The sequence below is a fragment of the Gymnogyps californianus genome, chromosome 2 (genome assembly GCF_018139145.2).
Source record: "Gymnogyps californianus isolate 813 chromosome 2, ASM1813914v2, whole genome shotgun sequence".
NCBI lineage: Eukaryota > Metazoa > Chordata > Aves > Accipitriformes > Cathartidae > Gymnogyps > Gymnogyps californianus.
Genome location: NC_059472.1, coordinates 163,710,493 through 163,782,581, shown reverse-complemented (window position 1 = coordinate 163,782,581; position 72,089 = coordinate 163,710,493). Strand labels below are relative to the sequence as shown.

At 40.2% G+C, this 72,089-nt stretch overlaps 1 protein-coding gene across 1 annotated transcript; it reads right to left on the bottom strand.

The window, feature by feature from the left end:
• Nucleotides 1-24,237: 24,237 nt before the first annotated feature.
• GHRHR (growth hormone releasing hormone receptor) lies at nt 24,238-48,062 on the bottom strand. The gene is made up of 13 exons (XM_050892640.1): nt 48,006-48,062; nt 41,091-41,196; nt 40,363-40,470; nt 39,038-39,138; nt 35,839-35,936; nt 33,959-34,091; nt 32,901-33,054; nt 31,015-31,075; nt 30,840-30,909; nt 29,155-29,246; nt 28,288-28,417; nt 26,707-26,748; nt 24,238-24,360 (listed from the first exon to the last, which is right to left on the bottom strand). Exons 1-13 carry the CDS (start codon nt 48,060-48,062, stop codon nt 24,238-24,240), a joined length of 1,275 nt encoding a protein of 424 aa, XP_050748597.1.
• Between the last annotated feature and the right edge of the window lie 24,027 nt (nt 48,063-72,089).

The following is a 72,089-nucleotide window of genomic DNA, read 5'->3' as shown; positions in this document are numbered from 1 at the left end:
GTTACCTGAGCTCCAGAAAGAAATAGGATTTGTGGTTAGCTGATGCACCCAGGAGACAGGGAACTGCATTTACCCCATGCTCTGATGAATGCGTACATTACTTATATTAATTGGAAGTGGGACTGAAGTCTAGCTCCCTTTCCTCCAGTAAGTGACTAGCCTCTGGGGTTCAAAATTATATTTACTAATCTCTCTCTCTCTCAGTGGTCCAATTCATACTGAATTATTTCATGCAAAGTGGAGCAGCTTAAGGAGAGTGTGAAAACATCTGCTTCCGCTATCCTAGACAAGTCCACAGCAGCTGATAGCCTTTTGGCTGGAGTACCCTGTGCATACATGTAGGTTTAATCTCTGGCAGTACACGAAGGTTTCTCACTGTCGAGGGGGAGGTTCTGCTGAGCATCCTCCCAGGTAAAGGGTGGCAGCACTTCCTCCATGGAAGAAAAGGAAGAAAAGTTTCTTCTGTATTTTGGGGTTTTTTTGTTTGGTTGCTTTTTTTAATGTAAACAAGAGACTAAGTTATTTAATTCCAGGAGTGTGCATAAAGCTGTGAATTCCCTATGAAGAAAAGGCAGCTCCCTGCAGTTCAGAATAAAATACTGAGATCTTCCAGAGTTGCAGAATTCAAGACACAACCCCCTCTTTCGCATTACTTATTGCCCAGCCTGCACAGTTTCCTATAGACAGAACTGGCTGTTTCAGCTCTCCTCTTTCTGCAACTCCAGCTTGGATGCCTTTGAATTCTGCTCAGCAGCTTGGCACCTGAAGGCACCGTAACAAGTAGCACTGTGACACATTATCCACCTTCACAGGTCTGACCCAAAGTGATTTATTAAGTCTCACACCAGAAGTGTGCAGCGGATGGCAGGGTTGAACTCGTCTCCTGAATCTTAATGTAATATCTTATCTACTGGATTATCCTTTCTCTGAAGGTTTAACTTCTGAAAATCTTGACAACTAGATGCTCTTCAGTTACATTTTAATGTCTCAGGATTTGGTCACACATATATTGCCCAGGTCAAATTCTGATTTATGGGATTAAAGACAATTATTTTTTGTTTTATGCTTCATGGGCAGGCATTTTGTAATGTGAAATGTAACTTAACTGTCCTGTTTGATGTACTGATGGTTTCTTTCCTATTTTGACTTGAAAATATTATTTTCCTAAAACATTTTTCATATGCAATAAAATGGAATTATTTCTTTCCTTTTTTTCCCCTTCTTTTTCTTGTTTTTTAAACATAACATGGAAGGGAAGTGCCATTCTCGTTACTGAGGCTTGAAAGAGAAGAGCAGTACCTCCCACAAGGCTCGAGAGAAAGTAAATTTGAATAGCAGTAGTGCTTACTGTCCCTCAATGGAAATAAAGGTAGCTGAGCAGGACTATTTGGAATGCCTAAAAAAATAGTTTATTTACATTTTATATTTTATTATACGTGGGAGAGTTTAGTCCTCAAAACTCAGGGACACTCTACACTTAACAAAGTAGTATGATTATCATTATAAGTCTGAACAAACCAACTAGCCCTGCATGGATCTAGTCAAACTAACTGAATTACACAGCTTGTAATCTTAAGGCACCAAAACCCTAAATCAGAGGCAGTAGAAAGGGAGATACAGTTCTAAGGTACATAGTCTGTTGTATTTCTGCTAAGCAGCGAAGATGATCGAGAGGCAGATGATGGCAATCGGTAGCTACTGAGACAGTTTACAAAGAGGAATGGCTAGCTGCGGTGGGTTAGCAGGCAGCCCTACCTACAGGGTCAGATGCAGCTCAATAAGGTCCTGCTCATCTGCAGACCAGTAAGAGACCTCTGGAATTTGGCACAACAACCTGCAAAAGGTGTTATGAAGGTGGTGGAGGTTAATCAGTTCCTCTTCTAGTCGCCTCATCAGAAAATTAAAGAGAGTTTTAAATTATTGCCGCTGTATTCTGGGAAAGGGGTAGTTCCTTCCTGTACGCTCTTTTTTCTCCCTTCTCCTTCTTTTGTCCCATCTCCCTCAAAGAAGTGTTGTTTTGTCAAGACAGTTGATTCATAATTTGGGAGTGGAGCTCTTCAAGTACTCAGGGAGTTGGATTTAGCTTCCAGATTTCTGGGCAGGGGCTCAAGCTGGTATTTACAGAAAGGCCCTGGAAAATGAACTCAGTCATGCTGCTGCCAATGAAAAACGAAGGACTTACAGAAGGAGAGTCTGTTTACACCTAAATCCAAAAATATGATTTACAAAGGCTTAAGGATAGGAAAGATCTTAAGTTGGTCTCATTTGTCCACTTCCACTTAGCCCCATAATCTAATTCAATCACTTTTCCAAGGAGCCGAAGAGCACTTTGTGTCTTGGAATGGCCTCTGCTTTGAAGAGTCTCTTTTCAAAATCTGGAGAAACCACTGTCGTGTTCAGAGGGAAGCTGGGGTGAGGGAAGAGAATAGTTAACTCACAGATTATTTGCCCTCATTATTAAAACTTAACTTTATGTGAATTTACCTTCATCTTCCTACTGTTGGCCAACACTAGGCTTTCCTGCACTAATACCTCTTTAGGACCACACATCGTCACTTTCATAAATGCTAATAGGTGCAATTTCCATCTCAACGAATCTAAACACCAATGCAAACCTGACTCAACAGAAATATCTGCAAAAAGTATAAACATTTATTTTAGAATAAAAACCAGCCCCAGGATAAATTTGAAGGAGTTGTTTAATTGAGCTGCCCTCTCTTCCTTACTTGATATGCAAAAAGCAGCAGTTGAATTCGTAATGTGCCCTAATTCTTCAGAAAATGAAATCAGTCTTTGCCATTCTCAGAGCAAGCTAAATCCTTCCTTTGTCTCCATTATTTCCCCTATATCTATCAGATCTTCAGCAGATGTTTATGCCATTCTCTGTGTAAGCTGGGATCTTGCTCTCTTATGTACTGCTCAAGAACTGCCAACATGAAGAGAATATTGCAGCCCTGTAGCTACTGCACAAACAAAAGGGATGCCAATGACAGTGATTCGGTATCTATTTTAAGAAGAACAGCAGGCAGGATCTCAGTTTCCTTTATGCAATCGTCACACTAATAATAATTATAGTCTTTACCTGTAGAAAGGTAGAAAGAAATTTGCCAATGTAAATATTAAAAAAAAAAAAAGAAAAAAAGAAGAGTCAACTTTTTAGGGTCTGATAAGGCAGAAATACATGTTGCTGTGATGCCATTGAGTACACTGACCTATCCCAAAGAGCCATCCCACATATGAGAGTTCCCTGCTCCCCTCACTCCTCCAGGACTGCGGTATGGTCATGACAGTCACAAATCTGAAACTCTTGCTCAGGTTCTAGTTTTATGCATGTGGACACCATTCATCAACTTATATATTAAACAATACGAGTGATATCATCACCGAAACATCTTAAGTAACTTCCTGATCATATTTCCCTGAATTTGGTGTGTATGCAGAAATTTAAAAATGTTATTTTAAATTAGAGTGAGCCTTGACTAATTTAAAGTAAAAGCTGCCTGTGATGGAAGTCTAAGTTACTTATAGTTACAAATATTTATCTTAAGAACTCCAGCTCTCAAAGAATCATTAACTAGTGGGAGGAAACTTGCCAGAATTCTCTCTATCCACAGGATTAAATCCCCAAATAATTTCAAGAATACCCCTGTTCTTTTACAGATTAAAATATTAGATCTTGTCATGCTCACTTAGAAACAGACAAAAAGCAGATGGATCCATTGCCAGAAGAAGCAGAAAAGACATTTTAAGAAGTAAAATTTATGTGTGCCTTTCCTTATATCCCTTTTTCTACCAAAGTGAGGAACTGTTGGTGGAAAATCAGTGTGGATTATCTCAGCAACCTCTTAGATATTTGATCAACTGCTTCACAGAGGAGTGATCTAAGTCTGGGTGGCAGTTAAACAATCTGGTCAGTGATTGACTGCAATCCAGCTGCCAAGAGATTATGTGAATGCTATTCTCAGTGAGCTGTGTTTTAAAAAACTTTTCTTGGGCAAGTAGAGATCTGTCTCTTTCTTTCAAGCAATTGGGAACATTCTTGTTACAAACATATATGTTCATTCATCCTCTGTGTGCTAGACATCCTGGGCATTTTCTGTATATTTACGAGTCGAGTTCTTCCTCCTTAGAGATGGACCTCATTTTGTAGATTAAACCACATCAATTTAATTGTCTAAATATAGATATCTACATGTGTGCAAAGTATCTAAGTGTTCATTATGGTCAATGAAGGTCTGATCAATACTGTGGAGCCTAAAGAGCTGTTCCAGTCACCAGATGGAGGATGGTACATTAGGAAGTACTTTCTAGCACCTACAACAGCAGGTTGGTTTTGGTTTTCTGTTGGTCTCTTGGGCCTATCAGTGAGTCACGGCATGGATGACTCAGACATCCACGGGCATCTCCAGTATCACTTGACACCTATGTTATCACAACTGAATCAAGCTCTCCACTGCCAGTAATGGGGGCCTGGACATGGCGTACACATGTAGACAAGATGCTGTTTATATAGAGAGAGTCAAGAAATACAGCCTGTCTGCTTTCAGCTGGGAAAATATTTGCAGACCATTAACCTCTTTTGAGTTGAAATGAACAATTTCCTTCTCCAACAGAACACAAAGAAAAGGTCACTCTCATTTTGAGATAATGGCTGCTGTTATCTACAAGAGGGATAGGATGTGAGCATTGAAGGTCTTGCTTTGTGTATTCCAGACCATAAGTTTCAGATGGTACATTATTCTGAGAATCTATTACAGTGAGGGCTACAGGATTTCTCTTCTCTAATGAGTAGTGAAGGAAGGCAGGCAATATAATGAAAAAATATTTGAGACAAATAAGATGCTTAGAGAACATTTGTCCTACTCTCCCAGCCACTTTCTGTTTTTCACTTTCTGGTTTTGGTGGTTTTCTTTTTGGCAACTGCTCCTGAAATCTTATACTTAGCACTAGCATCTAATTCTCATCTCACTTCATCCTGCCTCACTTTTTTACTCTGGAGAAACAACTAATCATACCGCCATGGATTTACAATTCATTATGTCTCTGTATTACAAGAGGATGACTCTCTGGAGAACTGGGTTTGATTCTCGCCTCTGACATTGAACTGTGGCATGGTTTTGGGTAAATCCCCTTTTGATTCCATCTTGGTTGGTTGAAAAGTCTCATTAAATTTAATTTACTTTGTGTCCATATTTCTCTTTCTACTCTTAGGTGAGATTTATTTATGCAAGGTAGACAGGTTACCTGTCAAAGCCTGAACTAGTCATCCTTATATTCACTGGAGAGAAATAAAAACTGCAATAGGATGATTTGTTCAAATCTAAGATAAAATTAGCTCCTTACGTGCCTATTTCTCTGCAGTGACTATAAAAAATGGGAGACTAGCATAAACTGAGAGATGTAACTTTTAAATATTTATAATTAAGTGAGGTGAATTGCATGTTTTATAAGTAGGACCTCAGGCAAAAATACTTTAAGTACTTTGTTTATTTAAGTGGCCTGAATGGAGAGCTCTCATGATAAAATTAATTGTGATCAATTAACATATTGACCTAAATCATTCTGTAAATCTTGAGGAAGCATAATAAATTGTGGTTTGTATTTAGCAGCAAAACTGGGAAGAGACAGAAAAAAATACAAATGTAAAACTCTTGGGTTTTATCAACTTTATTTTCCATCATTTATGCAGTCAATTAAAAAAGAACAGCATAACACAGAAGTATTTTTATTTGGCTTTTTGTGTGTGTGTGTGTCTCAGCTGTGTTTCTCTCTCTGGCATTTGGTGGTTTAATCTGTAGGATTTTCCAAATCTTTCTATTACATTCTGAGTAGGAAGCCTGTATAAAACCAAAGAAAGAATACTTACTCTCTTGCAATTACAATCCCCACATAACAGTCTTTTAAAGATATAAAATGTGTCTGTCACAAGGAAATTGGTACATTCATGTTTGTGTCTACTGTGGCTAAAACAAACAAACAGAAGACTTAAATTTCAGCAAGAAGTGTTTCAGGTAATTATAAAGGCATTAGTTATAAAGCATTCTAGCAAGAAGTATCTCCAGACAGATTGCAATATTCTCATTTCTGGATTTCATTAGGAGCAGGCTGTATAAATGTCTGAAATAATTCTTTAGTTAAGCAGGGCCTCCCTTGGAGAAAGAATATAGGCTAGGCAACCACTTGAGGCCTTTCCAGATGTATTTTCAATGATCTTTTGGGTTTGTGCTTAGCTGCAATGAAAAACTAGAGAGCATGTCTATCAGGACATGGATTTCATTGAGAGAAAATTGAAGAAAATCAGGACACAGGCTGCACAGAGAGCTTCAAAACAGAGCCAGCTGAATTACTTGTTATTGATACATGACTCAAAATGTACAATAATAATTTTGGAGGATCATTACAGCTTGAAATTTCATGTTTATATGAGCTACCAAACTCATGTTATTATTCCTCCATTAGTCTCTTCAGTTACTTAACAGCACAGAACAAATAAATTGGCTCTTTTTAGACTACTTGGAACATGCTTGACAGAGAAATGCTTGGTTTGCAGGAGCAGTACGTGCTATAGATAAACATGCATGTAAATGGCTCCTTTCCTCTCATGACTTAATAGCACAGGGAAAAGCTTTGCTGGCATTCCAGAATGTGAAAAATCATTGAGTTTTTGTCTCTGCTCTTTGGCCACCCGTACACTGAGGACTGTCTTATTCCACAAAAGGCGTTCTTGAAGACAATAGGTCTAACAGGAGTGGTAGAAGAAAGGTGGTAGAAAGGGTCCCTTCTGAGAAGAACTCCATCCACTTGATTAATGGGTAGAGAGATGATTTATGCAATATCTTAACAGAAACAGCTGTTGCCAATCATATTTATTAGTGACTGCATCTGTAATTAAGTCCTGATCACAATGAAAAATAAAGTGCTTATCTTTAATATGTAAAATCTTCTGGAGATGGAAAGAGAGAGAGCACCTCTCCTATGCTGGGTTTCTGTTGTGCTTCTTTGATTCAGCTGTCCCTGATTCAGCTCATCTGAATGCCAAAATTGCTTTCCTTTTCATCCAACTTTCACTCTACAGAGAGGAAATAATACTGGGCTGACCCATCAGGGAAAGGAAACTGCTGATGCTCAACTGGTTTGAACAGTTCTGCATTGCTACCAGCTGAGAATGTGTCTTACAAAGTAGTGACTCTTAGGTGATAGGTAGATAGATATTGCTATCTAGAAGATATGAATAGGTAGAAAAATAGACAGACAGGCAGGCAGATGAATAGATCTGCTGCTCCTTGATTGTTTCAGATGCCAAGATTGCAAGTCTAACAGATTGACTGATTGATTATCTTCCTCCTAGATACTTAACGGTTATAATAATAGCTGGGGTCAATCTGCCAGCTGTTGCTCATGAAAAGTAATTAATCTGATTCATATCCTTACCCAGGGGAAAATAAATTATGTATATATCTTCCTTTAGTTGTCCTTTGCAGGCAGAATTTCCCAGCTTCTAAAGCACTGTCAATCTAGATACAAAATAAGGGTTTCTTTATTAAGAGAAATGGAAATTTAAGGTCTGTGAAAGCTCAGAAGCAAAGTGTCAATCATCAGCTGAAGGTGAAAGCAATTCATAAACTTGAAGTCGTCTCTTCATCTCTGTATTCATACTTTCTGGTACCTAGAAGGAATCAGATTCTTTGTGTGTGCCACTCTCATGCACTACAAACTGCACATGTGGTTGAACAATAATTTTTGGAAGAAACACCTTCTTGTTTTGGGCAGACAGATGAAGCTGGGTTCATCTTATCTAAAAACAAAGTGCCTTTTGCCCTGAAGTGGTCAGGCAGCTGGACCAGATGATCATTGTAGGTCCCTTCCAATGGAAAATATTCTATTCTATTCTATTCTATTTTTCAAGCTAAATTTGTAGGCAGTCAATGCAGACACACAGACACTTCCAAATGTCAATTCAATCTCCCTTAAGGTGTGACTAAGAGAGGTTCGAGGAATTAGAGGTGGGAAATTCTGGATTTCATTTCATTGGATTTCATTTCATTGGATTTAATTTTATTGACTATAGAGATGGTCTACACAACCAGCTTAGATTTGATTTCTAACTTCTGAGTAGCTAATAGAAGGTAAAAGAGCTTCACCTGCTTACTTGTTTTGTTTGGACTAATTTATTTTCATCACTCACTAGGTCTTCTTTTATCTCTATGAAGGCTTCCTGCATATATTCCTCCTGCTCCTGTTTCCCACAGCCTCCCCTGAGGCAATGTCTAGAAGTTACAATGCAATCTAAATTGAGGATTTTAAGCTTGCCCACAGCAATTAGCTATGTAGGTTTAATTGCCGTGTAATCAGATTTATGCATCAAAATCTGTTACACACCTTTGAAAAATCTCTCCCTCCACCTATGCAGTAATATACACGAAGACTGTCTTCTGCTTTCAGGCCTTCTATCATCTAAGAGGACTAAACGGTACACTGATGCTCTATGGGGCCATGAATTTTGATTAATTCTTCTGCAATTTGCATACCTAATTAAACAACTTGCCTTCATTGTCTGAGCACTGCCATCTGTGTTTGGGATTATATTCAGTTCCCTTTACAAAGCTGCATTTTCTTTGCATAAATTCTAAAAGAAATATTTCATAAAAGAAGATACTGCTTCTTCAACTTCTGCTGTTCTCATTCTTTCAGTCTTTTTTTTTTCCTGAGACTCTGAAATGCTTGAAGTCTTCATGCTTTCATTTCCGTTCTCTTGAGAAGACACTACAGTGAGAGACTAGAATGAAGTCTTGCCTGTGGCTTCTAACCTCCAGACAGGCACTAAAAATAAAATAATAATTTTTTTCTCAACTGCGACACCAAAAACATGTTGCCACGGTAGCAACAATGTCACTGGATAAATGCTATGATCAGTCTTCACAGATCCCATTCAGCTTGGTTGGGAGAGTCTTCCTTTATCATATAGCATGGCTGGAGGTTAAAAACCTCTACTTTGTCATACAGCAAGGGTCAGCAGTCCCAGTCAGTAATCTCAGTCTCTCTTAGGGTACTGTTTTCAAAAACAACCAGGACACCAAGTAAAACCTAACACCTAAATTAATGAATAATAATGATAATTATACCTAAGCTTCAAGCTGAAGTCAGTATGATGCACAGAATAAGTTATATCACACAATCCGGGAGCTCGATAAACTTGTGCATTGGTCCTTCATCTTCCATCAAATTCTTACCCCACTAGGCCTCTAGCAGATAGTTCAGAAGGACATAGGTCTCCTGTAGGACCTCAATCAGATCTGCCACCTTGAGTAATCCAAGGCGTCTCAAACAACAGAGGAGTCCTGTGGATGGACAACTGGATCAAGTCCTTGATATTAATATTCCCACTTTTAGTGGTGGGATTCGGCTTTAAATACAGGCACTTAAACATAAGTGTCTATGGTATACGTTAGTTGTAATGCTTGAGTCAGCTGCCTGTACAAGTGAAGAATTTTTTAGATCTGTTTTAAGATGTCACTTTTCTGACCTGGATCCCATCTGTCAGTCCCATAAAACTGTCCTGGAAACCCTAAAGTAACTCATATGATGAACATCTTATATAATGTTCATCGTAATAGATGACTGTGGGTAACTGAATAATGTCTTAAGACACTACCTAATTAGCTCCCCCTATGAGATATACCTCCACTTGGCCTTCTTGTCAGAGGGCCATAGGTTTCATGCAGCTCCTACATTATATTTGTCAGCATCATGTGGGTGTATAAAGTATTCCAGGACATCTCAAACAGCAGTAGGCGTTTGTGAACAATTGAATCTAGCTGTTTTTTACAAGGTTAGGTTTAGCTGATACCAGTCCCATCTCTCGATAATATCTAACACGTACACTCTTTTGTGAAGCTAGATTGTGTTGGGTTTGTGTAGCAGGGCGGGGGGGGCCTACAGGGGTGGCTCCTGTGAGAAGCTGCTAGAAGCTTCCCCGGCTCCAAGTCGGACCCGTCTCTGGCCAAGACCAAGCCCATCAGCGATGGTGGTAGCACCTCTGTGATAGCATGTTTAAGAAGCGGAAAAAGAGCCCAGGGGGAGAGAGTAAGATGGAGGAGGAGGAGGAGGAAGAAGAAGAGCTACAGTAAAACAAAAGGAGGAGAGGAAGAAGAAGATGGGAGAAGAGGGACTCCATTGAGGAGAGGAGTGGGATGTGAGAGAAACAGCCATGCAGACACCGAGGTCAGTGAGCAAGGAGAGGGAGGAGGTGTGCCGGAGCAGAGGTTCCCCTGCAGCCCGTGGTGAGAGGGCAGGCTGTCCCCCTGCAGCCCATGGAGGTTAACGGCAGAGCAGAGATTCCCCTGCAGCCCGTGAAGGACCCCACGCCGGAGCAGGTGGCTGGGCCCGGAGAAGGCCATGACTCTGTGGGAGAGCCCACGCTGGAGCAGTTTGCGGAGGACTGCAGTGCGTGGAAAGGACTTGAGTGGGCGAAACGCATGGAGGGCTGACTCCTCCATGGTAGGGACCCCACGCTGGAGCAGGGGAAGAGTGTGAGGAGCCCTCCCCCTGAGGAGGAAGGAGCGGCAGAGACAATGTGGGATGAACTGACCCCAACCCCCATTCCCGCCCCCCTGTGCTGCTGAGGGGGAGGAGGTAGAGGAATCGGGAGCAAAGCTGAGCCCGGGAAGAAGGGAGGGGCAGGGGGAAGGTATGTGATTAAGATACGGTTCTATTTCTCATCATCCTACTCAGATTTAGTTGTTATCAAATTAAATTGGTTTATTTTTCCCCAAAATCGAGTCTGTTTTGCCTGGGACCATAAGTGGTGAGTGATCCCTCCCTCTCCTTGTCTCAACCCACGAGCTTTTCTGCTGTATTTTCTCCTCCCCACCCTGCCAGCGGGGAAGAGTGAGCGAGCGGCTGCGTGGTGCTTTGTTGCTGGCTGGGCTTAAACCACAACATAGATGTAAGTCCTCGTAACAACATATTATTATTAATTAATTTCTAAGAAAAATTCTCTATAGCTCTAGAATGCAGGACAGAATTTGTCTCCTTTAACATAATATTGAAAGGCTGCTGTCTCAGTCTGACATATGTGTCCTCTTGGCTGCCTTCATGGATTTAGAGAGAGAGGCATCACCAGAGGACAATTTATTTCATTTCAGGATACTGTGCCTAAGGTCACGAGTACTGCGCTCTGAAAGATGCCTACTTCTCTCCATCACATATTGAGGGAGCCTTGTTTGATTAGTGGAGATTTAGAACTCTGGTGTTAAGCTAAGTAAGTCCTACCCAAAGTATTTGAATTGCATATGGAAATTACTTGACTATGGGTCAATACAGTTAGTACTTGAAGTGTATAAGAAAACTAGTATGAAAAAAGCTTGCCCTAAAGCAAGTTCAGTGTAGGGCATAACAGAAACCATAGAGCTGCAAATCTGACACTTTTTCATGTCTTATTTTGAAACTGAACTCCTGAAGAAACAATAAAGCAGATGATAAGGGTTTGTTTGTTTGATTGTTTGTTTGTTTTTTATGTAAAACTTCATTTCATGAACACTGACCAGGCAGAGTTGTATAGAAAAGCAGATAGGAAAAATTAGTTCTAAAGACCATATTGCAGATCTATTTGATACTTTTAGTTTGTTCTCTGGAAAAAATCAGAACATGCAGCAGCAGGGTTCTCCTCTTCAAAGCCCTAACATCTGAGAAGTGAGAGGAATAAATTAAACATTTTACCTGTTGAAAGTGTCCAGGGGTGTCTCCTGAGTCTCCTGCAGAGGACTTCGAAGTAAGCAGCATAGCAAACAAGAAGGCAGTTGAACAGGTTTTGACACTTTTCAGCAAGTTCACTTTGTTTCACCTGCTACAGAGCAATTGCCCTGACTTTCTGTCTAATGTGTAGGATCCGTCCCTTCTGGTTTTCTTTTGTGGGCACCTCCACTTACCATCTTTTTTCACCTTCTGTATCTGCAATGTCTCACAGAGCACCTCTGCTCATCATTCTGTTCCTCCTTCAACTTTCCTTCTCGCTCTCGGTATCCTACATGCCTTGTTTCTTTAGAAAGCAATGTGATACTGAAAAAGATTCAGCCCACGTTCAGCTGAAATTCAGTTAAAAAGAAGCATGCTTACAAGTACATGCAGTAGAGAAAGAATTCAACTATGATTCTTGAATTGGGGTTCATATGCTGTAATTTAGACACTTAAAGTTAGATAGCTAAAAATTAAACTTCTAAATTAGACATAGAACCCTTTTACAGCCACTGGTGAGTGATATCATGTCTGCAGTGCGGTTCATATCACTGTCTTACATGTTTTGCTTAGGAAAAAATAACCACCCCCCGGAGGTGCCTGTATAGCCTGTTGGCTGCATAGGAAGTCTGTGACATACACCTTGGTTTGGATCAGATGAAACTCAACCATATGGAACAGTATTTCTGATCCAAAATATATTTTTTTTAACAATTATTATTAAAGGTTATCAAAGTTTAGCTATTTTAGTTTAGTTTTGCCAAGATATTGACAAGAGATTCAAAAAAGGGAATTCATGAGTCAGGAGGCCTTAGATGATAACTTTTAAACTTTATGCCCCTACAAAAGGAAGAATAGCATGTATTTTTCAGCTATTATTTTTCAGCCTTATCAGGCTGACTTTTATCAGGAAGAGGTCAAGTTGCATTCTGCTTCTCAGGCTTGATCTCATTTATATTTCATACATCGGCTCAAAGCTCAAACCTGAACCCTAGAGCTTAATTCGTGTGATTTCAGATGCACCTGTACTGAAAATGTGAAGGCAGTTTTCCTCAGACTGGGATTTTTTCCTAGAGGTTTTGCTGACTTATATCTCAGACAGAATTTGACTCGATATAAGCACCCCTTGCAGCAGGGAGCTCCTCGCCAGCACTAACCATCTCCCTTAGGCTGAGTCTAGCCTGTGTGCCTCCCCTGCCAAAATCCCTCTTGCTCCACTGCTGCAGCAGCCCGATACCTGCTCTCCGGCTGAGCATTTACAGCAAAGCAGTTCGTGACTACTCACCGTGTTTGGTTATTTGGGCAGCCCTATTGCACACACCCCTAGCAATAGGCTCTCACATTTTGTTTTTGCCCGGCACGTGTCAATTCCTGCAACTCCTTCCCTTAACAGGGTAAACACAGACCAGCCACAAAGGCCATGTACTCTCCTGCTGCCTTTTCCTCTGCACATGTTTACCCAATGTGAAATCAGCTACTTGTTGTTTGTCCAATTTTGCTGCTAGAAGCCTTGTTGTTTCTCATCAAAAAAGCTTTTCAGCACTCCAAATCTCAAAAGCCTGTTAGAGGGGACATGTTTTTTATGAGAATCTTTTATCAGACTATATTCCAATGTTGCCTGTATCCCCTCTTGCTGATGCCACACACTGGCACAGACTCTGGTTACAATCTCTTTATTGAGATATTTCCAGTGGTTATACTTCCTGGAGCTATTTTATAAATGCTCAGGTAAACAGACATGCAGGGGACCAGTCATTTGGAAGAGGTAGAGCTGTATGAATATACAGGAAAAAAAACATCTCTATACAGGGAAAAATAGCATAGATACTGAACAAGGCAATTCTGGAAAAAGTGTGTGTGTGTGTGTCTGTGTCTGTGTGTTTGTGTGTCTCTGTGTGTGTGTGTGTCTGTGTGTGTTCTGGAATATTTTTACATACTGAAAAAAAAAAAAGCCCCATTTTTTCCCTTGAGGAAAAGGAAATTAACATTTCTCCAAAAGTCTTCTCCCTGAAATTACACTGTAGATCAATGTTTTCAAATAGTTTTGATAATTTAACAATAGCCTGTCTTTGTGAATTGTCATTGTGTCATAAGCAACAGTAATATTAAGAAAATGCCTATTCCAATAGCTCATAGGAGCCCTAAGGAAAATGCAAAAGTAAAACATTCAAAATTATTTCATGGAATTGAACTAAATTGTATTGAAATGGTCAGGTCTGATATTTGGGTCTGCCTTTTACTTTTTCAGATAGATCAAACATTTCAGCGTGAACTTGATAATCCTTCTTCAGAATCAATAATCTATGCAAAACAACTTGTTTTCATTGAGGAAGGATTTTTGACACACATACTGGCCTCCGAAAACCAACCAAGAAATCATTAAAAGAATGTTCCAGCCAGCTGTAATGGAAACACTCTTCATTGTTCTTTCTGCAATTTTAATATTTCATTGCTCAGATATGTGGCTATAACGAAAGACAAGTGGAGTACTAACAGAAATATAGTACATGACCAAATGTTTAGCAGTCACCTGTGAAGCGAAAGAGCAGAAAAATTAGAGGAATTTAGCTTCCTTTTGTCTCAGCGTGTCATTATATAACTCACCAAATGTTCCTCTCCATCACATATCAGAATTTGACGTAGCAATGTTCTGGCAGTTTTCTTGCTAAGTACAGAGGTAACCACTTCCTGCTAAAAATTGTTTTCAAATAGCTGATAAATGCAAGTGCCAAAAGGAAAAAGGAAAAAAAAAAAAATAAAGAGAGAGAGAAACAAAAAGAACCCAACATTTTAAATGTGAGCTGTGAATTAATCAAATTAAATTATATTCTCCACTGTGTCTCTGGGAGGAAAGAAAATTACTGGTGTTCCAATAGTTGCTACTTCATTGAAAGCCACTCTATTTTTTTCCCAAAGCTTTTAAAGCAGAGACGGACTGAGATTAAAATCCAACCAGTAGTTAAAAGCTACTTTCCTTTTGTTACTGAGCTTCTGAAAGGGCACTCAGCAAAACAGATGCATAAAAGCTGAGGGATGAGGACAGACAGCACTTGCACCTGGTTGCTTCAGTGTATTTTGTCCTATGTCCATGCAAATGGCAGAAACAGCAAAGCAAATGCCACATGCCAGCAAATTCGGTAAGCACCTGCTTAACTTCAGTACTGAAAAAAACTTTGGGATTTTCTGGGTAGTTCAGTGAGAGAAATCAGGCTGTGAAAAGGCATTGGGTGTACTTACTCTGCTAATAAGCCTACAATTGCACTGGAGACCAAGGCTGGGCTATAACTTCATTTTTAACTTGACTAGGAAACCTTCTCCAACACCAGGAGCAAACTACAGAGAGAGCTGGGCTATCACTTTGCTGATCCATGACAAAATTGGCTGCCACAAGCAGTGATTCTTGAGCAGCAATGGATCCAGCACACGCAGGCATATCTGTTGGAAAAGCCAGAGGAATTGTACCAGGGCAGATAGATGAGCATGTGCCCAGGGGTTTGCATATCCATGCGGGTCTCTGGGAGTCTCCTGGATGTGAGCCCTGGAACATCCTGCGAGGTCCTGACACATCCTAGCGCAGGACAGCAAAAGGGCTTGTGAATGCATGAGATACCCTGCGGATGCCAAACCAAACAGCTGACCGTTAAGATAATACTAAAACTGGTCACACCTGATGAGAACCAGCTTTGAGGAGTCTCCATGTTGGTCTTGAACACAGTAATTTTGGACAGCGTCAGCACAGTGAGTGCAGGCAATGCTCACAACTTTCTGCCACTTGTCTGTATGTAGAAGAGCGTGCTGAGAGGGATCCTCTGGCTAAACATCAGTACAGCTACGGCTGATCCAGGTGGGCTTCCTTTACAAGCCACGGAGAGCTAGCGAGGGGAGTCTGCAGTGCAATTCATCTCATCTTAAAACAGAGTATCTAAAACGGATCAGGTAAATCGCATCTCAAAATGATCTATTCCTCTCTTTTGACTATAAAAAGAGCCTGGGTTGCCTGGCCTGAATTTAGACACCTACCTCTTAGATGACAAAATAATGTCAGATGAATCCCACCTCTTTGCACCTGACCAGATGATCCCATTGGGACATCTCTAACAGTAGAAGTTTTCTTTCTTCATAATGGTCTCCCATTACAAAGACCATAAGACACGCAGTTCCTATGGCAGACTCCTCTTCAGCAGGAAAAAAAAAGATGTTCAACAAAAGGGAACACCATGATACATTTCTTAGGTTGATAAGTAAGGTATTTTAATTTTTAATGGTGGTAGTTGTTTGCATTTCCTGCTTACAGATACTGGAGCAAATTTTACATCAACAAAGATACAAAAAAACCATGCTTTGGATTAATATAGTCCCTGTTCCAGGAAGAGACTGAAGTATGTGTGCAGCATTAACCGTGTGAGTGGGTCGGGTTGATTTCCACAGCTGGTGTGGACTTTCATCCAAGGATGCAAGAACTCTCCAGAAACATTGCAGAGACTGTAAAATCAGTATAAAAATGTTCATTTTTCAATAAAACATTTATGTTTCCAAAATATTCCATCTAGCCCTGGTTATGAAATGAATAGTAAATTAATGTTTCCAGTACCTTTGTTGTTGCAGCCTTTCTTTATCAGAAGGAAAGTGAAAAAGCTATTTTCAGTCAGACCTGGAATGGTATTTTTTAATCCTCTGCGTAAAATACGACAGCTCTGTGATCTGTGATGGTGGCATATGGAAAATAATTCTATTAACATTCATCTAGCCATAAAATTTTCTTTTTATTCATTCTCTTTTACCTATCCACAAACACTCAAAAAACTTTTTTTTTTTTTTAAATGAACCCTACAGCTGTACAACCACCTACCAGAATCAGAATCCATCTGCATTGCAGGTCTAGCCCTTTTACCAAAACTGATCCTCACAGAGGTCACTACAAGCCTACAGGGTTTTCTCTAAAATCCATTAAAAAGTATTAAAACACCATAAATGCACTAGTAAAACAAAACAAAGACAGAGAACTATTGAGGTTTTGTCACAATACTAGAAAAAGGGGCCCTACGGGATTTTTAGAGCTGACTTCGCAAACGCATCCACTACTGTCACAACCAAGGGACGGAGCCACCATGGGGACACCCGTGAACGAGTGTCCTACAACTGCGAACAGCCAAGCAGCTGTGGCACTAAGCCCGTGTCAGCTGTTAATTCTTTTTTTTTTTTTTCCCTTGGCAGCTCAGGTGGATTTTAAAGCTTGAATTGAGCTCTGTACGACCACAGCAATACTACTGCCTGTACCTGAGGTGCGGGCTTTTGCACCGAATCCACGTTTCCTGCTTGATGGGGTATAGCCTGAGAGACCCCTGCTTCTGGCAGGAGTTGTTTTCACTCAAACGCTAGTTCCGAGGCACTGATTAATACATCCAAACGATTCAGCCTTTGCTTTGTCAACTTTGCCATCTGCCTGCTTCTCCATCATCTGTCCAAATGGGAGGGGATAGCCCCACAGAAGTCCATCTCCTCCCAGTGTTACTGTAAAAGTGAAGTGATGCATATTCCACTTAGCTGTCAGTCAACAGTGGCCTTGCAAACAGCTTGCAGGCTGCTCTCCGGTTGTGTTTGGTGGTCCGGGAGCCTGTAGACCATGCTAAGGGATGAGTATGAGCTTCGTCCATGCCTGAATCCACACTTAGAGTCTCACAACCTACACAAGGCTTGACAGGCTGGCCTCGACGGCGCGTTGGGCTTGCTCTACTAAGGGACGTCCAGTGTAAACACATGGCAGTACCCTCCAGAGAGGCCTCCAGGTGCCTTTATGATCATTTCAGCAATCCCGGGCAAGCAGAAAGGGAAAGATGTAATGTCCTGGCTGTAGGATGGATAGTGGAGTCCATTGGTGCTGTACTGAATGCTGAGAGTCACTGGAAAGAGGGTGAAATAATTCATCCATTGAATAGAACATCTTAATTGCTATGCGTCAAGGGAATCCATCAAAAGTATAATCCGGTTTCAGAGGGATGAGATCTCTGAAGGTCCCGGCTGCCATCTAGTGGAGTCGTGATGTGTCGTTAGGTTGAAATAAATATATAAATAGTACATATGGGAATAACAGAGAGCTAACCTGTAATCTGTAGGTTAAATAGCCTCATTACTTGAGACAAAGTCGTACAAAAATAGAGTAGCCTAGACATCAATGAAACTGAGGACAGAACCACATCATAATCACAGAAAACAGGGGATAACGGAACACTGAGGTTGTCTTGCCCACTATTTCTGAAAGAGTTTGTATCCTTCCTCTCACCTCACTGGAAAACCACACAAGGGTTTTCATTCCCCACCAAAGCTGGGCTGTTTTCAGAGTAATCATATGGTATTTTAATTCCCCCACCCCAGCTTGTTTTCTAGCATGTGCACTTTGCAACACAACTGAACTTTTTTTGCTAGAAAAGGTGGCAGATATTTTCATTGAAAGTTCACTTTACAACTTTCTGACCAGCCCTGTTTGTTCGTCCTCCTAGCAGGTCAGAACATACATCAGGTCTAGCCTGTACCTCGTCACCGATGATGGCCAAAACTCACACCTAGGGAAGAGTGCAAGCGTAGGGCGGCCATATACCCTGCTTCCCTGACAGCCTCCTAGACTCCAACCCGCTTGTGACTCTGGCACTTTGCAAATTTTCCATTCATTTCTCCAACCTTGTCTTGAACCCACGCAAACTTTGCATGCCTGGCAAGGCTTTCAGTGTTGTGCAGGGGGTGAGGGAACTTTTCAAGGACAAAACCTCTCAGCTCTATGCTGACACTGCTCATTTTCCTTTAACATGCTTTCATGTTCCCTTATGAATTTTTACCTTGTTTCTGTAGACCCCACTGGATACAAAAGCACAGTTAACACAATATAAACCAAATATCGTGCGTTTTTTCCCATCAAGCTGATTTGGACTCAATGTTCTGTTTTACACATTGTTATTGTCTGTCCAGTAAGGAGACGGAGAAAATCCTTAACCTGTTAATGCACTCAGTGTGGATTAGGTGTGGATACTTCTCTAGTTTCTAAAATCACTTTAAATCATCAGAAACGAATGCTATTACCAAAAAAGGTGTTTCTACAATTTCCTGTGTGCTGGTGTCAGCACTCATGCAGACATAGTCCATTGGATCAAGGAACTTTATCTGGCTGGAAAGCAACCTGAGTTATTAAAATAAAGCTTGTGCTTGGGCAGAATAGGGGAGGCATTACCTCACCCTCTCATCTTTTCCTAACATTGGCTTAGCTACAACAGCTAGAGGTGAATCCCATTCCTAATTTAATGGTGTGGTTTTAGCTGTTTGTCCTGATCATGGGGAATCCAGCTTAGTCTTTTCTTCTTCATCCATTGTTATTGGAGAAAGGGAAACAGTTCACTTCAGGGTGCTTCTTCCCACCTCCCTAACACCGCTCTACCAAATTTCAAGGTGAAATTTGGCTCAGTGAATATTTTCTATCTGTGGCATAACAGGTAGCTGTTATAAGAAAGAAATAATTTTCCTAATATTTTAAACGTGCAAAAAGTGGTGAGAGATCAATCTGACTCGAGTCGAGTTTGGGAAAAGGAAATGGATACCTATAACCCTCCAATTTGGAAGTGGATTGACCAGAAGAAAGGTACTATATAAGCTATGCTTGGAGCAAGGAATGTCATCATCATCTAGACAGCTCTGCACATGACCGACTATGGTACAGATAAAATGGTCTGTCAAGTTAAGTGAGCGTAATAGGGGAAATAAAGAAACACAGATTTTTTACAGACATTTGTGTGTACACTGCAATATTAAGGATTTATTGTATATGCTCCTGTCACTTTAAGAAAGGTAATTATTGTCCACTTTGATGCAGCAGTTTTGTTCAATCACATACAAAATGACAGGAAAATCCTATTGCTACATAAAATTACAAATAATCTTTTCACTTTCTTTTCTCGTATTGTAAAATATTAATATATATTAAAAATTGAGAGCATTTGAACCAAAATATAGTAGAAATAAACATTTCCAGTCATTTAATATTATGACATGAAATATGAACACAATATATTTTTATTTGCGACTAAACAACATTGATGTTCTGCAAGCATAAAAATCATGAAATATTCATACAAACTGCAGTTCTCTTTTTAAACTCTTTAGTTATAAGATTTTCATAGTATGTTATAAAATCATTTTCACTAACCAAAAACCTCACCATCATTCTGATATATTTTGCAGTAGGCACGGTCTGATTAAAAGCTTTATTCTTTATGGATAATTGCGAGACATTCACCTTAAGGATACCATATTAATATCTTAATTGGATAATATGAGAGCACAATTCAAGCTAGACAGTGATTGTGTAGATGTAATTGTCTCTCTTGCTGATGTGGATTACGCGTGTCTGATCTCAGTTTCAACTTCCAGACCTCTCCCTGATCAGGGAACAGTACCATTATAATTAAAAGATGTTTCATGCTTGTTCCCAATCTATTACAGATAGACAGGAACATCTCCCTTTTCCTACAGATACATACAGGCAACACAGAAGATCTGGGATCTTAATACACGGAAGGATTTCAGGTACAAATTGGTTTAGATAACAAATTTTGCCAGTAGAGTTTTTATTAGAACAATCAATCTAAAGCTCACTGACCACTTTGGGCCACTTCTAATATTTTTATATTTTCTTTTCTTTACAGTATCCTACAATAAGCTCAATGTCATTATCACTGTAGGACATCCCTTGGTAGAGGTACCAAGTGTTTACTGTATTACGGCTTGAATCATAATTCAAACAAAGCAAAACACTGAATAGCTGCCCTTGGTTCACTCAAATCTGAAATTATTTCATGATGTAAAAACAATAATACTAACCTTGTCTTGAAGTTAGATAAAGACAGAAGAACCACAAGTGTTCACTGTTAGTCATTATATGATTTATCACTTCATTTTGTTAATATAAAATATATACTGTTAGTAGGAGAGACTTTGCCATTGCTGTTGATTGCCATTGAAGTTACTAATAGTTGCAATGTGTGGGGAAGCAATGTAAGGCACTAAGCCAGGTAGAAGAAACAATATAAAAGGGTGATTGCCTGACTGAGAAAAGATAAAAAATTGAAGACAAAACCAATGGACAAGAGTCTAACAGAAAATGCTACCTGAATGTGTAATGTAGAATAGAATGTAGAATGTAGAATGTAGAAATAGAATGTAGAAATACTCTATAGTGACATATTTCCCTTCAAAAAAATAAATGGAAGATGGGATCTTTAGTGATGTCATGCTGTCAAAAATATTACTTATTTTTAGGAATCTGGCAGATGTCTTGGAGGGTAGAAGGAGAAAAGTTAATCAATATCATACAATTGGTTGTGATACAATGTAAAAGCCAAGTCCAAGTGACTTAAGTTGCACCTAAGCTGGTAGAAACCTGACAGTTGCACCTAAACCTGCTGATCTTTTTTTTCTTCTGCAGCCTGCAGTGAGATCAACTCGGCCGTCACGCCTGGAAGCTCTGTTTTACTTCTGTCTTTACTCATTGCAGTGTAAACCCTACAGCAATTTGCACACCCTGGAAATGATTCTCTATCATTCAGGTCAATTTTCCATTGCTCTGGCCCTACTCCAAGCGAAAGTAAATCATACTTAGCAAAATTTATTCTTCAAAGGTTAAGGAGTTTCTGCTACTCACACTTTTCATACTTGTTTTATCAAACTTTGCACGTGACAGACAAGAACTTGCAGAAACATAATCTTATGTGATAAGTGTGCACATGCTACTAAGGTTGTGTTAAGTTCGGTAAAAATTATCTAAATTCAATGCAATTCCTTTCCTGAAAAAATGAATTGCTTAAGTTTTTAAATTCTGCTTAACACTTTATATTCAAGATTGAATTTGCTACAAATGTAATGTAACCTTAATATCCATGCCATGCCTAATCATAACTGATATTAATATTCTAATTAAATAGAGTCATGTCTTCTGATTTTAGCCATTTCTGTTTCCAGTTTCAGCTATTCCACAAGAAAGTATTTCCCCTATAGTAGCTATTCATTTCAGGAAGGAATGAAATGCTGTCTGAAGATTCCTGCCTCTGTTCATGTTAGAAAAAGCTGAGATGACTAGAAAAGGACAAAGACCTAGTGTTTGGTAGCCCTATTTAGGTGAGAATGGATGCCAAACATACTTTAATGCAGCCAAGTAATTGTCCATATTATATATGATACAAAGCCAATGTAAATTATTTGGACAGACTGCCAGTATTCTTGAGTCAGAGGGATTTAGGGCCAAGCCCTTAATGCAGGCTTCTATAAAAGCAGAGAACAAGAGCCCCGAGCAGTCCAAGTATTCATGTGCCTTCATATCTGTTACTAACATGTCCATTCAGTGTCAGAGTCATCATGGTAACACCATTTCAGAATTGTAGGACTTAATTACAAGCCAGAAAATCCATTTGATACAGTCAAGACTTACAAGAGTCTTAATATGGCATGTTATATCATTGCTTGAGACATGGAGATAAGAAAACACCATCACACATTCAGAAATCAGCTAAGCCAGACAGTGGTTAATCTGTTCAGCTGAAGAAAGAATTTTATTTGTTTTTTATTGCCTCTTCTTTTATCTTCCAGTTACAGAGCATGATGGTCTTCAGAGTAAATTTGCCACTTCACAGTTAATTATACAACAGAAATGCAGCAGCTGTAGGAAATTTTCTATCTAAGCATGTATGGGTAGGGATGGGTGAAATTTAGATATCTTAGTTGAGCTATTACTCTGGGCTCCGTTCTAGCTGATAGAGACTTTGGAGCTGCCAGATCTTTTGGAGGCTGAAACACATCCATCTCCAGGAAAGAAGACTCATTCAACTGCCTCGACACTCATGCTTACAGGTTTTGCCACTTTTTCACATTAGCTGGATGCTATATGACACTGAAAGCCATGCAAACTCTGTTAGTCTCTTCCTTTTAACAAATCACCAGCCATTCAACACATGCTTCCATCCAGCTCACCTTGAATCCTTCTGGATAAAGGAAGGAAACCAGTATAAACAATATCTTGGGCCCCACATTGTAATATGTGTTCCAAGGAGTCGCTGCAGAAATGGAAATAAACACCTTTCCCCCACTGCTCCCTCAGACTCTTCTCCCACCCTCAGATCTGAATTCAACCATTGCTGTATTTTTCACATACAGAAGAAAAACAAGGAGAAAACCACTTTTTTTGGTTGAAAGAGGAAGACACTTCCTTGGCAGTCAGTTTTTACATAAAAACTAGATGACATAACATTCCACTTCTTCAAGTTAGCTGTAATCACCTGGATACAACAAAGGAAAAAGGCAGGCAAGTGCACTTTTCTCTATTATCATTTCTGCTGTTTAATCAGACTTGACAGCTCACTGAAATGTCCAGAAGAGCAGGGTGAAAGTGTATCGGTGTAATAGTCTTCACTGCGTGGTACAGTTTAGCTTTCTTCACTCCTTTCCAGGCCCTGATGTTCCCATCAAAGAGGTTAATCAATCCATTAATTTACAGGTTACAACAAACATTGGGGAAAAAAAAAAAACCAAAACAAAAACCAGAAAAACCCCAAACAAACAAACAAAACCCCTCAAGTACAAATACTTGGAATGCAAGTTTATTTTCAAGCTTCTGAATGTTTTACAACACTGGAGAGCAAAAACAGTCACACATAAGAAAATACTTAGTATTCCTAGCAGTCTCCTAGTCCGTCTCCCGTGGGTCTCATTCTCTTTCTGTGCAAAAGTTTGCTTTTCTTTTTAACTTACGTGCAAAGAGCAGTTATTCCTTAATGATTATCTTATGGAGCCTTGTCCTTCCCAACACCTCCACTTTCTGCTGCTTGGCTATCAGAAATTTCTAACCTGTAGCTACCAAAATAACATCAGAACATGAGAGTGTATTGGGTTTTATTGTGAACTTTGTATCTTTTTGCTTCTAAAGAGACATTATAAAAAGACAATATAAGAGGACTTTTTAATCATTGTGTTGCAGTTTAACAAGACATTTGGCTTCTTACTTGCACGTCTACTGAATCAAAACAAGGAACAAATCTTGAACAAGCTGGAGAGACTCCAGCTCCCATTGCATGAGGATTGAATTCCAGTTTCCAGAGCTGGTCATCTACGGTGTCACTGGTAGTAGTAACTGGTGTCCACTCCCTAGACACATTATGCTATATGGTTCATCAGTGAAAGTGTACAGGAAGTGAACGAAGAAGAGGCGATTTTTGCGTTTGCTGTGATGCATAATATATCAATGAAAGGGTTAGTTTGTGTTTAGAAGGCCAGTCAGTGTTTAATCTGTCACTGCAATGCTTGTCCTGCAAAAGATTTCCAGTGGGCAGAACTGCTGTAGAAGTGGATCCTCCTCCAATTTGCTCGGTATAAACTGCGATCGTTACGTTTGGTGGGTTTTTTGGTTTGTTTGTTGTTTGTCTTTTTTCTTAATCAGGCTTTTATATGGGATTACTCCAGATCCTGAGGCCGTCTTTAGCACACAGATGTGGTCATTTTTACTCCAGAACTAGACGGCAGAGTCCATCTCGTCCTCCTCCACACTCGCATAAGTCCATATCTCTTACCGTGCCACCTCCGGCCAATTTCTGTTTGCACCTCAAAAGGAAAGGAGAATGCTATTTTGTGGTCAAATACTGCTTGGGAGTAGACCGGTGTGAAAGAGGAAAGACAGAAATAGTGGCTAGAGAAGGGTAAAATTTAGACATCTCAGTCCAACTTAGTTCCCCTGGGCTCCCTTTCTAGCTGACAGAGAAAAGTAGGATCCTCCAGAGAATGTTTCCTCTGGCCTGTCTCAGCATGCCCATCCCTCTGCACTCATGCAGACATCTAGTGTGGCTAGCTCAGAGTTGGCCTCCCATGTTGAGAAGTGTAAATGAACCCCAGTCTTCCTTTCAAGAAATAAGGACATACTTTATGTGAGTCCGCCTAGTTCTGTGTTCCTACTTAATGACTATGGGCCCGACAATCAAAGTCTATCATTAGAGCTGTCACACAGTTAAATAAATGAAAAAAGCCCCACTTCCATTTTTAACTTACGTGGTTTCAATTTCTAGCTGGTGGTCCTCGGTCCACCTTCCTCTGCTGAACTGAAAAGTCTATCAGCACTAAGTAACTTTCTCCCATCGAAGCAGTTATACTTTGATATCTTTATGCATAGTCAAATCACCTCAATCTTCTTCTGAGAAATGAAAGAGCTTGAGGTCTCTAACTCTAGCACTGTAAAACATTTTCTCCACCGCTAGAATATTTTCTCAGCTTTTTTTTATATCCTCTCCCATTGTTTTTTAAATATCCCTTTGAAAATTTATTCCAGTAATGGTCTCACCAAGGTTACCTACACAATTAAATACATTAGCTCCACATTGCTTGCTCTTCCTCAGTTGCTAAGGGATGTTGTCTTGTTTCCATCTGCTTCTAGAAAAGTATAATCTGCAGCAAGTTTCTTAATCACCATTCACCAATTTGTGGCTGAGAAATAATACTACTTTGCTATTTAAGATGGTGAGGGGAAAGCCATCAGCAATCAGGAGACATTTGCTTTCTGTTGTTGACAACTATGTATACTATGCACTGGCATGCTCACAGAAACATACAGTGGGTCCAGACCAGCCACTACAGCCTGCTCTCACATCTGATTCTTATTAGAAATGTGCTTTCCCACATGTCCAATAGGAAGGAAACTTCTAAATTGAAGTGCTATATGTCTGGGATGTCAAGCTGAGTGTAAAGCTGTGGTCTACCATCAGAAAAGATTAGGATTATTAATAGACTAGTGAACAGGAGTGTTAACTGAACACAAGCATCGTTAGAGCAGTCAACAACTCATAGCCATAAACTCAGCCAAAAGGCTAAGAAATGTTAATATATTTGAAGATATTTGTTTTAATATTTCAGAAGTTTCTGACAAAATCAAGTAAGTGTGGACCGTGACACATGTAGACAATTAAATACTGTTTGAAAGCTTAATCAGCCCTAGCCTTTAAACTCCGAAAATGGAGATTCAGTCAATACAGCCCAGGGAGTCTAGAGTGGGTCAGCTATCTCTAACACAGACAACTGTACTTGGTCATTTGAATATTCCACTGACTGTGATGATTAGGGACAGGATTCACCTCCTAAACACACCTTTGACACTCTAGGGGATGCCCCTGTGGGGTGGTATATATGAATCAGGACTCTCCCTTTTTAGGAGCTGCAGGTAGAAACCAGCAGACTCTTAGTGTAGTCTGAAACTGAATCCCAGTCATACTCTAAAATAGCTATCATCTCAGCTACCCTGTAGTCAGAAAAGAGGGAGAAATTCCAGGGTTTCAATCCATTCTAAAATATGGAGGATAAACTGTTACGTTTCCTATATAATTAATTTAAGATGCATTCTTATCACAACATCTAGGCTATATAAATGGACCTGGATACTAGGCTAAATAGAATGATTCCTGTCCCATCAACAGTAAAATTCTGACTTACATATTCTAAGTGGAAAAACAGATTTATCAACGTGAAGAAATATTGAGAAGCTTCATGAGCATATTAAAAATACTAAAAAATAATATTTCAGTATCGGACAATCAGCATAAATTTTAATTCTGTCCAATTTAATCATAGACCTTTAGTAAATGGAGATCTCTTTGCATCACTGCAGCAGCTTGTACTTTCTGGTCTGGACCTAGCATGGGTTTTCCAAGCCCCGCTGTAGTACAAAAATGGGCAGACAGGATGAAAAATGCTTGATGGAATAGCAAAGTAGTAAAAGTTCATTTCTCCACTAGATGGCTTCATTCCCATGAAGATAACTGAAATGAAATTCATCTTCACTGATTCCCATGTTAACAGACAATCCTAAGAAACTAAAAGATTTGCTTATCTGCTTATATGAAACTGATTATTAACTCTATATATCTGCCAGTGAAAGGAATATTGTAAAGGATATAGTTTCCTTACCTCTTGGTTCAGGAAACAGTAGAGAACTGCTACAATAAACCCCTGAAAAAGACCAAAAAAAAAAAGGTGCTGAGTGTTAGCACAGTTTGAAAAAGCCACATGCACAATCTGACTTCGTGATGGTACTGTGTATGTGAATTAATGAGTATCACTGTAGGTTGGAGGATTGTTATAAATTGGAAAATTCTTTATGTATCTCCAATAAAGCTGATCAGCCAGATAATCAACTAATTAGTGGCATTTCACCAAAGTCACTAACGCAATATGAATTCCTAAGAGCAGATGATATGGCAATTGCAGTTCTCCCACGTTATGCTTACAAAAGTATGGTCCATTCTACAGCCAAACACACTGTGAGCTAATTTTTTACACCGTGTGAATCAGTAAGGAAACATAGACTTCGTAAGGAGATCCATGTATGGAGCTCATACAGCTTTCCAGTCAACTTCTGTGTCTTTGCAGTATATCAGATGAGATCAAATCCTGCCTTATTGAATACTTTTGTTAAGATTCTGAACTGAGATAAACCCAGGAAAATCCTAGGAGGTCAACGGACCTATGTGATCAGATACCAGCTAAACACCTCACCCTTTTATTCAGTTAACTTATTCCTTACATGGTTAATTAACTCAATGACGGCCAGCTCCACGCACGGAGGGTCAGGATTAAGATGTGCAGGGTTTACTGGACAGGATTGACACAATGGATTAAATCCTCGAGAGGACTAAACCAGCACAACTGCTGGATTTTTGGTGATGCTCACTGACAAATGATGCCATGCAACCATTCAGAGGGAGATATGCTCCCTGGTGAAGTTTGGTAGGATTGCCCACAGCTGCTTCTTGTAGACTCTGAGGTGCAGCACAGGGAAAGGGAGGAAAGCAAAGGGCAGCCGGGTGCTGCCTTGCTCATAACTCAGGTAGCAAAGCCACCTGGAGGGTATGTCAGAGCAGCCCCAGTAGCTGTTCTAGTTGGCACCAAGCTCCTCAAGCTGTCCGTGTCCTGTGTGCCAATTCAGAGCAGTTGGGGGCATCCAAAGCACATCAAAGGTTTTGCTTACCCAGGAGGGAAACACATGTAGCATGCCTCAGGGCAGTAGTCTGTATGGGGCTGATACGTGCACCAGGCACTATTCGATGTTTATATGTTTGCTTATCAATTTATTCTTTGCCAGAGAATTAGTAAGAGGGCTGGACCTATAGCTTCAATTTGCCCCTGGATAATTTAACGTCAGCCCATATCAGTTTGATCTTGTCAGCGAAGTCAGGGAAGGTATGTGGCTTACCACTGGTAGCAAAGGTTTTCCATGCTTGGCTTTGACCCACCGTCTAATTTATACATGCATCTGAAAGACTTGGCCTTGTATTTGCAAAATCTGCAAATATACGTTTTAGCCTACAGCCAGGTAGGATGTAAGTCACATCTTCAGATACTGTAACTCAGCAGAGAACCATGAACTCTGTGAGGAGACACTAGCTTCAGGGTCCAATGATTTTTTGTGCAATACTAGTTGTCATGTGGACACTAGATTAAATTAGAAAATCTACTGAGAAGGAACTGAAGTCTCTGCGGTCATTTTACCTGAAAAGATCCAATGCAGAGCTCTAAGTAAAGCCGAACCCCCAGGCTGGTATATTCCGGAAGAAAGTTGAAGACAATATAATGGGTTCCAAATAATGGAATCAGAAGCAGAGTTGACCTTGAGAGACGTCTAGCACAGGACATGAGAAGAGGTAAGGTAATATTATTTCCCTGAGTAAAGACTAATGCATGCAATATGCCACAGTAATGAACAGAAGTTAAAAAGAGGATCTAAATATCTACATGTGAAGTTCATATCTCTTAGGACTACAGTGCTGGGCAGAAAGCATAATGAGAAACTAGCTGGAAATAGATTTCTGATGCTTATTGCCTTATTGGCAATACCATGTTCATGGCTTTTCTTATGGTATTTTGGCATTCTGTCTTTCTGAATGAGGTTACAGTTCAGGAAAACACAAAGCAGTAGAACATATTTTGTCCCATTGAAGGCATTGAAAATTTGACATTTATTTGTAACTAAACACAGAGAAAGTAATATGCAGGCTCCCTTTATAGTCCATGTACAGGAAAAGGCATCTATAGAGGGTAATTTATCCTGCCCTATATAAGAGATCTCATGTGGATTCAATGAATGGTTTCCTAGTGTCCCCATTGATTGTAATTGGAAGGTAGATACCTGAACTGATCTGAATACATCATGTTTAGATGGTCAATATCAGGTGAGATGAGTCTTATCCTTTGACTAGTTTCCTTGGGAATGGGATAAAGTTGGGAATTTCTAGAACTCAATGCCAGCCAAACTGAGCCTGTCTGTGACACTGGACAAGTGCTTCTCTGTTTAGAAAAAATTATATAAGTTTTTATTATTAAAATAATTGATTTTTTAAAAATTATTCCATACACTACCTGTACTGAGAACAGTTATTGAAGTTGATTTGTCTAGGGTCTAGTTTTTTCAGCAAAATTCTGATGATATTGACAAATAGGACAAAATTGACCTGTTCACAATATTTGGGGGGAAAAAAAAAAGAAAAGGTTACTTTCCAATGTAAATCTCTGCAATGAAAATCTGTTTTTTTACTTCAGTTATTATGTAATTTGTGCAGTTTCGATAAGACCAGTGTAAGATTATTAATGTCATTCCTGTTGGCAGCATTCAAGCGTCTAAATAGGTTGCATTCCTTCTTAAAGAAATAGCTGAAGATGAAAAATTGAAATTTTGACTCTGTTAAGCAAACTAGTTTTGTTAATAGCTTCTGTGATTCTTTTTATTTTTTGTAGTGCATATAATTTTCAATTTCTTTTGAGATGGCTATTGTACTAAATTCTGGCTAATACCTTTAGACATTATTAGTAGAATTCATCTGACTAAATACAGGTATCTACAATGAGATGTCTGCAGCTGAGCTGATCACCCTATTCTCCCTTTGTAGTCAATGAAGAGCCAGCCAGTATAGTCAATAGAGCCTCAGGTGGAGTTGGGGACGAGTCATCTCCTCCAAAGTTAGACATCTATTATAAGTCAGATGAATCACGTACCAAAAGTGCATATTTCTCTTTGTTGACTCTGAAGAGAACTGAGGAGCATTAGCTCAGCTCCAAAGCTAGCTAGGGTCAATCCTAACTTGCAAATCAGATTTGCTACAATTGCAATTTGGCACAGCCTTACCAAAGTCTGTGAAGCTGCTCGGTTTTCCACAATCAGAGAGTTTCTCCCTATGCATTTTTGTGTGTCTGTACGCACCAGCTCTTCTTTAGGTGAGGCTGAATGCTTAATTTTGCCTAAGAATATCCACATTTTACCAGAAAGTCCAATCTCATTTTATCCATCAGTGATGCCTTAAGTACATTCCAGCAGAAAAATCATCACTGCAATCCTCCTGAATCGCTTGACTTCAGATGTGGATGTCAGATGAGGACTAGTAGGGGGAAAAATAATGGAGGCAGAAGGAAATGTAATACTTTATTGAAACATGGCAAACTATGACCAGAATTCAACTTGAGAGTCTTCATTCACATTGTTTGCATGTATATGCCTTATTTGTATGCATCTGTCCTCCAATTAAATTAAGCTTTTATTAGATGGCCTTAAGGTCATCCATTAGGTGCTTTCTCAAACACTGCTTGGGTTTAATGACATGTGGGAGTAATCATACATGATAATAATTTAAAGCCCATCAGTTTATTCAATAAATGTCAGGCTCAAGAGCTATTATCGTTGTTATCACCTATGAACAGAAACCTATCGCCCTTGAAAGTTTGTATTAAAATTTATAGCTGATTCTAGACTCTTAGGCTAAAACTTTGTTTTCAAATATTATAAGGATGGTTTAGCCACTCATCTGCTATTAATTTCAACCAAATTGACAATTCTATGAGAGTTTTAATTTGTTTGAAGGATGTTTGCTTGGGGGGGGGGCGTGGCAGTTCTCTGCCTCTTTTTAGTTTGCATTGGGCATAGGCAGGTTTACAGTAGAAATTCCACGGTTCCTCTTCCTTATTTCAAACAACATTTCAGCAAACAGTAACCAGATTTTAATTTAAAAGTCTTTTTTCTTCTAATTAATGTTGGCAAACTCAGAAATACCTACCCCAACAGAAATTATAATAGGTCCTTTGATTAGCCACCAGTAAGGAGAGCCTTGATTAATATCCCAGCATCTGAGAAAATAACAGTAAGTTTAGAAAAATATGTGTATGTAATCACTGAAATCAATTAAAAACATAACCCAAGAATATAGAATAATGTAGGAAATAATGACTTACGCCGTGTCTTCAAAGTAGAATTTTGCTAGTATCCATGTAAGGGTGAAAAGTGTTGGAAAACCTGTCAGACAGTGAAACACAAACTGTGCTTGTCTAGTTTCATCAATTAATCCAAATCTTGTCCACTGAAACTCTGCTGTGATGATACAGATCACTCATTTTCAGAACTGGAATTACCCTTTGTGGCTTGTTCACATAACAGGATGTCCTGGTTTCAGCTGGGATAGAGTTAATTTTCTTCTTAGTAGCTGGTACAGTGCTGTGTTTTGGATTTAGTGTGAGAATAATGTTGATAACACACTGATGTTTTAGTTGTTGCTAAGTAGCGCTTAAGTTAAGGACTTTTCAGTTTCCCATGCTCTGCCAGCAAGCAGGTGTGCAAGGAGCTGGGAGGGAGCAGAGCCGGGGCAGCTGACCTGAACTAGCCAAAGGGGTATTCCATACCATGGAATGTCATGTTCAGTATATAAACGGGGGGAAGTTGGCCAGGAGGGGCAGATAGCTGCTGGGGCATCGGTCAGCGGGTGGTGAGCAATTGCATTGTACATCATTGGGTTTTTTTTCCTTTTTTTCCCCTCTTTTTTTTTTTTAATATTCCTTTTCATTACTATTATTGTTATATTTCATTATTATTATTGTTAGTATTATATTTTACTTTAGGTATTAAACCGTTCTTATCTCAACCCACGAGTTTTACCTTCTTTCCCGATTCTCCTCCCTATCCCACTGGGAGTGGAGCGGGGAGTGAGGGAGCGGCTGTGTGGTGCTTGGCTGCTGGCTGGGGTTAAACCACGACACAGGAATTGCTTTAAACCCGTAGTGTAAACCTAAAAAGAAATCTCCTAATACCCATGATGGAATGAAAGAAGTAATGGCATTCAGTCTTTGGTGATCATGCCTCACTGTGGTGATATAAAGGGACACAGAAGCTACTTTGCACATGATATAGTTCTGCCATAGATAGTACATTAAAACCCAGATTTATGTAATAAGGGTGCTTTTTGCATGATAAAATATTGAGGAATAGCATTTACCTCTAACAGCATTACTTAAAATAATAGTAATGTTAGCACTTTACAAACACAGAATGTGATGCAGCCTAAAAAGGCACTTGAAGTCTCCTTAAAACACAAAAAGTGATCCAGTTTGCTCAGTTGTCAGGCCTACCTTAACCTTTGGTGACAACATGCATGGATTGCCTTCCTAAACTGACCAAAAATTCCCCTGGGCAAGTGCATTCACCTGCCATATAGGAGTTCTCTGCTTTTTCCTTTACACAGCAACTTTATGTGGGTAGCCACTTAGTTTCTGATTTCTAAGTCACCACAAAGGTTTGAACAATTAGATTTATTGCAGAATACAACAAAAGGGAGTGGGGATGTTACTGTCTCATGCCTGCACTGTTATTTAGTGGATAGAGCTCCTTTATTCATACAATTGCCCAATGCAAAAGATGGGCTATAGCAATATCAGGACTACAAAAATGCCTGCTGTGACTCCAGATGGACCCATTCTCAGAAGAAGACTGTGTAACTATATTCTGCATGAATAGGAGCAAGGTACACCTAACTTTAGTGTTTGTGATAACTCCTTAGAGGTATCTCTGTTTTCAATGGGGATAAAAAGGTTAAGTGGACTGGATCTCTCTCTGTGGGTTCCCAAATGTACTTAATTTTCCACTTATTTCATAGGGACTTTAATGCCATACTTTTGAAAAACTTGATTGCTTCTCACTCGTATGCATGTAAAAATAAAATCAAAGCAATGCCCAAGTTAGGCACTTCAGTTAGGCAGATTAGATTCCACATCCAGTATTTTTAATGGGACGGATAAAGCCTTGTTTAACATCTTGCCTTTTATTAATTTCATGTAAAAGCCTTACTTACCCCAGCCAAAGAGAACAAGCCACCAAAAATATCTTCTTCCATGAGAAAGGGATGAGAGTAGCAGACAGTTTAGGTAAAGAGCCTCTACTAACAGCCACATGAAATTGGTCATCATGAAGTAGTGACAGAAAACAACGGAGATCTTGCATTCCGTCTAGGGAACAGGAAAGTCACAGTTTAGGCATTACTTGTGGATACATGTGTTTGATTTGCAGGTGTAGTGCGCATCTGTAATTCTGGCTGAGATTACAAAGAACAAGTTCTCACAATTTCATTCATGTTTAAAGGGAGAGCTTCAAATGTAATATGGCTTTCTGAATAGTATGGCTTTAACTGTCATAATACCTTGGAATTTCCACTGTATTTTGCTTTATACCTCTATGTTAAAAATATAACTTGGTCTCCCAAGCATGTGGTTTGTCCCACAAATGCACTGCCTCCAGTGTACCTTATACCAGTAGAGTCACATGCTCCATAGCCCTTGGACAAAAGTTCAAGGACTCGCTTTCCTACTTATGCTCAGTTTTAAATTTTTGTGTGGCCATGAGCAATGCAGAAGAATCATCCCATAAACCTCTGTTTGAAAACCATTGCCACGTTGCCGATATTTGTGCCTGGATCAAAGCTGAGTTGATTGCCTGGTACCTTGCATGACCTGTGGTTTACAATTCAGAGCTTCCAGTCAGAACATGAAATCCAACATTTCCAGAAGAAACATCTTTCAAAAGATGTGTTATGAGGTACTCAGAGAGCTTCAATTTTAGGCTTCAGATTATAGAAGCGTAACAGTGTAATGACACTACTTTTTTCTACAGCAAAGTCTCTATCTGATTTAGAGTACTACAGGATCACAAATTGATGCATTCAGAACGTAGAAGGGCATAAGGTACACACTTATGGAGGTAAAACATAGTGAAAAAAAGAATTATATAATTTTCATCACCAGGTTAGAGGAAAAAAAAAGTAAGTAGTAAAAAAAAGCCATGAAAAGTGAAACCATATATAGATGGTATGCAAAAACATCAACTACCACAGTATCTTGCTTTTCATGTGCTTACTGTAGAGAAGCTGCAATGATCAATGTCTTCCTCTTGGAAAAGGACAGCATCCTTAATGAAAATGGCAATAGCTTTTAAGATAAAAGTAAAAAAGAGCTGTACATGGATATAATTTCTGGGACAGTGAAGCCTCCTGGAAGAAAAGAAGAGAGGTCCTTCTGAGGTAATTAACTGACTTGTGCTGACAGTAATTAAAATATGCAATAAACCCTTGTTTCATCTCAGGTACTTCCAGGCACGTGTGGAAAGAACACTTTCATCCACCGAGCTCTCTCTGTAGGCAGGCAGAGATAAAAACCTTCCTCATGTAAAGCAATTCACCCACAGTCTACATCTTAATCTCCTTCCTTGTTAGGTGGTGCCCTGGTGATGTTTCTGGTCTGCCAGATTTCAGGAATCTCAGTTTTAGCTTGTGGTCAGTATACCTGAGCCAGGCTTCTGGTTGGCATTATTTTGGGGCCAAGAGAAACCTGCATTTGAGGAATGATCTTTACTGATACAATTCTGACTATGGCTAAACCACTCCCAAGAACAAGCGTGCAGAGATATCCTGGACTAACTCAACAGTTTTCTTAATGAACAGGGTAATGATTACTTAGCAAGATTTTCTATACCCTATGCCATGGGTGAGTTAAATTGCTTTGAACTCCTGTGTAGCCTTATCCAGAATTAAAGAATTCTTCCTTAGTTTAGCAGAGTTATGAATTAAATGAATGCAGATAAGAGCTTTAAAACAATTTGGCACATCTACTTTAAATTCTCAGTTAATTCAGATTAATTTTTGACTGTTATTAAATACAGGCTTTTGGAGGAGTTATACAGCTTCAATTTTATGTTTTCATTTGGAGCTGAAGATTTTAGCTAATAAGCAAAGAGTTCCATTAAAAGTCGAGTTCCATCCAGATCCAGTAATCTCAGGGTCACCTAATCTTAAAGCTCACTTAGTGTGTGCAGAATTTTATTACTGAACTCAAATGCCAACCCCATTGTTAACTCTAACTTTTTCCTCCCTATTGCTAAGTCTCTTTATGTCCATTGTTTCTTTCTTTCCCCTTATTTGGGCTGGTTTGTTTTCCTGAGTCGAGAGTGGATGTCAATAAACATATCTGTTGACTTCCAGACATGAGCTAGGAACCAACAGAGGTCAAGAAACTTTCCCCAGAGAAACCTGGGAGTTTCTCACAGCATTATAATAAAACACTATTCTTTTTTGTCTTGCAGAAATACAAGAAATAAACAAAGATTAATAAAATAAATCCTACATGGCAGCAAACATCAAATCTACATTAAATGAGAAAATAAACAATCAGTTTTACTCTAGATACTCTAAATTATACCTGTAAATGCCTAATAGCTGGATAGGTCAGTAGGAAAGAAATCTTACCAAAAGAAGCCAAATTCAGAGCCTAACTTTCAAAACATGTCTTTAGTTACAAATGTTTCAGTAGTAATATGTACAGTGCCATAGGAACATTGATTCAGAATCAAGTTCTTTGTGTATATGTATATTCTTATTAATATAAAATTCACTGAAGCCATAAAAGGCAAGTACACAGAGTTTATAAAAAATTATCTTCATTCCAGCTTAAGCAAGCAAATTTATCTATAGGTTATTTAGGATCAAAGTGAGTTGCTGAGTTTTGCCAATAGACAGCCAGGGTTTATTTCCCAGTTCTGATTCTTCTTATGCCTGGCTCTCTCTGATCCCTTTTCATTTCTAGCCTCAATTTAATATTATTAAACCAATACGGCCTGAAATTTTTATTTTTATTCTACTGGATTTCTATCTATATTACTTTGTTGTGTCTAATGTTGTCTTATACAGTTTAAGATACTAAGAACTGTTGAAAGAATCGAGGTTAGAGGATAACTCCACATACCTGAATGCAATAAGCACTGTCACGGCAATAATGAGTGAGGTGATCGATACACTGTATCCGACAGTGTAGATGATCTTTATAGTAGAAAAGTAGGATTGCTAGAAAAGAAGAGAATTATTTGTCACATAACTTGCAGCCAAATGACAGCTGTTTTACTGATTCTGGCAGTTTTGCTTTGTTTGGTGCTTCCAAGCTGTTCACATCCCTGACAGCCTTTTTTCCCCCTTTTAATCCCACAGCAAAACTCAACTGAAATCACTCATTATGTTTCTTTTGTGACGACCCATTCCATACTTATGTGGATATAGCCCAGTCTGATAAAGAAACATGTATTGATCAGGATGGTTTCAAGCTCATTCATAAAACCATAAAAACCCAAGCCAGTCTTCCACAAAGGCATTGTAAAAACTCTTATGCATTTTTATAAGCACTGCATTTTACACCATGTTTTCTCCACAGCAGTAGCAGGACAATCCTGCTGGCAGCTGGCTGCATGATGAACACAGAATTCTGTCAGCCTTTCCTTATGTTTCTCCACTTTTCTTTGCTCTGCTTCCTTACTTACATTTTTGCCGCCTATTCTTCCTTTCCATTTTTATTGTGTTGTGGGTTTTTTTTTTCCTGGGGTTGTTTTTTTCCTCTTTTTTTCTTGCTGACACACTCAATTGTTACTCAGTCAGAATGTCAATCAAAATCCATTTCAATTTAAATGGCACCTCTATCAGACATGATCTCTGAGTGAGGATAAGCTGACTTCAACTATCACACATGGAAGCAGAAAATAGAATGAATAAGCTCTAGGCTGCAAATCTTTCCCTTCAATCTAGCATGGTCTGTCTCTTGGGTCCCATTTCAATGTTTTTATATGCTAAAATCTACACAGCTATGCAGCGCATTGCTACAGTTCACTGTGGGAAAGGGCAGGTACTTGTTTTGAGCCTTAAGTATAACTTAAGGCATTATAAGGCTGACATTGGGTAGGGTTTATTTCATTTATTTTAGGTGCTTAAAAATTAGCTACCTAAGTGTGAGCAGCTAAGTCTATAGTAAAACGAGCAGCGTGAGACCATGGCCACAGGACTGTACTGTTTAATTGTTAACACAATCCTGTTTCTTCCTACTCTGTTTCTTTTCTAGTTAATGAAGGGAAACAAGCACCCCCAGAAGACAATTCATCTCATTGTAAGATGAGACCTTATCACTTTCTGTCAGCAAGAAAAAGGATCTGTCACTACGTCTGCCTTAACAAGTGCAGGTCAACAGGTCTGGTTTGGTAGAGCGAAACCCTTGGTGCTGAGGACTCTACATCCATGTTGTGTGCGTTTCTGACTAGCCGTAGTCTAATCCCATGGGCTGAACTTTTATCATTGGTCAGAGCACACTAGGTGCACCCTGCGTTTGTGTTCCAGGTTAGTTTCATCCATAGGAAGCCAGATTATCCTTTCTGAGAACATCCCTCGCTGTAAATGCACTGAGATAACCAAGAGATTTTCTTGAAAAGCACACACCTGATCCTGACCAAAGCACTAATATAGATCCAGCGTGTAGTGATTAGCTTAGACTTACACAATAATTTTTTTGAGATTGATGAAGTTAAATGATGTGGAAACCATGCATAGTGGCCTTTTCTGTCTGGTGGATGGACTGTGAATTGTATACGATTACCCATGGACCTGACTATGCACAATTCCAACCAGAGCTCAGAGAAGTCCCTCAGAGCTACGAAGCTAGCCAGTGAGTCTGGAAGGTACCACTCCGTAAGAAACACATCAAAGCTGTGCTAGGCTGACCTTAGTTGGCAACCTCCATTTACAAATCAGAGATGAAAAACATGGAAAATAATCAAATCCTTAAGTGGATAAACCTGCAACTGAGGAGTTTACCTTGAGGTAAAATGTGGGCTACTACTAAAAAGATCCATAGAATCATTTAAGATTGTTTTTACACCAGAAATGTAAGGAAGCAATAAAAGAAGGAAAGAAAGATAGGAGTTGCATTTCATGTAAGTGTTTATTTATGCAGAGCAGCAGGTACTGTGGCTTAGGGGCTGGAAAGGAAGTTTGAGTTAAACAGCATGATAGTAGTACAAAAAGTAATGGGAAGACAAGAGAAATCTCCCCATGATGACATAAACTAAATTCTCTCCATCAAGTTGAATGGACTTCATCAACTACAGTATAAATGTTGTTTTCATTCTCTCTATAGTGGACAAAAAAGGATAGTATTCACCTGACTTGTACAAATAAAGACAAAAGTGCAGTGTTTAGCCTGTACAGAGGAAGGGTAGAGATCTAAAGTTAGACTAGACAACTAATTTTTAATCACTTAAAGTGATTTCTACCTCCTATCAGTTTTAACTTAGTGGAGATTTCTTCAGATTCTTTCCACTGAGTTACTTCTCATTTTCTCCACAGTAGCTAATAAGACAGCAAAACCTTATCACAAAAGAGGCTTTATGTAACCATAATAATTTTCAGGATTATGATATTTTTCATTAAAATATGATATAGTATTTTGGCTTGCTTCTTTTCTCTGGAAGAGGAGTTACAGGAAGCTAAGCACATCTATACAATATGTTTGTATCCTTATTAATTAGAGATCAAGCACTGTATTTTCCCTGTACGTATAACCTCTAAATATCACCAGTTGTGCAAATCTAGCTGAAGAAATATGTCAAATTCTGATCTGCATTACAGAGATGTAGATTTTGAAACTTTTTTTTTTCCTTGTTGAATTAGATATTTTATGCTAGGCAGCATGAGAAACCAGAAACCCCTCTTGTCCTTAGATATTGCTGAGTTTGGAGTAGTGGTATTGTAACAGCACGTTTGCTGTACTGATACTGTGGTGCCACAAAATCATCTTGCTGACTGATATTATTGAAATGTCTTAATTCATATTTTATGAACATTTTGCGACATATCTCTAGCTGTTATATCTGTGAGCAAGTTCAACAGAACTGCATGATTGTATGGAATTTGCAGCTGGCTTTATTTTTATTACGCTCTTACACCTGAATAATAAAACATCCTTAGTGATTCTCCAAAATAAGTGACTAGAGCAAAATCTGAATTGCATTCCATACTTGGTAAGAAATTTCAGCTTCAGCTGAGTCTCCCTCCCCAGTGGTCTTCAGGAATAGAAAGGAATCCTATAACGTCAGCATACCACTCACATATATTTATTTAATTAAACTTACTTCTTCAAGCGGAATCTCATCTTCTACTGGACAAGCAATATGGTAGGGAGGGAATGGGTCAGACCAGCCTTTCTTTGTGCAGTTCCTTTTTACTATTCCAGCTGAAACAGAAGCACTCATTTTTTTCCGATGAAGAGCCCCATAACACAGAAAATAAAAACCAGAAGACCTCTTGCTACTACGAAGGTTATACCAAGAGGAGAGGATCATCTCCATTAGCGTCTCACAGAGCTGACAGGACATTTTGCATGAGTACATTCAGGTAGTCAGATGATACAAAACTTTTTACTTTATCTGGAGACAAACAATGCAAAGAAGTGAGAGAACCGAGGTGACAGAGGTAGAGATGGGAAGGAGTAAGGAAGAAATCATATCAGGGACAGGGAAGTCCATTGAAGAAGATTGGGAAGCACTGCTCCATCAGACTTTTGCCTCGTTCAGCACTCACCCTTCTAATGTATCCCTTCTCACTCTCACCTTCCTTGGGGCTTACTCTTTCTTTGCAGATCAGAGGCTGGAATAAGCAGTTATTTCTATGAGGATAGCACGTTTCCATAAAAAGATTTATGAGTCAGATGAGGGATAAGTAAGAGAATCCCAGGGCAGGAAATGAATCTGCACAGATGAAAGGAATTTTCCTTATCCCTCATTTATAATGAGCATGTGTTGGGTGAGGCAGAGGTTGGGCTTTGCAGTTTCTCTTTCTTGTGGAACTGCCAAATCTAGGTCTTTCCTGGAAGATCGGTTCCTCCTTATGGGCTTGCAGTTTGTTCCTAGCTGTATTTACCCAGAGAGTAAGCAGTCACAAAGGCATTAGTTTGCACAGTCTTGCATTTGGCTCAACACATATGCTACTTCAATGACAAAATTCTGCTTTGTATCTCCAACCTTGGTCTTAAAGAACAACCACGTTATTAATTCCTCTGCCTTTCATTTCATCCCACAGTAATCAGAGCATAAATCTCATAAAGCCCCATGCTTAAGTTCTGACCTAGACAATCCCCATACGAGCTCTGTGGAAAACTCACGCAACAAGGTGATCCCAAAGCCTATGGAAACCAATGGAAATCACGCTATTGATTTCAGTGGTTTTTTGGCTCAGGGCCTCATCACAGACTATGGGATTATATTCAGTTATGAATAATGCTTAAAATATGAGAAGAACTGCTAAGCTCCCTCAGATCCTACTGAAATCTTTGCGGTAATGCTCTGATCCAACTAGAGAACAGGAACTTGCGATGTTCTGTCTTCACCTCCCATTTCTAGAAATGCTCTTGCCGGGCATGCAACACAACAATAGGAGTACAACCATGATAGTACATCACCTGGCTCCTTCATGAAGTGAAAGAGGATGTTTGGGCATGGTAAGGCAAGAGTCTCTCCAGCATCTGCCTCTGGCCAGCACAGTAATTTGTCCCAGGTTCTCTTGCAACCTCAGACAGACAGTGAAATATATTTTTAAGTATAATTATATTTGAGCAAAATAAAAAACCAAACCTTTTTAAACTTTGCCACTCCACCCCTTACACATCTTATAAAAGTAGTTTAGCCACAATTTTTATTCTATAGTGAGAAATAAACACCTCCAGAGGACTATCTAATCTGCTTTAGTTAGACTCCCTGTGTTAGACTGGGGTGGGTTTTCAGATATAATGCAATAAATGAAAATGTGTTGTGGAAATGGGAGGGAGACTGATGCTGGAAGAAAGACCAGATTACAGTACTTGTTAAGGGGTTGCCCTATTTTTAAAGATCAATACACCCTCACATAGCAAGCATGACGCCATGATAGCATGCAGCTGAGGAAGGAATAAGAGGACAAGGACACAAGGATTCACTCAGATAGATTGACTATCCATATTTGAATGTGAAAAAAATGTTGAAAAAAAGAATTGAAAGGAATGGGAGTAGATGGAAGAAAAGCTGACCAGAGAACAGGGATGTGGGACAATAAGTAAAACACTCAAATATGCACATTGGCAGCATGACTGTGTCCTGACTCTGGCAGGGCGTCGCTTCTCTCTCGCTCTTTTCATCCCTCAAACATGGATACCTGCTGGTGTTGCATTTCCATGCTCTTCTGTGTCCTCCAGACATTCGGCCTCCTTTTTCTTCAGCTCTGTCATAAAATCACATTCTGGGTGGACATTCCCAGCAACCTACAGGGAGAGGAGTTTCAGCCGGTTAGTAAGAAGGTGTTGGGTAGGATCTCTTGAGCCATTAAGTCCAGACCCACTTTTGCAACTAACAAGGCTATGTTAAGGACATAGAACACTCGCTTAGGGTTTAGCAGTCAAAGGGTGCCACCGTCTCTGCACAAATTGCAACCCTTTCAGCAGATGAACCCAGCTGAGCTGGGTCAAAGGCAGTTGAGCTGTGCTACTTTACATCAGAGCAAATCATTAGGCAGCGTAGCTGTCAGAAGATGGTAGCTACAGCTCTGTACTGGAAAGTTTGTAAGATTTCTCTGGCTATGTTCATAATGAAAGACCTCTTTGCTAGGGCCTGGGTTTGAGTGCAGGACTCATTTGTATCCTAACTTTAGCCCCTGCTAAATCTGGGCACAAGGAGACAGAGTGCACTTGGACAGGCTCTTTTTCTTAACAGTGAAGGGTCCAGCACTTCAGGGCATGCTTCAGAACCCACCTGCTCCTCAGCATAGACATGCCCCTGCCAACCTCTGAAGAAACAACATCTTGACACCACATACAATTACTACAAAACCATCTTCTGAATGAGTTCTTCACTCCAAAAGGAATGAATCTGTTCTCTCCCTTCTGCCATCTGCCTTTCTTTACACAGAGCAGGAGGCAAAACTCCTTTCTTTGGACAAAAACTCTGCACCAAAGCATTTGTTGGTTTGGTATGCTGGTGTAAAGAAAAAAATTGGCATCCAGTGTTTTAACAGCAGGAACCTTTTAGTTGCTTTAGTCCTTATTTAGACTTGTGCTTACATGGACACCACAAGAGAATTAGAAAGCATCCAGAGTACCTTGGCCACCAGGCTGTTACACACCATGACTGCTGTGGGTGTACCCACTGTGCAGAGGTACACACATCTATTTTTCACGAAGACATCAATATGTGTCTTGTCCAACCATAGCCATTGTCCCCAGTCCCAGAAGGCCAGCTGTCATCAGAGACGCTCTCATCTTAGCTCTACGTCCTGGCTACTGGTGCCAGTGTGCTCTGTATGTGTGAATATGGATATAAAGACACAGATATACACAACAGAAAATAAACTCAGGATGAGACTTGCATGGTGAACAGGTGGCTGGCATATGGCTCAGTTTTATTCCACCCAGGGAAGATTAATATTCAGGGAATTTGGAAAATAAATAGCTGGCTTTCAGTTCATTCAGAGGGCAGATCGTATCCGTTCCAATAAGCTGGTGTTTCCCCTCCATGTTAATGTCCATATCTCATGTTGGTCTGCAGAGCATTTGAACTACATATTGTCTAACAACTTGAGGCTCTCGGGCTGCTGGAGAATACTGGATTAATTGCACAGCCTTTGCTTTTCTGGGGTTTGGACCTTGGCATTTGAAAATGGCATGTATCCACATGTATGCCCTTCAAGGAGATAGTCTGCTTCCCATTTACTGCACTTTTAGGAGGATGTGGTTTTCCTGCCAAACTGACAGACAGCAGTGCCATGGATTAGTTTAAGGCAGCAATGAAAAGAAAGGCCCCATACTCAAGGCTGAATGAAGTTTGGTGTATGTGAGAGGAAGGCAACTATGAATGGACGAAGCAGAGGCCAGCCATTGCCTTAGCCCCAGGATGTAGAGATCTGATGTGTAGGATGCCCCAGTGATGTCAGCCCTGATCAGTAAAAACAGGTAGTCTAGGGAGCCCTGCAACTCCACTTCACTGAGATATGCAATGGTAGGCAGGGTAACAGAAAATTGGCATGTCTTGAACATCTTTGCGTACTTGATATCTCTTCTCATGCCAACATATATTCTTCCCCCCTTATACTCACCCTGGACAATGAAATTCGTCTATGCTGAAAATCTCACTGCCCATCATGTACAGCAGCTATTGCAAAAAGTAGCTCTATTAGTCAGTAGAAAATACAGTCAACCCATTTACTGAAAAACTATTTTACAACATTCTCTTGGTTAAGTGAACTGTGCCCAGAAAAACCTCAGTAGACAGGAAATGTACCCATTTGCACAGTCTTAAATTATTTCTCCTGGCAAAAAAATGACTAGATTTTGCCTGTGAAAACTCTCTTTGCTCATTGAAATGTTCATGGCAAGAACAAAGCTTGTTTGGCTTATTCACCAGTCCAGGAAATCTTTTTTTGATTTTTTGTTCTGAGTCTCCAGACTCGTGAGAACACTACCACATGCATCTCAAATAAAAAGGTGAGGCTGATCAAGTGCCAGGTATTTAAATTATTACCTCTTCCTTCAAGAAGACCTGACCTTAAGACATGCTCTCACAGTTTATATTCAAGTCAGTGCTAATCACTGCTTGAATAAACACTGAGTGCAAGATCTGCTATGACAGAAACTCGGGTAAAATAAACTAAAAATATTTATTCCACTCCTAGGCTGTGTGCTAGGTATATTCAACCCCCTAAAGCATTTGACTACATCTAGCAGACCCTTATACTTTCTGAACAGCTCTGAATACTATTCCCAAACAAGGTGTAGAATCAGGTTCCAAACTACTCTGAAAACATCTATAGACTTACTTGTTTAATCTCGTTGTCTACCTCCTTCCCTTCTGCCCACTTCTGGAAGCATCAAATAATGGGATAGAGGTATGAGCCATTGTTTAAGACAAGAATAAATGTCTGTGTACGTGATTCAGCTCCCTTTGGTGTCTACATCTACAGAGACATCATTATCTGATCTAGTCATCTTAGATTCCTTTCCTGAAGGTAACAGAGAGAAGCTAGCATTTTTGTGCATAGATCAGTTGAATTATTTTATACCTTTGCTTTTGGATGGAATGAGCTATGGTTTAGACTCAATTCACTAGGATTCCCCTGACTGTTAAATCCATGGTTACTTTCTAAATTTGGGCTTCAGCACTGAGTTAGATGAATACCACTTACTACAGCTACTGACATTATGTAGGCTTGTGCACAGATCATTACAGCAGAGCTGTTTTGCCTGGTAGCTCAGCTGATAGTGACAAGTGTTTGTGGTTTGTAGGATCCCTAAAGAAATGATGCTCCATAAAATCTTTTAGTTTGCCACTTTGGTAATTCACTTGTCTTAGGATCCTCCCTACAGAAACTCCTTTTGTAGCTCACAGATCACAGAATCACAAAATAGTTGAGTCTAGCAGGAACCTCTGGGGATCATCTAATGCAACTTCCCTGCTGAACAGGGTCAAGTAGAGCAGGTTGCTCAGGGCTGCGTCCAGTCGGGTTTTGGATATCAACAAGGATGGGGACTCCACAACTCTCTGGGCAGCTTCTTCCAGTGTTGGGCTACCCTCACAGTAAAAAGTGGTTTCTTGTGTTTAAGTGGAATTTTCTGTATTTCAGTTTGTACCCATTGCCTCTTGTCTTTTCGTTGCATACCACTGCCAGAGGGCCATTCAGATTGCCTAGGAGTTGAGCCGTCCTCAGGAGAGACGCCTCTCTCAATGGACTAGAGGGAGAGTCCTGGATAACTGCCACCTTACTTTAGGGTCTTCGACAAAATGTTTAATATTATGGTGGATGAATGTGGGCTCTTCCACCACAGGCAGCCTCTTGTGTTGGGTAGATGAGGCAAAACAGGGATCCAAACTCGGCTTGTTTCTTTTTCTGAATTCTGGTAATTAGTAGAGGAAACATGAAGCAGAGGTTCTAGCACTTTTCATGGTCATTTACATCCATGAAGACGGACAGAGGTAAAGTACCACTTCCCTGAGAGCCACTTAACATATAGCAGGTGAGATCTGCAGGTATGCCTGTTCTGTAGACCTTCCTGAGTAGCTACAATCGTTTCACAAAGCTGAGCAGAACATACATGTCTCCTTTTAAAACTGTGCTGTCACCAGTTGAATTGCTCACATTTTTAAGAGTCTATTGGTTAAAATATTCATGTGGAGTGCAGCAAACCTAGATTCAATTCCCTGCCAAACCTGAGAAGTTTCAAGTTTTTATTTCCCATTTTTCGAGGGAACCAGTATCCCAATAAGGCTTGTTTAGGGAGAAGGTTCCTAATCATGCAACATGAAACCATTCTGCACCTGCACATGCAACTTTCAAGTAAAAAATGGGACGTGTCTGATGAATTTTGGTAACTGTTAGCAGAACTTGAAAGAAGAGGAAATGCAAGGAGAAAAGAACAGATGGATGGCAATTTCAGAATGCATTTTCCCAAGTCCATGCCAATCTGAAGATATTAATTTTGGATCAGTCTTTTAACTGATTCCATGATAACTACTCTTTGGCGCTACTGATGGGCAAACACAGAGCCTCTTAGTAAGCCCTGATTTTCCAATAGCTTTGCATTCCCAGAACATCCATAACAATTCACTAAGGCAGAGCAAATTGGATAGCAAACTCACTGAGCACTAGATACCTTTAAAGGACTTTGACATGTGGAAGTCAGCTACACCTTTGTGATGCTTCCACTACCGTGAGACAAAATATGTGAATAATGGCTTAACTCCAAACTGAGTTGCTGTCACGGTCCTGAGGGGCTTTAGTGGCCCTCCTCACCCTGCCCTTGGGCCTCCCCCTACTCTGCCCATGGGCCCAGAACCCCTTTTCAGCTCAGTCTCTGCCCCAACAATGCTGTAGGATGGTGGTTGCAAGCTCCACCACAGCCCTGCCCTGCCCAGTCATGGGCCCTGCTGATGTCTCAGCCTGGCCTCAGCCCATCCTTGTCCCCATGGCCCTGTCCGATCAACCTGGGCTATGTCTGACCCTGAGTCCCCTCACCGGGCCTGATCCTGACCCTGATCCTGACAGGCTGATATGCCCCCCAGTCTGCCCTGCCCGTTCACTGAGAAGGTGGGATGGGCTCTGGCTGGCAAGGTCCTGCCCTGTGGGTCAGGTTATCACTTATAGAGTAAATATAGCTTAGAAAAAGTATAAAAGTGCTTTTCTTGTGGTCATATTTGCACCCCATTTGGAGTTAAGGTAAGGAAACAAGTATTTCCCCAATATTCTTTTTAGAAGGGTAAAAATGATAGGAAATGTGCAACAGGAGCCAAAACAGAAAATCTTTTTGAGAGGACCATAGCTAATATTTCAGGTTGTCCTCCTGAATAACTTTATACAAAAATCGTCTTGCCAATGAGGAAAACTAAACTACAAATGAAATAAACACCGATATGTTCCGAACAGAATATGAATTTGCAGTTGCTGTATCCATCAGTTAAGGTATTAAATGGAGCTGTGGGTTAGCACAACCACCAAAGATCGAGCAAATCTTTACCCTTGTCAGAGAGCCCCTGCTGAAAGTCTTGTCAATGTGATGAACATAAAAAAACTAATAACAAAAGAAAACTCTCTTCCAGATCAGGTTCTAAAGAGGGACATGAAATGCACACACAAGAAATTAAACTTCTCTTTTTTAAATTATTATTGGTGTTTTCATAACGTCATGCAAAATTTGCTGCTCAAATGATGCTTTTCCTCTGTTTTCTCTCATATACATCATAATGCATCAATATTTGCATTCTTTTCACAGTACAGTAGGCACCATACAAGCAATGATAGCAAAAAAATCTCAGTTTATGGAAGCTGAGAGTCAGCCTCTTAAGCATTTAAAACCTCTCCAAAAGTTGAGTTCAGCTCTTCCAGGGAAAGCATACTATCAAGTTACACCAACAATGAAAACAGATGGCTGTTTTTCCACCATTTTCTACTCAAATAGGAGTTGTTTACCTATCCTCTATCATAATAAAATATGTAACACATGCTAGGAGATTTTTATTATACACTTCCAACTTGTTTTTGATCAGTGCATAATCATATTGTAACCAATCCAACTTTATAGAAGAAAGTGTTATTTCTCTTGGGTAAATGAGACAGGTTCTTACAGAGACCTTCAGTGATATTTTTAACTATTAGCACTGGATCCTGATACTCTACTTATGAGCAATCATCCTTACCTGCTCCCACTACAGGGAAGCGGAGTTTGTCGCACAGATGATACAAAGGAAACCATAGCTTCATGTCAGTAAAAATCTTTTCAGTCATTTCACAATATTTTACTTCTCCTGACCCACAAAAATAAAGCTGCTGTGCCACCCCTCATGAAATGCTCCTTCAGAGAAGAGATTCCCGGGGAAGAGGAAAGGATATAGCAGAAGAATCACAAAAGGAAGATGCTGAAAATGTAATTACTCTCAAAAGCAAAGAAAATGTCCTTCCCCCACTTTTCACAGACCTGTCCTGATATCTGTGTGATCCTGAACGCTGGTTTACTAATCATTGTCCAAAGCAAAATGTCAGCAAGACCATTAAGCTTTTTAATGCATTTGGATATTTCTAATTCTGCCACAAGCATCCCTGCTGGTTCGACTCATTTATTACCTGTAGCATCTCAGCCGCTCACATATTAAATAACTTTAATGCTACCAACAAGGCAGATGAAATTGTAACTAATAAGACTATGTAATCTGAAATTTAAGAAAACTTTATCAAAACTCAGCTGCTCTGATGTAACAGCTCTCCTCCAGTTTCTTCTTCATTGTCACTGTCTTTTAAAGCCTACACACAAAAAAAAGGGGGGTTCTGCCAATTATGTTGTTTCTCCTTAGTGAGTGTGTGGTAAGAAAGCAGTGAAATGCATTGAGATACAGATCCTACAATGTGTGTCCCTTCTGCCACTGTTCACACTTTTCATAGCATCTTGCCTTGTTTAACTGGAATCCAAAGCAAATAAAGAGAAAAGAGACTCATGCAAAAAGTAAAGCTGTATCTGACCATCTGCTCCAAGAAGAAAATGAACAATTATTGAAAAACAAAGAAGTAAAAGCTTTTTTTCATGCAATTACTTACAAGCACTCCCAGACTCAGGGTGTACAGAACACAGTGATATAAAGCACTAGAGTTCATGTTCCAAAGCAAGAGTCAGACTTCACTTCTTTAGCTTTTCTTAGCATCTTTCACCTGCTTTTTGAATTCCCTTTCTCCTGTCAGTTGCTGATTTGAAGCATTTATCTTTTTGCACAGAAGTGACGTAACAGCACAGTGAAGTGGAAAATAAATATTAACAACTCTCTAAGCTGTATTTAACCTGTTTTCCACCTTTTTGACTTTGCTGCACACTCAAAGACTGGACTGGATGCATTGAGGGATTGATCCCAAGATTACAGGAATCCTATACCTCCTGGCAAGACCCCTGTTTCTTTCTTTGTAACACAAAATGATTTTAGGATGGATGGACAGCTCTAAATGCTGCTAATCCTGTATTAAAACAACATGGCTGGCATAAGAGAAACCCTCTCCTAACAGCTAATGTTAATGTCAATTTATTCTAATAAAGCACATTTCATAGTGTGGCTTCAGTGTGTCTGTGTGTGGGTGTGTTTGTATGGAGTATAATGACCATAGTACTATATTTTAAAATACAGGATCAAAAACTACTCACAGGCATGTGAACACAAATTCTGCTGGGTACCTGTTGGACATTGATTTGAAGGCAAAATTCACAAAGGGTTATTCTCACTTTGCTTCAGACTTTTGAAAGTTCAGTGTCTAAATCTGAACTAGTCAACTTCTCTAGTCAAAGTATAGAAATACGTACACTCAGCTCATTCATTTCATCCTAAGCTTTAAGACAGGCCAGATGAATCCCACTCTGGAAATACCCAGTCTCACTCAGAGCTAAATGTCTAATGTCTAGACGTCATAAGGTCAGCTGTACTCCAGCCATGCTGTGTATATATGAAAGCTTGTCTATCAATTTATACTATCTTGAAGGACTTCAAATTCCATATTAACATTAAGCAAATGTTAACGTTGCAAAATCAGAGACACAAGATATGAAATACCTTTAAAATACTGTTCCCCACTCTTCTATTCTCATATCATTCCATTCCTCAAAATCAATTCTTAACCCCAGCTCCCATGTTCCCACAATGGTCCATCCTACAACCCTGTTTTCGCCTCTGACACCGCTTTTTGTCCATCTTCCCTGCTCATCTTTCTACAGTTGTATTAAATGACCTCTTACTGTTTACCTACACAGGCTGGGTAAGGGAATGCTGAGACCTTGGAAAGGAGCCTCCCAGCTCCTAGAGTCACCACAGCTATGAGGAACTAAAGTTGTACTTATGCAGGGCTCGACTACATTTGGAAATATCTGTGGGGATGAAGCCTTCAGGGCTTGGTTGTAGGTTGGATCTGCGAGGGAACTGAGTATGTGCAATGCAAGAAGGTGTCTTTGGAGAGCTGAAGTTGGCAAGCTTTCCTTTCAGTGTGTGCATAAGGATTTATTTCGTTTTTCTCCAAAGCCTTATACCTTGCCTGAATTAGGCAAGCTTTCACAGGGCTGTCTAAAATGAAATTAGAACTGTGTTCCTGCCAATTTTCATCATCTAGTTCCAGAGAATGAAGCTCTAGACCTTGTAAATGAACACTTATAAGTGTATTTATCATGGGCAAATTCTCATATTTTTCCTAACCTCATTTCAGAACCTCCAGAATCTTGAGAACTGAAAGATTTCCCTGCAGAGGTATAGCATGGAGAAATTTCAGCCCATAGCGTTAAATTTATTTTTTCAGCTGGTAAGGTTATGAAAAAAGCTGGTAAGAGAACTTAAACCTACAGAGTCTTAATTCACCATGCCACATGCCTTCAAAATAACGTCTGGCAACAGTATTCAATTCTTACCAGTGTTTTGCTGATTACCTCATATTACCATTTGAGGAGGTAGACAACCCAAACATTTACGCTACTCAAAGTGCTTTCAGTAGTAAGACTACAACAGGGAGTTTTAGCTGTCTTACAAATATTTAATATTGTTATATTCCTTGAAAATCTTATAAAGCCATAGTGACCGGTGCTGTCATCACAAGCTCATGCCAGCAGAGGCTGTGTTACTCAGACACATTCCCTCTCCTTTCCTTCCCAAAGAGATTCCAGATTAAAGAAAAATCTTTGGCTGAGCATCCATCAGGTTTCCTGCAATGTGTCAGCGCTATTGAGGTTAATAGTCTTTAGGCTGTCCCACAAATGGTCTACAAATCATGCACCCTACAGCCATTTCAACTGGTGTTTGAAAAAGAATCATAAACTGTCCTGTTTCAAATGAGTAACACCTCACTTTTCATGGGAATGCACTTTTTTCGTCCATGTATTAGAAAAATATGTTGCCTATGAGTAAGCTTTTGGTGTACATATTAGAATTTTCCATTCCAGCCACCACATCTGAACCATTATCTGTGTTTATTCAATGCTGTTGAAGTCATGCCTATAAAAACCGCAGAAGACATTGCTTACCACTTTTCAACGTACCAGAGCACATAGGGAGCCCTATGTAAGACATTTGAAAAGGCTTTCATTTTTCAGGGAGAGTGAGCATTGGCATAGAGGGGTGTCATACTGAAAGCCACCACATAAGAACTCTGATGACAATGGGTCATTTTGGAAAACCTGGCTTTTCTGTATTTTCAGCCTCATTCTGTCAATCTGCAGCACAGACATTCCATTAAAATGAGTCCCTTCCTACTGTCGCTGTTCTGTGCAAATTTCCAGCTGTGTGTGGTTAAGGAGAAGGACATGTCTAAAAGAAAGTAATGGGCTTATGGGTCTTTTTTTTCCTTAAAAATGATGATTCTTTCATTTAAACAAAAAAGCCTCCTCAATAACTTACAGAACTTTGAGCTTCTTACTTTCACCATAAAAGCACATCTGAAGGACCAGTATTCCACAGGCACAGACAAAGTTAGCACTTCCTACCAGTTCTATCCAAGTTTTTCAGTCTTGAATACCACCACCCCTGCAAGTCTGCGCCCACACTTCTCCTGAGCAGAGGCGAGCATTTGATAGCTCAGTAGTTACTACATCTTCTCTCCACTCATCACCTCCATGATCAATGCACTCCCTATTGCACGCAGCTCCTCTGCCAAGTTGTTTCTAGTGGTGGCAGCTTGCCTTTAGGACAGCAGAGCTGCAGAGGAGAGATTGAATATGCAGTGGAGGAGATGTGCTTCTCCCCATGGGCTCTCCGAAGGTGAAAGTCTGACATTTTCACAGCTCTCTCAAGGATTCTCGTGCTGCTTTTTGCAGAATGGTTTTAGCTTGTGCTACCAACTCACGTAGTTTGTAAGATACTGGCTGATTTCACAACAGCTTGTTGCCTCCTCCCAGCCCTGCCACCCCTGTTTCTGCACTCTTCTCCCTACACATAGAACAGCATCCCAAAACTTAGCTAAAACTCTTGGGTTTTTTCTGCCACTTTTTCTCTCTCTGCAAGATCCCCTCAATTATTGTAGCTACAAGGATGTTTACGCAGAGATTAATCTTATATAGTTGAAATGTGGCTATTTATTTTATTTTATTTAAACCATTTTTGAAAATGTCTATGGAAGTCTGCATTGTTTGGACTCAATTAATCCGATTTGGTTGCTGGAGGTTATGATACAGTGAATAAGCACAAAAAGAATAAAAGTAGACCGCCAAAGCTAGATGGCCTCACTGAACAGAGCAGTTGAATTTTGCCAGGCAGCAAGAGCAAGGATGTAATTATTTTAGACTACCTTTGTCCTCTCTTCATATCCATGAGAACTCAGCGTTCGTATGCCCATGATTTGCCTTAAGCAAGACTCAGGTTCATATCTCCTTTTACCTTAACCACCATGCTACGGCAGTTACATGTAAACAGATGAGAGTAAATTGTCTCTTCCACCAACGTGCACGCCTGGACACTCTCTGACTCCTAGAGCGTAAGGTTCTGGGTGGTGGTGGTAGGGCTAAATTTCATCCATGGTATGAAACATTAACCAGCACAATATAGTCCAAAATTCCTGAAGAACATTTCCACAGCAATTAATAATATCTAGATGTCTTATGACGATGGAAAGCTGGAGGAAACCTCAATACTATAAACGAATATTTCACAATCTTACCATTTACCTAAAAAAGACAGTAACAACAACTTATTTTATTGACATAAAAAAACGGAGAGATGCCAAAGTTAAAAGTAAACAATATGAGTTAAATAGTCAAGGCTTTTGAGATGACATTGCTACAGCTTCACATTTCCCAAGGATCGTGCCCAGAAAAAGGTATTAGAATTCAGCATTGAGAAAAGGGCTACAGTCAGCATTTTGTTTTGAACTTGTTAATCCAGTCAGCACGGTCAAAAGTGAAAATGGAGTCAGGACTGCTTCTGTGGTCTACCAAGGTCAGATCCACAGGCCCACACTATCATGATGAAGTTTGTAATACTTGAAGGCAAATCTGTTGTGGAATAAAGGGAAATTTCAGTCTCCACCGTTGTCTACCAGAGGCTCTTATTGCCATGACAATTCTTTAAAACTATTGAAATTTAGAGGAAAGGTGTGGGAGGGGAGGGGGGGAGGAAGGCTGGGTCTAAGTCATTTAACCACAGCTCCAAGAATAGGCAATTTTGTTGTGCAGACGTGACAGATAAATGTTTAGTTTCTGAGGAAAAAGGGAATGTTTGAAACAATGCAACTTTAGACAATCCAGAGCTTCAAAAATTTTATAAATGGGGCCTTGAATTATCATTTAAATACTGAAGATCAAAAACATGCAGAGTCATAATTATGCAGTGGAATTAATTTTTCTTTGCAACACAGTGTAAAAGGGTGATCATTTTCCTCGCACCATGTATGAAATGAGCAGATGGATTTTAATCAAAGCCGTTTAAACATAGCGCAAAATGTAGAGCATTAACTCTTGATCACGTTCAATTAAGTTAAATCTCTTTAAGCACTGTACACTAGGGGTTTGCACCAGTGTGCTTGGTTAATTTTGTTTCCACTGGGATAAATTTTCTAGCTTGGCAGTAAGGCTATGGCACAGTTACTTGACCACAGGACTAGCTTCAGCACTTCTTTCCTTTCCCCTTTCAACTTTCTTTGGGCTTCTTATTCCCTGCCAGAGCTATTTGTGGGCATAGCGGGCAACTGGAGCAGGGAGCTGATCCAGACTAGAAATAAACATTTTTTTCCCCCAGGAGAATCAGTTCCCCAGTCCACCTCACCGTGTCTCGTAAATACTGTCAGCGTAACGGAGAAGGCAGCCCTTGGTAAAGGAGCCTGGGCCAGTTTTAGGAGAGGGCAGGCACTGCTGAAACAAACGTGAAACCATGTCTTGCGGCTACCTAGGGAACATCAGGTGATGTTTTCAGACATGTGTCTTGTCATTTGAGTGCTGTATTTAAAACTTCTCTTAAGGGGGAAAAAACCAAAAGTTTTTGCATGCAGAAATAGGAAAACATAAACTCATGCACATGATCTCTACAAACGATAGAAATAAGCTACTTGCTTTTTTAATGGCAGCCTGTTACTGAAAAACGATAGATTGAAGTGGATTCTCATGCACACTTATTGCCTTCATCTTTGGTATGGTCAAAGGTTTAATGAGTGATATTTGACTTGATTTCCTTATTTACAGGTAAAAAGATTTCCCTTCCATCTGCTTATTACAAAAAGTTGAGGCTGCAATTCAATGGTAGGGCTGTTAGTATACATGTAGTAATGTAACAAGAACTTTTTTATTCTGCCAAGTAGTCTACAAACGTCCTCATTGATACAAGCACATTTCATAAAATTTATATATCAGACATTTCTACAATCACCCAGAGCTGGACAAAGTTTTCTGTATTTTTTAATAGGGCCAACAGAAATTTTGGAGGATGGTGGTTTTCTATTTCAGAGAAGAAGCAAAACGAAAAGAAAAAAAACAAACAACAACAAAAAAAAAACAACAAAAAACCCCCAAACCAAACCAAAAAATAAACAAAACCCAAGTTGAACACAAAATTAAAATACTTTTTTAAAAATAAAAAAATCCCTGAACATAAACATAAAACAAAACTTCAGGATTTCTTGTAATGATAAGCAAGAAAAATTAACACATTGTTCAGCTTTAATAGGCTTATTTTGAATTTTGAGGTAGGAACACCATTCTCCTCTGAAACAGTTTTGAATGATCATTTGATTGACTTGTCCATTGATTAACTATTGTCTAATGTTCACCATTGGTTGTCCATCATACCACAAAAATTACCAAAAAGTTTAATTTAAATTTTAAAAAAAATCAATTTTTAACCAAAAAGGTCAATAAAGATGTTCTTTGAAGTATCTTCATGTATCTTATGAGTTCTATAGAAGATAATTTTCAAATTTCTGGTATAGTCCATGAGGTATCTTCTGTCTTGAATTGTTTTCTGGTTTCTCTTGATTTCTGGTGTTTGGGCTTGACATCAATAGATGAATGCAATAAACACGCATTTCCAAAGCTAGTTGTCATCTGGAATCAGTATAAAAGGCTCTGAAATTTTTCAGTTGAGGAAATTTTATTTCCTTTTTAAGTGAAAGGTTCTCTCAGCCAAACAGAACGTTCGTTGCTAACACAAAATATATCGATTACTTTTGCCAGCTGTACAGAAACATGATTACTGTATGGTCCAAAATGGCACTTCTTTTTGGTTCTCATTTAATCAGTTGCTCATTAAGACCTTGCAAGATCTAAAAATGATCCTTACATTCATCATCTGTCATCATCTGCTGGTCATATTCCACCGGTGCCTCCCATCAGAGAAGGAAAGTAATCCACTTTCTACATTAATAATTTCAGGATATAGTATAACAGAAACAGCTGCAAAAAACAATACTGGGCTGGAAAAAATCAAGCACACGAACACATTCTATGAAGCTGCTGTTTACAGAGCAGGCCTCCAGGAAAGCATTTGAGTGTCAAGGTGGCTAACAAGGTGAGTAAATGATGTCAGTGATGTTATAGTACTGGAGAAAGGCAAAATTATTGGAATATAAATGAAGGTATTGTTTATTTCCTATATGAAGCAATACTTCATGATGGTAAGCAGTCAAATTGCCCGAGCAATTTGTCTGGTCTATGGTGAGGACTATTTTTGAAGTGTTTTTCAGGAAAGCTTTGGATCTGCTGGAAATAATCTAGAGGCAAACAGAGGGTTTGAGGAGAGGCCAGGAAACTGCAGCATAAGGGGAAAGGTCAGAAGGAAAGCAACGGTTTTACCAGAAGAGAAGATGAAGGGGATACATGACACGTCTTGTATTATAAAAAGACCTTTGGTAAGGAGACAGGAATAATTTTGCCCATGTCATATAGGACAAAAAGACACTGGCCAAATCTGCTAGAGGAAATTGTGGATGGGATGTCAGGAAAAATTGTTCTGGCAGTAAAATTGGTAAAGCCTTTGATAAATCAGATGAAGAAAATGTGGAGTCTCCATCTTTGGAGGGTTTTTGAAAAAGATCAGACAAACATCCATGGGAGTGATGACTGAGACTGCCTTGGGGCTGGACAGTGGACTGGCTGATGTCTTGAAGTCTCTTCAAGTCCTGTTCCCCTGTACTTTAATGGAGTTCCAGCAGTCACAGGAGGTTGATCCTTGAAGTGCACTGCCAACAGAATTGGCTTCAGGGGTGGGCAAAGTAAATGGCCTTTGAAACAAATGAAAATTTGAGGGGAGAAAACAGACAGTTTATAAAAGTGTAATATTTTCTTTTCCATACCAGTAATTCATTTCCTGGTCAAACTGGCAAGAACAATGGATTTAATTCTTCTACTTTTTTTTTTTTTTTCTTTAAGGAGTTCAGAAGCTAATGGGAGAAAAGAGCACATTTGCTTCCCATTTTTTTCCTAGAAAACAGATTAAAAGCTGTGACTACCTCCCATGCCTTTGAGATGAACTTCAGTATGAACTTCATTGTGTAAATGTTGCAAACCTTGTAAAATCACAAAATGTCTTCACTGAAGAGAGGAATAAGAACAAGGTATAAACATGATACTACTCTTCTAAATTAGTGGAACAGTTCCTGGCAAACAAAGTGCTAGTCGGGGGGAAAAAGAATGTCATTCATGCTCTTAGTAAAGAGCAAACCCATGTGTACTTGACCCACAATAATCTGAAGAGCAGCATCCTATCCTTAGCTGTTCCCTCTCCCAGAGTTGTTCTCTCATATGGATTCCTCTAATCTCTTTCGTGTAGTGAATGTGTATAAGGGGACGTTGGTTGGAAAGGTTCAATGGGACAATATTGCTAATGGACACAGAAGACGGTGCTCTTCTTGGGGGAATTCTGCTTTTTGGCCATGATAACATGACTTTTCTGCATTCTAAGAGATCTTGTGCAAGCTCAGGTCGATATACTGACTGAGCTTTCTCCTAAACCCTTACATAGTGGACTCAGGCAGCTATCATAAATATCTGTGCCTCTGTTCTCCCTTTTAATGGTGAGAATAACAGTGAACATGAAAAGTGTAGAGGAGATATGATGTCACATTATGATGAAGAAATTTCTGTGTTAATGTAAGCGGCTTATTGATTCGTTATATACATGATTAATAGAAAATGTGGAAAATAATAAGGCAATTTTCCATAGATTTAAGACAGATTTAGGAAAAACAGAATTACATTAGGCTTTTTGGACTAACTTTAATACCAAATAATGGCAGAAGAGCGTGCAACAAAAGATATCCTAGGTATTGAATGGTAAAGTGTAATAAAGAATAGGAAAATTATTAGTACAGTCACATACGATACAGAGAACCATATATAGCAGTAGGATGTTAATAATAAACTAAAAAAACCCACAGAAACAGTTATTAGTTGCCTTTATATTTTCAATGAATAGGCTAGTAGTGAGGTATTATTTTCCTAACTATGCTCTAATAAACTGCTGCTGTCCTGACCAGGCACTAAGCAAAAATCACTGATGAAGGAACACTTGCATTTAATTAAGCAGGTGGATAGTTATTTCATTACCAGACTCTGATCACTATTAAAGATTGTTATTACTCTCATCCAGGAAGAAGTTTTGGCAATTAAAGCTACATTGAAAAGTATAACTTAAAGTATAACCCATTCTTTTACAAAATTATGTTTATTTCTTTCGAGCCATTGCACAGCCTGTTTTTACATTGGGAAGGTCACTGACTGTTCTTTTGATTGTATTGCTGGCCAAAGGTTAAGATAATAAGTAAATCCCTGATCATCCTAATCATGGGAGAAGTTGAGAAAAAGCGGACCAATGGCCAACACCTGGGAGGGGTTTGTTTGTTTGTTTGTTTGTTTGTTTGTTTGTTTGTTTTCCCCCCTGACAAATGGCAGAACCTGAGTACTATGCATACAAAAAGCAATTTGGTTAACCATGGCTGCTGGGAAAGGCAGGACTCTGTGGTTCTGCTTTACTCTCTGTGCTGCCCATTAACAAGTCTTACTCTTTTTATTGCGAGCACACAGAGTACTGTTGTGTCATGATCTGAAGAGCAGTGTGACTGGACTCTTGCCTATTAGGGATGGCTGAATATCTTTCTTTTGGCAGTGACTTTATTTTTTTTCCTTCCTAATGGAAAATTGCCTCCCGACACGTTGAAAAGGTCTCCATGGACTTTAATGTGAGTTAAATATGAGCCCTCATAGTGCTGTGCTCCGTATTGGTAGCTAGAAAGGTGTTGGTAACACACCAGTGTTGTGGCTACTGCTGAGCAGTGCTCACACAGCATCAAGGCTGTCTCTCCAACCCCTCACCTGTAGGCCAGGGGTGGGCAAGATCTTGGGAGAGGACTTAGCCAGGAGAGCTGACCCAAACTGACCAAAGGGATATTCCATACCATATGATGTCTGCTCAGCAATAAAAGCTAAGAGAAAGGAGGAAGGTGGGGGGGCATTCGTTATTATGACATTTGTCTTCCGGAGCAACCGCTACACATACTGAAGTCCTGCTTCCCAGGAAGTGGGTGGACAGTGCCTGCTGATGGAAAGTGGAGAATAAATCTTTTGTTTTCCTTTGCTTCTGCGTGCGGTCTTTGCTTTTTTTTATTAAACTGCCTTTATCTTGACCTACGAGTTTTTTCCATCTTATTTTTTCCCCACCCTGTCCTGCTGAGGAAGGGAGTGATAGAGCAGCTTGGTAGGCACCTGGCGTCCAGTGAAGGTCAACCCACCACAGTCCTTTTTGGCACCCAACGTGGGGCATGAGGAATTTGAGATAAGGATAATAATTGGGAGAGGTAATAGGCAAAACATGGACTGAACACAGCTAGAGAGTGAAAAGTGGAATGATCATGGGGAATTTCTGTAGTCGTAATTGTGATGAAGGGATGAGGGGTGGATTGTGTGTGAACTGTCCACTTTTGATCTGTGTTGTAATGATGTTATTTTGATTCTGGTGTGGGGAATTCTTTTTTGTTGACGTGAGTGAAGTTTGTGAAGATTGTGTGGTGAATGTGGATTTTAATGATAATTCTTAAATATGTGATTCACAGAGGCGAGGGGTGGAATGTATTGGATTTGTGTGGCAAGGTTTTGCCCCTGTAGTGGGGGGCTACAGGGGTGGCTTCTGTGAGAACCTGCTAGAAGCTTCCCCTATGTCCCATAGAGCCAATGCCAGCTGGCTCCCAGATGGACCTGCTGCTGGCCAAGGCCGAGCCCATCAGCGATGGTGGTAGCGCCTCTGGGATAACAGATTTAAGAAGGGGGGGAGAAAGGGGGCAACAGCAGCCGGAGAGAGAAGTGAGAATATGTGAGAGAAACAGCCCTGCAGACACCAAGGTCAGTGAAGAAGGAGGGGGAGGAGGTGCTCCAGGCGCCGGAGCAGAGATTCCCCTGCAGCCCATGGTGAAGACCATGGTGAGGCAGGCTGTGCCCCTGCAGCCCATGGAGGTCCACGGTGGAGCAGATCTCCACCTGCAGCCTGTGGAGGACCCCGCGCCGGAGCAGGTGGATGCCCAAAGGAGGCTGTGACCCCGTGGGAAGCCCACGCTGGAGCAGGCTCCTGGCAGGACCCGTGGCCCCATGGAGAGAGGAGCCCAGGCTGGAGCAGGTTTGCTGGCAGGGCTTGTGACCCCGCGGGGGACCCACGCTGGAGCAGTCTGTTCCTGAAGGACTGCACCCCGTGGAAGGGACCCACGCTGGAGCAGTTCGTGAAGAACTGCAGCCCATGGGAAGGACTCACGTTGGAGAAGTTCGTGGAGGACTGTCTCCCGTGGGAGGGACCCCACGCTGGAGCAGGGGAAGAGTGTGAGGCGTCCTCCCCTGAGGAGGAAGGAGCAGCAGAAACAGCGTGTGATGAACTGACCGCAACCCCCATTCCCCATCCCCCTGTGCTGCTCAGGGGGAGGAGGTAGAGAACTCGGGAGTGAAGTTGAGCCTGGGAAGAAGGGAGGGGTGGGGGGAAGGTGTTTTTAAGATTTGGTTTTATTTCTCATTATCCTACTCTGATGTGACTGGTAATAAATTATTTTTTTTTTTCCCCAAGTCGAGTCTGTTTTGCCCATGACAGTAATTGCTGAGTGATCTCCCTGTCCTTACCTCGACCCACGAGCCTTTCGTTATATTTTCTCTCCCCTGTCCAGCTTAGGAGGGGGAGTGATAGAGAGGCTTGATGAGCGGCTTGATGAGCACCTGGCATCTAGCCAGGGTCAACCACCACACTAACTTAGAAGTCTACTTACGATATGCTGCTTCTAGAATAAATGGAAAGCGATTCACCTCCAGAAGGGTCAAACCTTGGGTTAGTTCAGTGACCTATTCTGCTTGGTCTGAGATCTTAATCTCTAGAGACTTAGAAATTATTAGTCACATTTATACAGTGCCTAGCAGAATGGGAGCTCGAACTGGAAGAAGAGCTAGCCCTGAGCACAATCAAATAGTTAAGCCATTGATACCCAAGTGGTGGTCATGGTGTTGACTATGCAGTGTTAGCAGCAGCACAAATGAGTTAAGTCAAGTGTTCACTCTTGGTGGCCCATGGACCACAGATAAGCCTGTGCCTGTGGTTATTCTGCAGATGGTTTAACACTGTAAAATGCTGGGCCAAAATGTAGGGGTTCTGGTTGCACTGGTTACAGTAGTAATGAGAAAAGTAAGAAACATGTTATTATTTTGATTACACAGTAGTAACTGAGTAATTACACAACGTGGTAATTCAGGAATGACTAAAGAGAAAAGGGAACCATAATTAACTACTCTATCTTGCAACATAGACCCTTATTTGAGGAAATGACATAATAACATGGAAGTAATCTCTCCTTACAAACCTAAGTACTATAGAAATAGTTCTCAGCTCAGACAATTTGTTCACCTTAGAGAAGTACTGACATAATAACTTTTGAAGGAAAACAACAAGAAATATATACATATGACAGTATACATGAGTGTGTAAATGGGCTAAACTATGATGGTTATGATACATTTTCAAGTTTTTTGGGAGAATAAATTCTGACTGACTGTTTTCCAACTAGCCATCAGATTCAACGTCTTTTCATGTACAGGTTGGAACTGCCTTTCTAGAAAGCTCCGGGTTTTACTTTAACTTTGAAGACTGCATATTTAGAATCCTGAAACCATCTTTAGGGCTTAGTAGAAAGACCAAAGATGAGATTAACTCAATAAACAAAATCTCTGTTTTAGCCATTCCAGTCTCTTCAGAGAGTTCAGTATATCTATAATCTAATTGTTATACTGAGTCTGATCCCTGACTAGCTCCATCATTTAACGAGGACTTTACACAGACTCAGTGGTTTTCTCTGTAAGAAATGCTTTTTTTCTACAAATTCTCTATTTTCGCACTCTTTAGCACTGTTTTTAAAAATCAGAATTGGTCGACATTGTTCTTTTCGCTTTTTCCACAAAACTTCTGGTACCGTCCAGGAGTATGCATCTTCCTGGACTAAAGCCCTGAGTAAGGAAAAAACCATCCATACTTGCAACAGAGAAGAAAGGAAGAGACATCTGTCAAAACAGCGATACTTGTGAAACTAGCTCAAGAGATTTACCTATGGACAATTTTTGAGCCTGATGTCTTTCCCACAAAATTGAACTGTCACATCTAAGTGAATCTCCTCAAAAAGAAGTTGTCCCACACCTGATGAATCTCTTTGAAGTATCTCTTAGCACGTTGCTGTATCATCATTACAGATCCTCATTTTTTATCATCTCACAAATATATCTCCTCTCTTAAGATGGTGCCATACTGTGACCATTTGGACAATACTGGATGGTAACCACTGATAAACAGAGAAGGGACACCTCACCATGATATTTCTTTCCACTGTCATTTAGACCAACAAGGCATATCTGCACCTCTTTTCCTTAGAAGGGAGTATCAGCTTACTTAGCTTACTGGGGTATAAACAGATTTTGGAGGTTTACGGAAATTACCACAAGATATATTCTCCACCTACCCCATTATATTTGCCTATTTTGATGGCTTTCAATTATGGATAAATAGGAGGAAAAACAAAAAGTGCCAGTTGTTTTATTACACAGTCCCTCATAGACACAGGGCGTAACAAAAAAAACCCCAAAACCAAACCCCCAAACAAACAGCTAAAAGCAGGTTTCTTTTGGATTATCCACAACTACAAATACCAGTTATGCAAGACTCACTCTAGCCACAATAACTGAGGTAACTAAGTATTTTAACTGTAATCTAACACTACGGCAATGACAATTTAATTCTATGACAGATGGCTGTTTAACTACAAAGATCTGCACTGATAGTGATTCACATTCTCCCTTGGCAACCAACTCCACAGCCTAGATTTTCTTACAGTTATGTAGTTTTTCCTAATATTTGATCTAATTCCTCCCTGCTGTTTTGTAAACCCATTTCTTCTGCCCATAATGATGAGCAGGAATAATTGATGCTTGTCTCTTATGTAACATCTTTTTTAGCCACCTCAGTTAATCACCAATCATCTCCCTTTCTCTCTGGAATCACATGCCCAGTTCTTTAAGGTTTCACTCTGAGAGCTTACTTGTCCAGCTTCTTCATTCTAGCAGCTTTCTCTGAGCTCCCTCTGGTCCCTCGGTCTTATTTAATAGCAAACTTGCAGTATTTATAAGCATATTGTGACAAAAAGAAGATATAACAGAATTTTAAAAATTATTTTGAATGCCATGTAAAAGCTAATGCCATGTCAAAGGCTTCTCTTCCACTAAGACCTAAATGTGACCAAAAGGGCCATGACACTTCATCCAAAGATGGGCTAAAGAGAGTAGGCAGCAACTCGGAGAATTTTACACATTATTTCAGAATGAAAACTGCAGCTACAGCTCTGCCCAACAGGCACAGAGCAGTTCGTGCAAGGATTCAAGGTGTACTGCGCGTCTGTGCCTTCATTCATGCACAGTCACTGAACTTGAATCTGCAGTAGCTGAAGTGTCTCAAAAACTGTCAGAGAAACACATGCTCGAAAAAGAGGTAGTGAGATACAGCCTCAGGTTTTTTATCTCTTTTAATGTCACGTTCTCCACAGCAGCTATGCCAGCAGGGACTTGGGATGTAGTTTAACTCCTCCAGGCAAGGCGTGGAGGAAGAGACCCTGCCTAGGAAGAATCGATCAGCTTCTATCCTCCACCTACAAGAATTTCTCTCATTTCATTCCCTAACACATCTAGGGTTTGCGGCCAACAGATCTGCAGATCAGTTATCTGGGATATCAGTTAACTGGGATAGAGTTAATTTTGTTCATAGTAGCTGGTATGGGGCTATGTGTTGGATTTGTGCTGGAAACAGTGTTGATAATACAGGGATGTTTTCGTTATTGCTGAGCAGTGCTTGCACAGAGTCAAGGCCTTTTCTGCTCCTCACCCCACCCCACCAGCGAGGAGGCTGGGGGTGCACAAGAAGTTGGGAGGGGACACAGCCAGGACAGCTGACCCCAACTGCCAAAGGGATATTCCATACCATATGACGTCATGTTCAGCATATAAAGCTGGGGGAAGAAGAAGGAAGGGGGGACGTTCAGAGTTATGGCGTTTTGTCTTCCCAAGTAACCGTTACGCGTGATGGAGCTCTGCTTTCCTGGTATCCTGGTTTCTGCTGGGATAGAGTTAATTTTCTTCTTAGTAGCTGGTACAGTGCTGTGTTTTGGATTTAGTGTGAGAATAATGTTGATAACACACTGATGTTTTAGTTGTTGCTAAGTAGCGCTTATCCTAAGTTAAGGACTTTTCAGTTTCCCATGCTCTGCCAGCAAGCAGGTGTGCAAGAAGCTGGGAGGGAGCACAGCCAGGACAGCTGACCCGAACTAGCCAAAGGGGTATTCCATACCATAGAACATCATGTTCAGTATAGAAATGAGGCAGAGTTGGCCGGGAAGGGTGGATTGCTGCTGGGGCATCAGTCAGTGGGTGGTGAGCAATTGCATTGTGCAGCACTTGTCTTTTCTTGGGTTTTATTTATCTTTTTTTTTTGTTAAATTCCTTTTCATTACTAGTAGTAGTAGTAGTAGTAGTAGTTAGTAGTATATTTTATTTTACTTTAGTTATTAAATTGTTCTTATCCCAACCCATGGGTTTTACCTTTTTTTTTTTCCCTCCTCCCCATCCCACTGGGAGGGGAAGTGGCTGCGTGGTGCTGAGTTGCTGGCTGGGGTTAAACCACGACACCTGGCGATGGCTGAACACCTGCCTGCCGATGGGAAGTAGCGAATGAATTCCTTGTTTTGCTTTGCTTGCACGCATGGCTTTTGCTTTCCCTATTAAACTGTCTTTATCTCAACCCACAAGTTTTCTCACTTTTACCCTTCCAATTCTCTCCCCCATCCCACCAGAGGAGGAGCGAGCGAGCGGCTGTGTGGTGCTTAGTTGCCGGCTGGGGTTAAACCACAACACCAGATCAATGAGTTGTCTAGAAAGATTTGACATTTTTGTTGTAAAGAAAGTGACTCTATCATTATTTTCTCCCATCTGATCAAAAGCCTGCAGGAAGTTAAACTGCAGGCATTATCTCATTTTTGTGGTTTTCTGAGCTTTGCTCCTCATAAAGACAAAAGGAGAGGGTAGACAATGACTGAACCATAGTACTGGGAATGGACAGTATGACCGATTGACCTCTAAAATAGCAAAAGTCATCAACCTTCCCCTTTGTGCTCTGATCAGAAAGGGGGAAGTGTAGTAATTTCCCTCTCTCATTCCCTTCTCGTAATGTCAGGATACCCACATGCTAACAAAACACCACCTCCATAGCAGGGTGGGGGCAGAGACTTGTACAGGAAGAAATAAACTGCAAACAAAGCAGAGTTGTAAACTTATCGAAGAAGTCTTGTCAGAAGTAGGAAACCATTTATAAACCTAGTCCACTTCGGAAAGTTGGTGGTGTAGAATATAGAGATGGCAGAACTTGTGGCAACAGTCATTCTCCTCTGGTATGTTCTTGGAGGATGAGCAAGGAGGCTCAAAAATTTCCTTATTTATCTGTGTCTTGCACGACACATAGCAATGAGGTGCAGTAATCAGCATGAACACGCAGTAATTTAAGAGTCAGCATTCATTGTGTAGTAACAAGAAACAGCATTTCGAATGACTGGCAGTTACAGTGAGATGTATGACTTTGCCCTGACGAGTGCAAAGAAACACAGATTTGCCCCTTATGTGAACGGTGAAGAAAAAGCAGAAATCTGCCTTCCAGACTGATTCACCATTTCCGTTAATGACACTGTGCGTATCTCATTTCCTGGGAAGTTCCAAATAGTGAAATCACGCTTGAAACCTTGTCCCTACAGAAGAACTATGTGTAATTTTCACACCCAAGTGACTACATGATCTAAAGTTTGGATGAGGGTAAGAGGGCAAAATGTCAGGAACAGCTTGATTTGTGTGACGCAGGATGCTTGAATGTCTCAACTGGAATGGGTGTCTCCAGAACTGTAGACTTTGGTGTTGACAGCAGGCATCTCACCATGGTTATTAGATCGCTGCTTGCCGCTGATCACACACATTCACATGGTGTTACTGAAATTCTGAGTGAGTATCAGCAGAGAAAAAAGTTGTGTCCAGATGGTAAAATGTGCAATATAAATTTTGAAAGTGTTCTAGATGAAAGGTTTGGGTTTTGATTTTGGTGTTGGGTTTCTTCCCCCCTTCAATACACACATAATCAATTTTAACTTCAGGGGGGTTGGTTGTTTTTAGGGGTTGGGTTTTCTTAAGGAAATAATTTTTTTTTTCAGTGGGTGTTACCATAGTATGCATTGGCCATACTGCTTTATAAACCTTTTTCCAAAGACTGTGTGACTAATATTGATTTTTTTTTTTCAAGTCTATTTTCCACTTGCTATAGAATAAACAGCTTTTTTTTTTCTTTTTTTTCTCTCTTTTGGAACCTCATTTGCCCAAAAAGAAAGCAAGGGTTGACCTTTCAGCTGCTGCCCTGATAAACTACACCTCTTGCTTTCACATCACTTCATTAATAGAAAAGGGCAGAAACTTGCTCTTAGGCCATATCACCGACCCTCACCTCTATCATAAGGCATTTCTTACTCTTTGAGTGAGAATATCTCAGAATACCCCAGCCATAGTGTTTTGTGAATTCTCACTAATCAACCGGAGTCCAAAGGTTTTCAAGCAGAAAAGGTTCTCAAACTTCGGTTGTCATACCAAGCTCTAGTCCATGGGGTAAAAGGTTCTTGTGCTCATTGACTTCTGTACAAGATCCAATCTGGTAGATATGTTCTCACCAGCTATCAGTGTGAGGTAACTCACCCCTTGATGTGTTCATCTTATTCACACTAACAGTACATACATGGACATTTACTAGTTGTTGGGTGACAATTTGCAGCCCTGCCAGTTTCTCAAGAACGTGTCTGTGCATAAGTCCCTTACTACTGGATCTATCTTCTAGGCGTTTGAAAAGGTCAGAAGTTCATTCCACTTGACTCAGACAAAAAGGCAGACTTGTGACCAAAGACAAGAGTTTGAGCAATAATTCTCGAAAGGGTGAAGAGGAACAGCTGTGAAGGAAGAGAGCGAGCTGTTTATACAACATGGTTTATTGTAAACCATCAGTGAGAACAGAGCAGTGCCAGCATAGTTGTAAAAGGGTACAAGTGAGTTGAAAACTATTTAAAAAGAACAAAACAATATAAGTAGTATAGTCATCTGCTCTGAAGCACTCGTAACATTACGAAAGCGAGAGAGTTATTAAAAAAATCTTCAAAAGGCTCAAAGAGGGCAGAAGTACCTGATCACAGTGCTATCAGAGAAAGCCAGGCATCTTAAATACTCAAATATATGATGTTTATTGGTGTTTCTTTCTTTTCTATCCTTCCAGCTTGGACAAGGAGATTAGAGTAACTCAGCTACATAATTCTTCAAAGCAACATTTTACTGTTTCTTCTTTTTTCTTCCTTGACAATAGCTCTCGAGAGAGGAGTTGATACAGCATTCAGCAAGTAACGTGTTGTGGTCTTTTGTCTACAGCCACTACACAGAATACTTTTTGAGTAATGGAAAAGAAAAACTATAGATAGGATATCTGAAATTTAAAAAAAAAATGAGTTCTGCGCAATGTGGAGAGGAAAGAAGAAATCTCAGATCAAGTGGGACACCAGAGTATCCTTTTAATGAGTTACACATTATATTGTATGATGTAGATCTTGTTAAGGCATTGCCCTGACCTTTGCCATGCCTTTTTATAATATTAAAAACACCCTCAGAACTACAGTGCAAGAAGGACCATGCTTAAACTCTCAAAACCAAAGAGATTGATATTAAGCTAGAAATACTGGTTATAACTTCATCCGGTGTAATTATGTCAATAAAATAATGGCAATAAACATGATCTGAAAACTATACCTCAGAGTATTTGCAAGTCAGTAAGTAAATAAACTTCACAGCACCTTTGTGAGGTAATAAAAAGTTACTTTTGCAGTTTTAATATTAAAATATTCAGAGAAAACTTGCTGCTAGTGTTGTAATTGCTGTATAAATACAGGCAATTAATTTCCACACACATCCCTCTGCTTCGGCATAGAAGTTCTGTCCAAGTCAGAGGGAGGGAAACTGAGGCAATGACATATCACAGGCAAGTTTTTCAGAAATATGAGTGAATTAGGAGCAGAAGACCCCAGAAAACAATGTTGAGTTCCTAATCTAGTCAAATGTCTTTGAAAATCTCACCTCAGGGGAAGAAAAATCAGACTTGGGTGTTGGTCTTCTACATCCATACTTAGGTGCATGTTACAGTTTGACACTAGAGTACTCTGAAGTTGTGCAAGCATCCTCCCTTTTTTTTTTAGCAGCTCTTACCCGGACATTGCTTCTTTTTTCTTCAGGATAGCAAATATTACCTAACATGATTTGTCCGAGACCAGAAACGGAATTGGTGGCTGGGCCAGGAGCAAAATCCAGGGCCTTTCCTCCACTCTCATTTTCTAGACATTAGCTCATGTTCTTTGAAAACTACATGCTGCAACTTCATTGCTATCACAGTCTGCATTAAGCTTTAATTTGAGATGACTTGGCTTCTGTTATGATTAAATTGAACTCTTATCGTAACCCAAATACAAGTTCTCGTTGTGTGTTTTCCCAGAACACAACAATATTGGCTTAACACCAAGCTGGCACTCTGCACCCTAGACCTTGGCTAGGAAATTATATCTGTAGACATGTACACATGCAAACACTCCTATATACACATGCACGCACACCCTCACACACGCACATCCATGCACTATTTCACGCACTAAGATATAACAGTGACAGAGGACACTAGAAAATCTCCGGAAGACGTATGGAAGCTGCAAATTCATTTGAGATGTAAAAACCACCTTGATCCAGTTTGAAACACTAGTCCCCACTCTTGGTAGCTGTGAAGCAACTGAAGCTTTTCAGAGACCAGCATTAAGAGAGTCCATATAAGAGAGTTGCTCCAAATCTTTAAACAAAATTTAAAAAATCATTATTTTTCCATTTATTTTACCACAACCCTGGTGATACTCCTTCCTTCCCCAGCTCCTGTCTTTGCTGGCAATATTTATTAAAGGCAGGCAGCCCCACTTTCCAACTCTTTGTGAGTAGGGGTGGAGAAAACACATTGGGCATCCCACCCATCTGAATATCCTGGCAAGTCACTTGGGTCTCACTGTCTCCTCATTTTGCTTGTTTGCAGGACCTATTTTTTTTTAAAGAACAGAGCCCTTCAAACTGGTTAGTAACAAGCTGTGTCTCCGGATGCCAAAGGGACAACACAGAGCCACTTTGTAAAGAAGTAGATTGGCTGTCCTCCCCGCTCAGAGGGAGAAGGGCCTAACTGAGAAATGCACTTGGATGGCGCTGAAAGCAGTTTGTCAAGTCGTCAAAGGGTCGCTGCACCTCGTCGGAGCCGGCCGTGGGAGAGGGAGGAGGGAAATCTGCATCCCAAGACTGTCTCTGTCACACTGGAAGATTAAGAATTAGCCTTTGCCCTTGGCAAAAGTCAGGGAGGGGAGGGACAACTCCTGGGAGAAACCTCACTGTGTCCAACACGCTTAGGCCAACATTGTGGCAATTTACCTTGGCAAGCCCTACTGATCTTATCCCCTCCCAGTATCTTCAGGCTGCTTTTTGACTGTCTTCAAAGGGCATTTCTCCTCTGCTGAATCACAGTATGTTTTGTTCATCCCTCTTTCCCAGACAGTAAAAAGGGTGCTTTGCAAGAAGCACCCAAAGGAACTAAATGTAATAAATCCCAATGATGCAGGAGAGCAATTGTCTCACAGGGCTCTGACACACAGCAGCTATGAAGTCTGAATACAATGCACTTTCCGCTACAGTAAGCCTTTGCTTGGCAAAGCTTTTCCATCAAACGACTTATCTGTGTGGGCAGCAATACTTCCCTGTTGGTCTAATTCTTCCAGCCTCCCTCTCCCACTTCAACCATTGTCAACTTTTGAGTCACAACTGCAACCTAGTCTAGCAGTCGTCATTTCTTTTGGCCCCATTTCAGACAAAAACTGTTCTTAAGCTATCGGACAAAGCTGTAGCAGGTTCACAAGGCCTTGAAATGACTTAATCCAAGGAGAAAATGTTTGCAGATTACATTTGCTGGAGTAAATACTGGTTTTAGATTTCCTGCCCCTCTTTTAGCTCAAACAAGGAGGTGTGTTCCCCAGTGACATAATGCCAGCAAGCAACAGACTGAGTAACGTAACCACCATATGGTCTGCCTTTCTGCAGCTCACAGGTTGCATCAGTAACAATCTGTAAAAGGCTCACAGGCTTCGAGTCCTGCCCTGACAGCTCGGGGATGTGGTTTTCTCTTCGAGCTTGTTCAACACAAATGTTCTGCAGACCTCCATCATCAAAAGGATCACTTGCATGTGCTTCACCACTGCAATTTCATTGAACGTTTGTTACTCACTGGACAAGATGTGAGCTTTGCCTTCAGGTAGCTAAGCTTGTTTATCAGCCTAATTTTCATAGGCACTTCAATTTCTAATGAGATGGCTTGGTGAAAACAAGAAATGAAGCAGGATATCCAGATATTTTCAGCCAGCTGTGAGGCAGCTAGTAACTTCTACAGTGTGTTATGGAAATACCCTAGATAAAAATTAAGAAGGAAAAGCAGGTATATAAAATGCTTTAAGGCATCTTTTTCAAACCTGATATATTTAAGGAAAATTTCTTTCTTCTGTAGCAAAAGAAAATATAAAGAAAATCAAGATAAGGAGCATAATAGAAACAAAGAAAGGCTCCATCATTTATGGTCCCAGTCAAAGCTGTACATCTGGGAATGCTACTGGATTTTTTAGCAGGGAAACGAGAGAGGAGGCTGATCCAGGATAAATAAATGCATAGCACCATCAAAAAATGTCTACAGCAGAGCAGAACCCAGACAGCAGATACATATATTCACATGTATCGCCTGTTCTCTGGAACACTTTAAGAACCAACAGATGAACTTCATAAATTTAAGCTTTTGGTTACTTGCCTCCTGCCTCCGAATTGGGTTGTCTGTCCACTTTCCTCCTCTTAGTCATCTCTTCCCCACGTCTCCCCTGCATCTTGTTCCTTTAGTAATTAGATAGCACTTATAAGCCAATTTTTTTTTTTTCATGAGGAAGGAAGTAAGGGCAATTTTTCTTACTGAAATATCCATGTTATAGCACACGGTTATACCACGGTCCCAAGAAATCAGCATGGGAAAATGTAAGGTGAAAGCGTCTTCCATTTATATGGTAATAACTAGTGTTCCTCAAAGGACAGCATACGTTATTTGTATCAAAGCATAAATTAGCCTAACGGGACCAGACTGGATTCAAGACAACTATTTGCACTGCCTTACACCCCAGTTAGTGCCAGATGCTGCTTTTTCACACCTCAAGAGAATCTGAATTTAGACTCTGCCTTTTCCATCTGCTGCTTGTCTACCCTGTTGGGTCCAACCTTTCATTCCCCATGACTGCTCAGGCCCTGATATTACTTCTTGTATCGCTTGTGGAGGTGATTAGTAAGAACTTGGAGTCAGGAACCTGGAGGTGCATTATATCCAGCAAATGAAGAAACATTAGAAGAAAGAGCTTGGGAGAAGGGCAAAAATATTGTATATGTCTCTCAAAGGTTGCTCACCAACTGCCTAGAAATTATTATGTTAACCAGGCTGCTCCATGGAGGCTGGCTGCATTGCAGACCAAGTCTCTTGAAGTGCTAATCATCCTTATCCTTCCTTTTGTTTTCTACTCCAATGTTTGACTCCTAATTTTCCCTAATCCCAAATGTCTCCTTTCAGCAGTCCAGGTTTAAATCCAACTCTATGCTCAAGTCCTTTGCCAAGTAGGAGTATGCTGCAATTACTGGTGTCAGTGATGATCTGAGATTTGATTTTTGATTTTGATTGGGGTCAAAAAAGAGGAGCAAGAGGGAGAAGAGATTTCAATTTCTGGATGGAGTAAATCCAGAGCATACAGAGTGTGCAAGGGAGATACTATGTCCTGAAATACAGGAGGTGTCAGAAGCCCTGTGAGAAGGGTGGGAGCTGAGCAGTCCAGTTCTTGTTTGTATGGTGTGCTGACGGATGAAGAACATATGCTCTGAAAGTCAATGAGGAAAGATGCTGCAGAGCTGGGAGAACAAATTCCTATTAAGGCAGTGACAAAGGTGTGAAATACATCATCATCCAGGCCAGGTACTAAGCAAAAATGGGACTGGTCATATGACATATTCCAGTATGAAGCAGAAGAGAGGCAAATCATATTGGGGTCAATGTTAAAGAAGAAGATCTGACATAAAAAAGAATGGAAATATTATGAGGTGTGGGAAAAAGAAGAGATGCAGCATTTTGACAAGGGAAGTTCTTCATAGTGCAGCAAACTCAGTCCCATCTCCAGTCTACTTGGCTGAAGGGAACAAAGCAGAACAACCTTTCTAAAAGTGTCTGAAAAGAATCAGAGAACATTTCCTGCTGTGGCTCATTTTTCAGTCCCCAGTTCAAACACACCACGGCCTGTTTGTTCCCACAGTGCAGGGCTGACCTTAAAATCTTTCACGAGCTTTTGCTAGCTGCAGCCCAGCTGGTTGCAGCGTTCCAACCATCTGCTTCTATTTTTAAAACCCCAGGCTGCAGACAGTTTTCTTTAGCTACCACTCCTCTGGGGACTGCCTTCAACAAAACCGCACAAAGCAGCAAGGCCCCCTGTTAGCATCCCTGGGATCCTGAGGGATTGAAGTGCAGCAGAAAAGGAGGCAGGACTGATCTTGTGCAAATGAGGATGTTTAATGGAAGATCCATTCCTATGAAATCTCAACTCCGGAGGGGCTGGGAGGCTTCACGCTTCAATACGTAGCCACCAGGCAGCAGTTAGGCCAACTGAGTGAACTACCAGCTGAATTTAGGTAAGGAAGATGTGGAAAAAATAGAACTTTTGTGTCACCTTCAGGGAAAGATGTCTTGGCTTTAGGTGGTGTCGTGGTTTAACCCCAGTCAGCAACTCAGCACCACGCAGCCACTTCCCCTTCCCCCTCCCAGTGGGGTGAGGAGGAGGAAAGAGGGGAAAAAAAAAGTAAAACTCGTGGGTTGAGATAAGAACAGTTTAATAACTAAAGTAAAATGTAATACTAACAATAGTAATAATGAAATATAATAATAATAATAGTAATGAAAAGGAATATAACAAAAAAGGAGGGGGAGGAAGGGA

What these genes read in the sequence shown, in the direction of transcription:
- GHRHR (XM_050892640.1), bottom strand. Translation starts at nt 48,062, where the DNA reads ATGAACTCTAGTGCTTTATATCACTGTGTTCTGTACACCCTGAGTCTG. An exon ending in TCACTTCATGAAGGAGCCAG is followed by an intron (nt 39,139 to 40,362) that starts GTGATGTACTAT and finishes CTTCTGTTTCAG; the next exon opens with CTGGAATAGTAAAAAGGAAC. An exon ending in AATAACTGTTCTCAGTACAG is followed by an intron (nt 28,418 to 29,154) that starts GTAGTGTATGGA and finishes GTCCTGTGCTAG; the next exon opens with ACGTCTCTCAAGGTCAACTC.